This window comes from Prionailurus bengalensis, chromosome D3 (genome assembly GCF_016509475.1).
Source record: "Prionailurus bengalensis isolate Pbe53 chromosome D3, Fcat_Pben_1.1_paternal_pri, whole genome shotgun sequence".
Lineage (NCBI taxonomy): Eukaryota > Metazoa > Chordata > Mammalia > Carnivora > Felidae > Prionailurus > Prionailurus bengalensis.
Genome location: NC_057356.1, coordinates 83,700,211 through 83,772,299, shown reverse-complemented (window position 1 = coordinate 83,772,299; position 72,089 = coordinate 83,700,211). Strand labels below are relative to the sequence as shown.

General features: G+C 38.0%; 1 pseudogene; it reads right to left on the bottom strand.

Annotated features, from left to right (window-relative positions):
• Positions 1–25,292: 25,292 nt before the first annotated feature.
• LOC122470025 lies at positions 25,293–43,351 on the bottom strand (annotated as a pseudogene).
• Between the last annotated feature and the right edge of the window lie 28,738 nt (positions 43,352–72,089).

Below are 72,089 nucleotides of genomic sequence, written 5' to 3'. Positions count from 1 at the left end.
TATATATATATATATATATATATATATATATATGCACACACACACATATATACATATACATACATACATACATATACATATACATACATATACATATATATAAATACATACAGAGAGAGTGCTACACAGTGTCCAAAATGTGTTAGTTGTCTCCAGCCTATAAATGATTTTTTTTTTTTTTGTGACCCCAGGTGGTGATTTCCTTGAAAGACAATAGGCAGTCTGTTTAAGGGAAACAGTTTATGTGAAGAATGTCATGAATCTCATTCTTACATTATTAGCTTTCATTGTTCAGTTACCTTACCACAGATTTCTCTCTCTACCATCATGCTCAAAAATGGCTAGGAAGATTGAGTCATTTAGCAAGAAGTTTCAAAAGGATTGGAGTAAAACTATATGCTCTATCTACCATAATTCAAAGAGCATGAACAATCAATATGATTAAACATCATATTTAAAAAAAACTGCACAATTTGCTTGCTTACTAAATATATTGCTTCCATTTAAACCTATTGAGTTAGGGAATTATATTTATTCTTGAAAAATTCTAATGTAACTAATAGATTTTAATTTCTGATGCCAAAATTCTTCTATGTATAATTAACACATTCTTAAAAGAAGAATCAAAAAATCATTGCAGTAAAGGTAAACAGTGAGATCAACAAATCAACATTATATAATAGCATATAATGCTATATAATAGCATTATAATAGCTATATCATAGCATTATATGTATAGCATTCATAGTAAATTTCATCAGGTTAACGCTCACAATTATCACCTGCACACTTAATTGATAACTATAAATGTTATGAATATTTCGTGGACTAATAAAATACAAGTGAACTTGGTGACATGGTATCTTCTGGGAAATAATATTTTCTATGAAATAATTAGAAGCACCTATTTTTAACATGCTTTTTGTAGAAGACCTTTTATTTTTCTTTTTAAAATCTATTTAGGGTAAAAATATGCCTAGTTACTGATCAAAAACTGTATCAATGTTTTACTAAGACCATGTATCATAGAAGTTACATGTGAAAAATCATCACATTTTTGTTGGTTTCTGTGACAGGTTTACACGGTACAATAATAGAATAGATGCTTACAAATGGGGAAGTAATACTTCCTAAATTTGTCCTTCAAGTATCCCTCACTACCTTCTTTACTTTCAGATTTTACTGATTGTTTCCATCTTTTTACAAAATCTATTAAATGTAGATTATTCTTTTAAAAGCGACCTTTGTAATAAAATTCTTATAATGAGAGATATATTTCTTATTGCAATTAGTGTGATTTATTCATTACAATTCACATATTATATATTCAAAATGTAGTTTATAAAGTTACTAATGTAGTTTTAGATTATTAAGTATTGAATATCACTAAGGCCATAAAAATAAGCTTATGAAGGGATAGAGTATGTTTTATCTCCTTTTTTATAAGTTCAGATAGGGAGAATCCTTGATCTACTGTTAAATAGGTGTTACAAATTAAGTAACCACTGAAAAGGAAAAGAAAATTGCAATTCAAAATTAGATATATGATTTACCTAATAATAAATATAAAAGTGCCATTTAAGAGACTCATCATTATTTAATTTATCTCCAAAGAACTCTGTAAATGGTTATTAATGTCTTTGGTAATAGGTGAACCAATGTAATATACTGCAGGTTTTTTACTGTAAATCTCCCTAGACATTAACTGATAATATTGTTCTTGCATTTCTTCCCATTCTTTAAAAATAGCCTGTAATATGAATAGTCTGCATACTGCAATCAGTATCTTTAAATGACTTAGGTTTTCACGTCTGTATAAAATCAAAGAAAGTAGCACCAAGATCGTCTGGACCAAGAAACAACTTTCAAATACTATCTAGTATTTTTGTTAATGTCTATCTTCATGTAACTTGCAACTAAGACCTTTATAATCCTATGTTCTGATTATCTAATTTTTCCTAACAAATTACCTCAACATTTAGTGTCTTAAACAAACCCCACATTTTATTGTGTCTCTCGATTTTTGTTTTCGTTTTATTTTGTTGGATCAGAAATTTGGGCGGTTCTCATGTGGCCATTCTTTTGCTCCACATGGCATTGACTCAGCTCACTTACTGGGATTTAGTTGGCTGATGGACTGGCAGGCATGGAGGGTCCAGGCTGGCTCTGCTCATGTCTTAGATGCCTAGGCAGGGCTGGCAAGGAGGCTGAACTCACTGGGACTATTGATTGGAGTGACTACACGTGGCCTCCCCATCATGGCGGTCTCAGGGTACCTGGACTTCTTGGCAGCTTTTGAACTTTGAGCTAGTCTTCCAAGAGACAATAACCAAAAGCTACCAGATACTTAAGGCCTAGTGCAGGAAATTGACAATGTCACATCTACAGTATTTTATTTGTAAATCAACAAGAGAAGCAGCCATCATGGAGAGAAAAATGAAACTTTGTAGAAGTCGCAAAAATATTGTGGCCATTTTTAATATACTAGTATCTGCCCACTGGTTATAAGTTATTAGTTACTTATATGTCTCTCACATGCAAAATAAACTCAGTTGCCTCCAAGTTCTCCAGAAGCTTCATTCCATTCCATCATTGGTTCAAAGATCAGGATCCCAGCATCCAAATCGGTTCTAGATGCAGATGAGCCTCTTCAGGTTCAGTAAAATATTCTTGCATTTAATCTATTACAGTAGTTTTCGAAAACTGTATTTTAATTTAGAAACTTTTAACTTGTTATATTTGGATTATGTATATCCTGTATACTTTCTTCTAAGTCACAAATAAAATACAACTCAGCAGAAATTCTTGAATGTTATCTATAACATATATGAGTCTGTACTAAATCATTTCTGTGCATTCTGGGGTTCGGTTCCTTGAATACAATTTCTCTTGCACTGAGACCAGCAGACTACAGAGACATGTTATGTACCGCCTAGGCCCCCACACATCCAGGTCATAGTGATACAGTTGACTTAAAAACTTTGTGAGGTTTCTGTGAACTGAAATATCGTTTAATTCATTAGACAAAGTCACACATATCTCACTCTAGACTCTTTTATACTTTGTGCTGATAGTTTACTATGCAAACAACACATTTAGATACTTAGAAGCCTTTTTGTCTATTCAAAATAGGTTTAATAAACATGCCCTTAAGATTCTTAGAAACCTAACCATGGCTGCCCTTCAATCTTTTTGAAATCCCAATAAAGGTTCTTCAAGCCTCAGTGTTGAGATTAACTTTCAGCCCCTGTTTTGTTGGAAGTGCTATGGATTTAACCTTTGCCTCAAAACCATTTTCTACCTGAGGGACTTTTTAAGGAAGAGATTGGGCATGAAAAATAGTTTTCATTTGTTCCCATTAATCCCTGGCTCTTTAAATGTCTTCTAAATTTTGCTCAAAACTGATTATTTACCTTTTTTGGTACCTCTTTTTCCAAGCATACCTGTCATATATGCCTAAAAGAACTATTTAGTAATTTCCACATGACCATTTTCTTAGCCAAATCCAATAGGTCATAAGGTATATTTTCTATTCCAAGTATTACTACTAATGACCATGTTACCAAACTTCCTGGCCATTTATTTAGGCTCCAGTAACAACTTCCTTACTGTCTTTTCAATTCTCACTGAGAATATCCTGAGGTCATAGAGCCCTTCTAGCCTATGCTTACCCTGTACTCCCAAAGCCAATGCCTTGCACATTCGTTTTAGTTAAAACAGCATCAAGCTTCTAGGTCAAATATGTTGTATTGATTATCTACTGACGAGTTATAAATTATTCCAAAAGATGCAGACTTAAAAAAAAAATTCTAGTTTCATTATATCTGAAATATCTGTTGGTTAAATATTCCAATTGAGTAAGTTTTTAGCTCTAGAGACATTGACTGAAGTCAAATTTTGGTATTAATCCAGCAGATGGGGTAGTTTGGAAGCCCCCAGAGTGCTTTGCTCCCATATCTTGTACCTTTGCTGGGGGTCCTGGACACTCAGATACCTTCAATCAGTGAAGCCTTTCTGGTAACACATATGAATTTTGGATTAGTACACGATCATAAAACTAACACATTATATTTTAATCACCTGTTGTTTTTATTCCTCTTAGAATGTAATGTTTGTGAAATTGGGTCTTTATTTAGTTAAATAGCATGTCCCCAGAGACTGGTGGAGTGTTAGATACAAGTAATTATGTGCTGAATGAGTGAATATGTGAATGAATGACTCTGACTTGACTTGAAATGAATTCTAATAATTATTTTCCCATAACTGGTTACAATGTTTATATCATTCATTTCTTTCTTCTTCTTTTTTTTTTTTAATGACATAACTGGATTTTGGAAGAAATTTCCAAATTTTAAAGATTCAAAGATGAGAAATGCAATTTTTTTTTCTAAGAATAAATATAACAGAAGAGTTTGCGAGAAGCACTGTTTGTTTGTATAGGGGAGGCAAACATCTTATATTTTCGTCTGGGGCTCTTTAACAAAAATAAAGATTAAAAAGAGAAAAATAGCTTATTAATGAACATCACATGAGTAAGACCTAAAAATAAGAGTAACTCAACATGATGGCTAAGCACTCTGGTTTATATAGCATCTTCAAGAAAGAACAATACATTTGTGGAAGAATAACAGGACAGAGATAGCATTTGTAGGCTTTCTTGGGTGGCGGATGGTAGGAAGGTAAACATATGGGAGGAAACTAATGGAGTAAGTTTTGCTTTTTGCTTGTTGCAAATGAGCTGATAAGAGTCTGTCTCTAGAAAAAGGAGAACTTACATCCTGTCTTTAGGCAGAAAGGGGAGAAGGTCCAGAGAGCTTTCCCTATATTTGTTGCTTTTTAATTACCATTAGCTGAAAATAATTTTGATGCCAAAGTAGCATATTTGGGGGTGGAGTATTTTCTTATTCTTCATTTGTTTGTTTGTTTTAGTCTTAAATAACTCTTCTGCAAGCACGGTCTTTTGGAAACAGGTCCTTTTCAAAGAAACAAATGAATATTTGCTTTGTTCTAGAATTTCTTCATAAGGAGGAGCTCAGGTTCATTAAATCTGGAAAGAAGCTGGAGTTCTTGCTCTGAAATTTTGCTTTCTAAGTAAGCCCTGGTACTCTTACTTAGATCGTATGTTATCCATTTGTATGACTTTCAGCAGAAACCAATAGAGACTATGGAAGGGCACGCTGAATAAAAATAGAAAACAAAATACTGGTACTACACAACTGTTTGAACTCAAGGGTACATAAACTACAAGCAGTGGCAGGTTTATGCCACTAAGTGGGCGTAATATGCATCTTGTGGTTAGAATGTCTGCATTTGTATATGGCTAGAAGCACAGTTATGCAAATAATTCAAGTCTCAGTTCTTTCCTTGGTAACACATGGCTTGAATTGGAATATGCATTAAAGTTCTCCCCCAGTCATAGACCCTTCTCTCTTACAAGAAGCACAGAAGGAAGTCTAACACTGAACGGGAGTGCAGTTGGATTGAAAAAACAAATGATAATTAGCATCACTGATACCATGACAGTTACGTATTTTGGAGTTAAAAGGCTACTATGATCTAATAACACAGAGGGCAAAATTAAGCGCTGGTTGACAAGGAGTTAGGTATGCAAATTTGGGGTGCTGCCACCAGCTGAACAGATGTTTGAAAACTTAGCCGAGTGTGTTTGTTCATTCTAAATATGTTTACATAATGTATTGTAAGCTATTTTCTCAAGCCCATTTGCATGGAAATGTATGTGTGGCCCTGATTCTGCCATCTTTAATCATGTAAAACTGCCGCTGGCTTCGGGTGGATTTATGCACGAGTCAGTCGTGGCGGAATCCGGCCCGTGGAGAGGGTCGCGCAAAGAGTGGAGCAAACGTGCCCATTACGCCTGCGTGTTCTGTGACACAGCAGCGCCTGGAGGCAAAGCCTGGCAGGGCCTTCACAGGTCTGGACGGGAGATTTAGAGAAAGTGCTCTGAGTTACTCAGAGAAATTTAATCATTAAGTAATGCACACTCGAGCTGTTTCAGGTAATTAATACCATGCTTTTTTTTTTTTTTTCTAAATCTATTTCTCAGGCTAAATTTCTTCCTCAGTGTCCTTTTCCTACTCACCCCCACACACGTAACCCCCGCACGTCTTGATTAATGACTTGACTAGTGGAAAAAATACACTGATGTAGAGGAGGTCTGAATACTTAGATGATTATCTTCTTCGTACCATACACAGAGCACTAGCAGCAAAATCATTAAGGCATTGTTTTCATAAATTTCTCCTCCAATTTCAACTGTTAGTCTGGTAGGTTAAAACTTTTTGTATCTGCGCATTCATTTATTTAAAGGCTGGATAATTTATACTCCTCAGTAATGATTTCTAGCAATTGTAGATCTTTAAAAATGTTTCTGAATTAAAAAAAAATTGACAAGTTCATTTACTCAATTAAAAAAAAAAATATTTAGTACTTCCTGTGGCTAGATATTTGTTTCCAGCCTTCAGGAACCCACTGAAGGAATGAATGAACTAGAGGCAGAAAAAAAAAAAAAAAAAAAAGGTCTGCCTTCAGGAAGACCACAATCCTTTTAAGAAGAGTACAAAGACATTAAGCAAATTAAAATCAGGAAATTATGATGATAAATTTTATCAAAGAAGAGTACAGATAAAATTGAAAAGAATCACTGGAAAGACTTACTTTGGATTGGGGCATCGATGTAATCTTTTTTTTTTTTTTTAAAGTTCATTTATTTATCTTGAGAGAGCGAGCGAGCTTGGAAGGGGCAGAGAGAGAGAGAGAGAGAGAGAGAGAGACAGACTCCCAAGCAGGCTCTACACTGGCAGCACAGAGCTCAAACTCAACAATTTGTGAGACCCTGACCTGAGCCAAAATCCAGTCGGTGGTCAACCTACTCAGCCACCCAGGTGCCCCTGTAATCATCTTTGAGTTGGAGAACTTTAAGCTAACACCTGAATGATAAGTTTAGATTTCATCTTATGGAGAGTAGATCCAAATTTCCAGGCAAATAGAACAACATATGCGAAAGTTCTTAGGTGAGAAACTGCTTGTAGTGTTCGAGAAACTAAGGAAGCAAATGTGAATTCTAAGTTCACAGGAACAGCCAGAACAGTTAACAATGGATTAATAAGCATAAGTCTGATAATACGTGTCATCATGATCCTGTTCCAGAGTCTAAATTTTACCTGAAGGCAATGGAAACTCACTAAGAAGCTGTTAAATAGAAATCTGCCACAATTATGTATTCATCTTCAACAAATATACGTGGCTGATGTGTTGAAAATCAATCTGTGTTTATAGGAGTGAAAGGTTGGTAGATATTGCTATAGTGATGATTACTTAAGCCAGTGTGATAGAAATAGCCATGAAATGCAGTAAATTGATTTCAGAAAAATATCGAAGTGAACATGAGCAGAGTACAGTGATGTAACAGATAGATAGCATAAAAAATTCAGAACAGTTTACACCATCAGCCGTATATTGGTTTAAGCAACTTGGAAAATAAAGAGAGGCCTCGTTTCGTGAGAAGACGCAAACAGAAATGAAGAAATCAAACGTAACCATGGTTTGAAAAGTCTGTGCTGACATGTTGAAGCGAAAATATTAAAGAGAAAGTGGAAGTGTAGGTCCGGAGCATAGAAAGCCTCTCTAGTTAGAGAAGTGAGATTTAGAAAATCATTGGCACGTAGAGAGTGATTGAAAAGTCACCGGGAGCGAAAGAAGAGAGAAGAGTAATGGGCTGTGTTAGGTCGAATATTTGTTTCGCCTTCAAATTCATGTTGAAGATTTAACCCTCAATGGGATGGTCTTTGGAGATGGGGCTTTGGGAGGTAATTAGGTTTAGATGAGGTCATGAGGGTGGGAACCTCATGAAGGGATTGATGCCCTTATTAGAAGAGAGAGAGCTAGGCCAGTGTAAATCCCATTAGTCGTATCTTGCGTAATAGGCACCTACCTTTTATTATCAGACTATCCTGTTACATTTGCCTTTCACTTCAGTTATCACATTACTCTTTCCTATGGTGAAGTTTATTCTTTTCTAAAATATCAAACCTCAGGGGTTTTCTTCATTCTCTCTGACAATTATTTTGTCCTCATGAAGCTTTGGGTAGGTATGTGTGACACCGGCCATCCTCCGAAGTTGCCCTTTTCTGTAAGCATTTTATGTTGATGTACTTTTTTTTTTAAGTCATCGTTTTCTCTATTGTACTTCAGTTTTCCCTCCCCTGTGTTTGTATCCTCCTTCGCTTCATCTGAAACCTGCAGTCTCAGAAGGTAAATCTTATAACATGCCCATTTTTTAAAAATTCTTATAACATGCCCATTGGTACATCCTTTTAGTAACAATCCACACAAGGGCACTTAATAAGCAACTTTTGGTTAAGACTTACGCTGTGGAACAGCGATACAGAGAAAAAGGCATTTAAATAAAGGAAGATAAAAGTAGGAAAAAGTGAGTAATAAAAAAAAAAAGGCTTGTATATAATTAGGCAAGAACGTGGAGTGTTTATATGTCTTATCTAGAATTTAAAACTTTGCATTATAGGACCTGTATCTTTTTTTAAGATATAAAGAAAACAGTGAGGCTTAATGAAAAGAAATGGATTATTTAGAATAGTAGACACCCAGGGCTGGAAGAATGTGTACCTCACTCACCATTATCCTTAGGAAATAACATACCAATGCAAAAAAGGCAACAATATTTTTAGATAGATTTTTAATTATTTTTATGTATCCACATTAACAGAGAATTCGTAGATTTATTTAGATGCCAATTCTTCTCACAACTGCTGCCAACCATATTTTTTACAATGGCTCCTTTGAATGCTTTAGAAAGAAATACTCTTAGAGGATCTTTATTTAGAAGTATACATTTGCCATGATAATGAAGTTTCCTTATATATCTAGTTAAATGTAGAAGTATTAAGTTTTATCAAGATGCCTTTCTTGTATTATTTGAAATAACCATACAATTTTTCTCTTTGCCCAGATATTATGTACTTATATTCTACCTTAAACCCTGAAAATATAAAACAACAAATAAAGTCTTTGTTTCTATTAAAAAAAAAAAAAAACTAGAAGAAGAAGAAGAAACACAACAGACCAAAACCAAAAAAGCAAAACGAAACCCAAAAAACAAACAAAACACACATGCTAGATCAGAATACAATCAAATCATACACACTGACCTAGTCATTCCAGGACCTTCACCCACATCTCAATCAGAACTCTATTTCCTAATGTTCTCTTAAATTTTGTTTCATCTATAGTTATTTTATATTTTTCTCAAGACCATTGTGTGTGCATGTGTGTGTGCACATATGTATACACACTACCATACTGCATCCTGTCCCATGCTTATTTCTTTCAAAAACCGCTGTCTTCCTTTGTAATGTTTATGGAGAAAAACTATTACCAATTACTCTGAAATCTGGGGTATGAGTGGGAGGCAGGCACACTGATTGAACTTTTGGATCACATACTCATTCCAAATTAATCAGACTTTTTTGAAGACAATTAAGCATTTAAGTGTTACTAATCTCTAACAAAATGTGTGGATGTATATTTGATTAACTTAAATAGAGTTGATTTGGGACCTTAATTACATCCGCATAATCTCTTCCACTCTGCCATATTCTAAGGGCTAGAAGCAAGTTACAGGTTTTGCCCACTCTTAAATGAAGGATGATACAAGGTGTGAACCTCAGGAACAGGGACCATGGGCCATCTGAGAATCCTGGCTCTCACGGTGGCTCTTAAGAACACAGAGTAATCAGTGGAATTTCTACCTGAGGCAGCTATCATTCCCCACTTAGCCCCGAGCTTGGTCAGCACAGGACTTCTCCCAGGTTGGGGCAGGCCACCAAAAGTGAGTAACTTTGCCATCAGATGGCAGTTACTTGATTTGGAACAGAGCCTAGGAAACCCCTTGTCCATAGGCATTGGCAGTAAGAGAAGCAGCATCAGTTTAGGGAGGTGGGAAGGGAAAAGCCAGTATCTCCGTGCACCTGAGGGCATAGACTTGGTTGGGGAAGCAATAGTCCAGTAGACTGGACAGAAATTTAACAGGAAGAGCCGGGAGAGGAGTCAGCCAGAAGAGACTGCGTGATAAGCTCACTGCATACACTTGCTGACTGCAAGCTGCATGCACATGTGGAGAAGACATGGACCCACCATGTGTACATGTCCCGGGTTGATTGTGAGAACGTGCACACATGCAAGGGAAAGTGAGAAGAGTCAACAGAAGGTAAAACTGGACAGATCTGAAAGCCACCTGGTCTTCGAATATGCTCCCCCAACCCCGGTTGCATCAGTGGTAGGGAGGAGGGATGGAAGAATTACTGGCTTAGATGTTTGAACCCAGACTGATGACAGTCTAAGCAGACACAGGGGAGACTCCAGGAAGAGATGACTAAACTAATAGCAAGAGTTTTCAAAACCTGATGAGTGAGATAAGCGGTTACACACTGAGGAGAGACACGTTTCACTGGTCTACTCTAGGCAAGTTACTAAATAAACAAGCAGCCAGCCTATCAAATAGACAGCAATGGCAACAACAATTTAGAAGAGAAAAGGACTACAAAATTGTGTTCATGTAGTATTGAAAATGCCCAGTTTTCTACCAAAAATTACAAAGTGAATTCTTGAAGACATTTTTTAAAATTATAAAATATGCTGTGGAGTTAAAATTTGTGATAATTTTTCAAGAGATTTGTCGAGTGGGAATATGGCAGAAGTAAGGAGAGAGTAACTGAACCCCTTCACCAGGGATTTTTCTATTAAGAATCATATAAAGTTGGGAGCCTGGGTGGCTCAGTAGGTTAAGTGTCCGACTTCGGCTCAAGTCATGATCTAACAGTTTGAGGGTTCAAGTCCTGCATCGGGCTCTGTGCTGACAGTTCAGAACCTGGAGCCTGCTTTGGATTCTGTGTCTCCTTCTCTCTCTGCCCCTCCCTCACTTGTGCTCTGTCTCTCTCACAAAACTAAACATTCAAAAAAAATGAAGAGAAAGAATCATTTAAATTAAAAATGATAAAGCACAGGATATTCAATTTTCCACCAAAAGCATAAAGGTGAAAAAACTCTTGTAGTAAAATAATGTAAAGAATTAGCTTATATAAATCAATAATTGAAATAAGAATTGATTAAATTACAATATTCCAATATAAATTATTTCATATTCATTGCTTAAAAACAAAAATTATGATTATATGAGACAAAAATTATAAATACAAGGATGGGGTGTCATAATACATCTCTTGACATACAAACCTGTGTATGTATGTACATATATACATACATACATACATGCATGCATATATATATATATATATATATATATATATATATATACCAAGTCAGTGCTAAAATAGCATGCTTAGTATTGATTAGCATATTTAGCATGATTAGCATATATGACTAAGATCCTTAAATAAAACATGGTGGTATATGAGATTAACAAAGGCAAACTCCTACTGTTGACTGTTGACTCCCAGATTATCACCATAGAAAACATTGATGGAGTAGAGTCTGTTAGATTTAGTAAAATATGGGGGGAAAAAAAAAACAATTTGACCTGGTATCAGTAGTGTCTGGAAATGGGAAAATTATTGAAAGGTTATTCATTATAGAATTTTAGGACCTGTGTTAGGTTATTTTAAAGCAGGTCTTGGGAGCCAAGAAGCTAACTCAGATTAGACAGTATTTATAACATATCATCTTTGGATTGAGACCAGTCTTTAAGTCTTAAAGTGCAAGGTGTGAATCAGACTTCTAAGCAAAGCATTTCTTGGAGCAAGAAGGCTCTGTTTTTATCACTAAATTTTATGCAGTTTGACATAAGGACATGAAAGTATGGATGGTACCAATTTTGTGTAATAAAGGAGGGCTGATCTCATTGCTAACTATAAAGAAGCTAGTAGGTATTATTAAATGTTTTATCCAACCAACAGAAATTACATATTCCATTGAAACTTTTATTGAAAACTAAAAAATATTCTTCTTAATATTGTTCAAAAGGAAAATGCATGCGATTTTTTTTAACTCTAAGCATATTATTGGACTACAATGCAAGGTTAAGTAAAAAAATAAACATGGATTTGCAAAACACTGAAAACTAACACAAGCAAATCACTCTGCTGATGAATAAATATAAAGAGCCCCCATAAGTAATAACTCTTTGATTAAAAGGCAATTAATACTAATTTAAAGAAAGGAAAAATAATAAATATACTGCAAGATACTGTGAGCTCTGAGTTCACAAAAACATGCATGTACTTAAATCAACATTTTAGAAAACAAATTCAGAATAGTTCCTTCTTCTATGTGCTTCTAAGAAGGAGTGGGAAGATTAATATGAGGGCTTTGGATTAAAATTATTTAATAATAAAGATATAAAGTAAGTGGGGGGGCCTGGGTGGCTCAGTCGGTTGAGTGTCCAACACGGTTCGTGAGTTCAGGCCCCTCATCGGGCTCTGTGCTGACAGCTCAGAGCCTGGAGTCTGCTTTGGATTCTCTGTCTCCCACTCTCTCTGCCCCTTCCCCACATGCATTCTGTCTCTCTCTCCCTCTCAAAAATAAAGAAAACTAATAAAAAATGAAAAATATATATATAAAGTAACTTCAGAAGCATTTTAAGTTACACATTACCTATCATCTATTTATCCGTCACTGTGTGTATATTTCCCCAATATTAGTATTTCTAGCCAACTCAGAATTTACGCTGTCATAATGGAAGTGTGTTCAAAACAATGAAAGGATCTGTGCTGTCTCTTTAGTATTCTGGAACCAATTCTAGTGTGTGTGTGTGTGGGGGGGTGGGGTATGGTGGGTGGGTGGGTGTGGTGATAACCCCAGGCATCCAACAAGCAAGTCTCTGGACACTGGCTGGATGTCCTACAATTTAACTCAAATCTGCCACTATCTACCAGAGCATCAGATTCCGTAGGTTAAAAGGTCAGTCCCTCACGTCTGCTCCCTTCTCCCACTTCAGAAGCCAGCCTCAAGCTCAGGTTGTTAACCTGCCCTTCTGACCCACTGGCTCTAAGTTAGAGGTTCTCATGAACCCCTCATTGGGGTTTGATTAATTTGCTACAGCAGCTCACAGAATTTAGAGAAACATTTTCTTACTAGATTACCAGTTTATTGCAAAGGGTATAACGCAGGAACAGCAAGAAGGCAGAGATGCACAGGGCAGTGTAGGGGGAAAGGCTATGGAGCACCCATATTCTGTCTCCTAAATCTCCACGTGTTCACCATCTCAGGAACTTCCCGAACCTGGTCCTTTTGGGTTTTCATGGAGATTTGATTATAAAGGCAGGATCAAGGAAATCACTAGCCTTTGGCAACTGATTCAAGCTCCAGTCCTGCTCTCCTACCCTGGGGTCTGGAGGGTAAGACTGAAAGTTCCAGTCCTTTCTCAGCTGCCATCCTAAATTGGAGTCAATAAATCATTTCGTTAACATAACAGAAGACACCTTTATGGTTCCCCTCAGGAAATTAAAAAGGTTTTAGGAAGTCTGCCAGGCACAGTGGACAAAGACCAAATATATTTTATATATTTAGACCAAATATATAACATAAAATATATATTATACATATAATATAAAATATAATTATATATATAATTTATTTCTAATTATAAATCACAATATCACACTATCCAATTACGCTCACAGGATAAGAAATAGTTTTTTTAGTAATCCTTTTAAAATAAGGGTATATTGTTAAATCATAATATGAACACATCTCTGAAATGTTTTTTTTTTTTTAATGTTTATTTATTTTGAGAGAGAGAGAGGGAGTGTGTGAGCAGGGGAGGGGCAGAGAGAAGGTGAGAGGGAGCAGCAAAGCCCCCTCACACCCCCCATACAAGGCTCATCTCACAACAGTGAGATCATGACCTGAGCCAAAATCAAGAGTGGGACGCTTAACTGACTGAGCCACCCAGGCACCCCTGAAATGTTTAAGGACTCTGAAAGGAGAATGATATTTAATTTTTTAATTCAAACAATTAAACAATTGTTTCTAATAATAGCATTATATTATATTGCTTTTGAAGTAAACAGCAAATACAGTATTAAATTATTTTATGAGACTATAATCCTATTCCCAAATAGATATGTTAAGAAGCTGAGGACAAGTAAATTATCCTAGTTAAGAAGAAAAATGCTTTCCTCACTGAGTTGTACAGACAAAATATTAATGCTTTCAGCATGGGATTAGTTAAGTGGTAGTAACTGAGAATACCTATACTATTAATTTAGAAATAGAATGTAAATATATTATTTTGCATATTGAACTCTCGAATTAACACAAGCAGGTACCATGTATATCTGCTATAGGGCCCCTTTATGTCCACTTCAGACTACATTAGATTAGATTAAAATGGGTACCATCTAACAATTTTCCCCCCGTTTCTTCCCCAAAATCAAATGGAACTGAGCACTGGTAGGCAGGTAGTTGAGGGGGTGAAAATTACGAGAGAATAAAAAGTCAAAAGATAATGTTGATTCAAATAGACTCAATGCAATTTATTCCTGTTCTTTTTGAGTGAAGAGTTTATAGAAATGACTTGAATTAGTCTGTTACCCTTGGCAGCTGCTAAACTCCCCGTTGCTCAAATAAGGGATATTCATGTTAATTTCAATTTCCCTCAGTGATTTCATGGAGCAACTACATTCTCCTTTGGCTGTCAATAATTTTTGAAAAATCATAAATGCTATAGAAGAATGGGTACCATTTTGACACTTTTAGGATTTAATTTAACAAGGAACACAGAAAAGCATAAAAATGGAAAAGAACAAAGATGTGTTGAATTTTAGGGAGGGGGGTGGAACAGGATATAAAGGGAAAAAAGGTAAAAGATTACCATGTAAAGCGAGATTAAACAAGAAGAATGCACAGGATTCTTTCACACTTTTTATCTGTAATACAATGCAATAAAATTTACATTTTCAAGATGAAACCTGCTTCTTCAAATGGTCAAAATATGAATTCTGGTATCCTATTTTTTACACATTGCTTTTTACTCAGGTCCCACTTTTCATTTTTAAAACGTGGCCTTTTTAAACAATACAATGAATTGCCATGCTTTGTGAATTCATAAGTGTATTCTCACCCAAGGTGGAGCTGTTGGAGTAGATCAACTCTGGATAATCCCAACAAAATATTTGGCATACTAGCCCAAAGTGCAGGTTGGAAAATTTTGCTCTGGGCCCTTTCACAATTCATCTTTGGTAGCTACTCTCTGGGCTTTACACAACAAATTTATAACAACATAGGAGCATCGTTACTTTTCTTTCCAAGGCAGTGGAGTTAAGGGGTATGCCATAAACTATAGGTTCTCTGGTTTTGAATGTTGTTAACTTAAAAAAAAATTTTTTTTTCAACGTTTATTTATTTTTGAGAGACAGAGCATGAGAAGGGAAAAGGCAGAGAGAGAGGAAGACACAGAAATCGAAGTAGACTCCAGGCTCTGAGTCATCAGCACAGAACCCACTGCGGGACTCCAACCCACAAACCGTGAGATCATGATCCGAGCCAAAGTCAGACGCTTAACCGACTGAGCCACCCAGGCACCCTGGATTTTATTAACTTTAAATGGGAACCTTGTTATACATAAGGTTTTCAACTTTTTATTGTGATAATCAAAGATACCAAACATTTACCAACTTCATTTTTTAAAGGTCATGTATTTTTGAAAATTCAAAATTTTAAGTGAAAGGAATAAAATGGAAATTATGATTTTTAAAGTTAATTCATTTTTGAATGCACACTAAACTTTAGGAAAGATAAACTTACAAACTTAAAACTGAGGATAGTTCTTTAAATTGAATGTCACTTGACCTTGTACTAGAGTTAGAATTGCCTGATAAAATATGGACCTCCAGTTAAATTTGGATTTGTGTTGAACATTTGGGACATACCAAAAAAAAAAAAGTTGTTTATCTGAAATTGAAAATTATCTGGTCATCCTCCTCTACTTTTTACCGAATCTGACAAACTCTAACTGGAGTATAATTTAATCAGGTATTTACCAAACTTAATTTGCAGTTAAGCATTTGAAAATGATCATGATAGAACACAAAGCAGACCTGGGCATACCAGCAGTCAACAAACTTGCGAAATGATTGACACTTTTTCTAAAATGGTACCCTGTTTTTCCAAACTTCTCTCTTTATATATGTTTTAAAGTTTCTTTTCATATAACTAGAGAAATAATGTTTTCTAAGACAATAAGCTGAGGGATGATTAAAAATAAGAATTTACTAATATGACCCGATACAAAGCAATTATATAAATCTATTTTCAAATTTATCTTAAGAATAAATATAGACAATTATAAAAGGAATTTTGAAAACTAATGATAAAGAGTGATTTGCTATGCCAGAACTAAGATACCCCAGCACTGATTTATAGAATGGCATAATAAATCCAGAATTAGACTCATGGATTCAGTGTAACGTAATGGAAAGCTGGAACTTTAAATAAATTGAGAAATTCTGAATTAATTAATGGTTTACAGTCAATTTAATATCTATTTTTAAACAATAATAATCACCCACAAGTTAAAATGTCATCTCTTTATAAAAATAATAAATTCTATGAAACAAATACTTAAGCCTTCAAACAGTAAGAGAATGTGTCAAATATAGAATTTTAAATCAGCTGATATATGACAGATTAATACACCTTTTAAAGTTAGCTAACAAATTGTTAATACTTTTGTAATTTTTGTATGACATAAAAATGATATATACAGATTAAAAAAATTAAGTGGAAATTTATTTCTCTTTCATATGAAAGAAGTATAAAATTAGGCTATCTAGGACTAATAGGGCAGCTTTCTAATGGTATGGGACTAAGGCTGTTTCCCTATAGATATATTGCTGTTCTGCCATGCTCTATGTGTGGCTTTTACCTCCAAAACCACCACATAAGCACCAGCCTTCATATTCCAGTATGGTCTTTATCGTATTGAGGTATGTTCAATATGTTCAATGTGTTCAATGTGTTCAGTGTTCAATATGTTCCCTCTAAACCTACTATGTTGAGGATTTTTATCATGAATGGGTGTTATACTTGGTCAAATGCTTTTTCTGCATCTGCTAAAATGATCATATGGTTTTTATCCTTTCTCTTTGTTGATGTGATATATCATACTGATTGATTTGCAAATATTGAAACAATCTTGCATCCTGACAATGAATTTTTTTGATATATTGTTGGTTTCAGTTTGCTAATATTTTGTTGAGAATCTTTGCATTTATATTCATCGGACATATTGACCTACAGTTCTCTTTTTTTTTTTTTTTTTTTTTTTTTTTGTAGTGTCCTTATCTAGTTTAGGTATCAGAGTGATGCTGGCCTCATAGAATGAATTTGGAAGCTTTTTTTTCTCTTCTAGTTTTTGGAATAGTTTGAGAATAATAGGTACTAAGTCTTCTTTAAATGTTTGGTGGGGGCGCCTGGGTGGCTCAGTCAGTTAAGTGGCCGACTTCGGCTCAGGTCATGATCTCACGGTCCGTGAGTTCGAGCCCTGCATCAGGCTCTGTGCTGACAGCTCGGAGCCTGGAGCCTGTTTCAGATTCTGTGTCTCCCTCTCTCTGACCCTCCCCTGTTCATGCTCTGTTTCTCCCTGTCTCAAAAATAAATAAAACATTAAAAAAATTTTTAAATGTTTGGTGGAATTCAACTATGAAGGCACCTGGTCCTGGATTTTGTTGGTTGAGAGTTTTTTGTTTACCAGTTTCACCTCATTAGTGGTAATTGGTCTGTTCAAATTTTCTATTTCTTGCTGATTCAGTTTTGGGGGGTTATGTGTTTCTAGACATTTATCCATCTCTTCTAGGTTGTCCAATTTGTTGGAATACGTATTTTTTATAATCTGTTAAAATTCTTCGTATTTTTTGTGGTGTCTGTTGTTATTTCTCCTCTTTCCGTTCTGATTTTTATTTGAGTTCCTTTTCCTTCTTTCTCCTCTCCCTCCTCCCTCTCCTCCTCTTCCTCCTCTTCTTTTTCTTCTCCCTCTTCTCCCTCTTGTTGTTGTTGGTCTTCCTCTTCCTCTTCCTTCTTCTTTCCTTCCTTCTTCCTTCTCCTCCTCCTTCTTCTCCTGGTTAAAAGTTTACCAGTTTTATTGATCTTTTCAAATAACCAGACCCTGGTTTCATTGCTCTGCTGTATTGTGTTGTTTTTGTTCTAGTTTCCATTTTATTTATTTCTGTTCTAATCTGTATTATTTCCTTCCTTCTACTTCTTTTGGATTTTGTTTGTTCTTACTTTTCTATCTCCTTTAGACATGAGGTTAGGTGGTTTATTTGAGATTTTTCTTGCAACCTGAAGTATGCCTGTATTCCTATAAACTTCCCTCTTATAACAGCTTTTGCTGTGTCTCAAAGGTTTTGGACCATTGCATTTTCATTTTCATTCATGTCTATGTTTTTTTCCTTTTTCTTTTTTGCTTTCTTGTTTGAACTATTCACTGTTCTGTTTAGTAGCATGTTATTTAGCCTTCATATATTTATGTTTTTGCCAGATTTTTTTCTTGTGGTTGTTTTCTAGTTTCATAATGTTGTGGTCATATAAGATGGATGGTATGACTTCAGCCTTTTTGAATTTGTTGAGATTTATTTTGTGACCTTAAATGTGATCTATTCTGGAGAATGTTCCATGTGCACTTGAAAAGAATGTGTATTCTGCAATTTTAAGATGGAATGTTCTGAGTGTATCTGTTAGATCCATCTGATCCAATGTGTTATTCAAAGCCACTGTTTCCTTGTTTATTTTATATTTGGATGATCTATCCTTTGATGTAAGTGAGGTGTTAAAGTCCCCTACTATTATTATATTACTATGGATTACTCCCTTTTTACTTGTTATTTGCTGTTTTATATATTTGGGTACTCCTGTATTAGATGCATAAATATCTATAATTTTTATATCTTCTTGTTGGATTGTTCCCTTTATGATAATATAGTATCCTTATCTGTCTCTTATGAAAGTCTTTGTTTTAAATTCTATTTTATCTCATACAAGTATTGCTACCCTGGCTTTCTTTTCACTTTCATTTGCCTGAAAAATGCTTTCCTATCCTTTCCCTTTCAACCTGCATGGGTCTTTAGATCTGAAATGAGTCTCTTGTAGGGTTTCACTTTCATATCCATTTTTTCACCTTATCTTTTTTGATGGGAGTATTTAGTCCATTTACATTCAAATTAATTATTGATAGATATGCACTTATTTCCATTTTGTTACTGATTTTGTGGTTGTTTTCTAGTTTTTCTCCATTCCTTTTTTTCTTGCTCTCTTCTCTCATAGTTTGCTGGCTTTCTTTATTAATATGCTCTCTCTCTCTCTCTCTCTCTCTCTCTCTCTCTCTCTCTCTCTTTGCATGTCTAGTACTTGTTTTTGATTTGCAGTTACCATTAAGTTTGTATGTAATATGCTCTGCAAATATAAGTCTATTTAAGTTGATGGTCACTTAAGTTTAAACTCATTCTTTACTCTCCTCCCACTCTTGTTGAGGTATATAGGGTGTTGTACTTTACATCTTTTTATTTTGTGAATCCTCCCACTGATTATTATTGATATACCTAGTTTTACTGCCTCTGTGATTCTTTCTTTTCTTATTCCTATGTATGGTCTTTCCTTTCAACTCAGAGAGTCCCCTTTAACATTTATTGTAGGGCTGGTTTAGTGATCATGAATTCCTTTAAATTTTGTTTGTGTGGGAAACTCTATCTCTCCTTCTATTCTTAATGATTGCCTTGCTGAATAGAGTATTTAGAACTGTGGGGTTTTTCTTTCAGTGCTTTGAATATATCATGCCATTTCCTTCTGGGGAATGCCTGCAAAATTTTCTGCTAAAAAATTAGTTGATAGACTTATGAGGTTTCCTTTGTATGTAACCATTTTATTTTCTCTTGCTGCTTTTAAAATTCTCTCTTTATCACTAATTTTTGCCATTTTAATTACTGTGTGTTTTGGTGTGGACCTCTGTGGATTGATTTTGCTGGGGGCTTTCTGGGCCTCCTGGATCTGAATTTTTCTTTCCTTCCTTACGTTTGGGAAGTTTTCAACTATTATTTCTTCAGATACATTTTATGCCCCCCCTTTCTCTCTTATTTTCCTCTGAGATCCCTGGAATGTGAATATTATTGTGCTTGATGGTGCCACTGAGTTCCCTAAGTCTATTTTTATTTTTTATTATAATTTTTTTCCTCCCTCCTGTTCAGTTTGATTTCATTCTCTTACTCTGCTCTCTGCTTCCTCTAGTCAATGTATTTTAATTTTAAGGGTCTCACTGAGGTCTCCACTCTTTTCTCAAGTCCATTGAGTATCTTTATGACCATTACTCTAAATGCTCTATCAGTCATATTACTTGTCTCCATTTTCTTTAGGTCTGTTGTGGTGATTTTGCCTTGGTCTTTCATTTGGGGTATATTCCTCTGTTTCCTCATTTTTTCTAAATCTCTGTGTCTGTTTCTGTGTTAGGAAAATCAGCTATGATTCTTGCTCTTAAAAGTAGTGGCCTTATGAAGAAGAGGTCCTGTAGTGGCCTACAGTGTAGTGTTCCCTACTCACAAGTACCTGGTGCTTCAGAGGTATCTCCGGTGTGTGTTGCTTGTGCCCTACTCTTGTGGCTGAGCTGCTTTTTCCTTCAGTCCAGTTGTCTATGATGGTTCGCTGTGCCTGTTGTGGGCAGGGTTTGGTCCCTATGGCCACCTTGGGCTTGCGTTGAGTCAGACCAGGAATTTGCCAGAGATGCAGTTGCAGCAAATTGCTGGGTGCCTTCTCCATGTTGTCCCCTGAGAAGCTTTTGTTGCCGGGTGGAGCCTGTAGTCAGACCAGAGGTCTGCCTCCAGCCCCTCCCGGGCCATGGTTACACTGGTGTGTGTGGTAATCTTACCCTCTCCCTGGGGCAGGAGGCAGTTTGGAGTAGTGCTGGTCCCTGTAAGGGCTGCTTGCACCCTGACAGGCTTTTGACACCACTTTGGATGGGTTCTGGCCCAGGACATATGGAAGGAGGCAGGTCCGCCAGAGAATGAAAGGGTAAGAAGACCCAGTGTTAGCAAGGTTTGCACAGGTGTGTTGTAGGAGGGCACCTGGAACCAAGGCCTGGCTGGAAGGGGTGTGTTGTCAGACCACGGGGACAGGTTGCACTGTTAGCAAGTTATGTAGGGAATGGTAGCACTGTGCTGGTTCCCACAGGTGGCTCCGTGTCTAGGCTGGGGGGCGGGGAAGGGAAATGGCACCAGCCAGCTCCTTTGTTCCTGGAGAAGTCTCCCATCAGTTCTTGCTCCTCTAGCACAAGCTCGGATATTAGTAAGCAACTCATCGTCCCTTATACCCCTGGTGGTTTTCAAACTACTGCTCTTATGCTGTATCTCTAAGGGACTATTCATTTTACTATCTCTTCCAGGGTGGAGAATCAATTTCCTATTGTCCTCCCAGCTCTCCCAGAGCCAAGCCCACTGATTTTTAAAATTCCAAGTTTACTTAAGCTATGCTGATTGTAAGAACTAGTGAAACTATCCCCCTCTGATTTTCTGTGGATTCCTAGTGCCTAACGTGCTTGGCGTGACATCTGGTCCTTTCCTTTTCCATGCTCAGGTGTCTCTCCCTTCTGTAGACAGTCCCACAGGTCCATTTGTCTCCTGACCATATCTCTGCCCTTCCTACCCTCTTGGATGTGGCCTCCTCCCTACATTTAACTGCAGAGAGTCTTTTCTTCCAGTCTTTGGATTGTTTTCTGGGTCATTTACTCTGATGTGGGTGTTATCTATTGGGATCAGTGAGACAAGGTGAGCTTAGGGTCTTCCTCCTCTGCCATCATCCCTGAAAATCAATATATATAGATTTTTTTGAAAGTAACTAATAAAACTAGGAAAAAGGCAAAGGACATGAAAAGCCAAGAAGCAAAAAAAAAATAATTTTTAAAGGTACAATATGATCAACCTCTTTAATAGTAACGTGAATGCAAAAAAAAAATGCCTTTTGTTTCACTAAAATATGAGGAAAGTTATCAAATATTGAAAGAGCCCATGGAGCGCCTGGTGGCTCAGTTGGTTAAGCGTCCGACTTCAGCTCAGGTCATGATCTCGCTGTTTGTGGGTTCAAGCCCTGTGTCCGGCTCTGTGCTGACAGCGCAGAGCCGGACCGTGCTTCAGATTCTCTGTCTCCCTCTCTCTCTCTCTGCCCCTCCTCTGCTCACATTCTCTCTCTCTCTCCCACTAAAATGAATAAACATTAAATTTTTTTTTTAAAAAAAGAGCCCAAAGGCTGGGGGGTACATTCTATTAATGTGTGGACTAGATAATGTATACAACCTATTTCAAAGAAGTATCTGGAAATAAAAAAAAAAAATTAGATCTATGCCATTCAATTCATAAACACCTTATCTTGAAATACATACTAATAATAATGAAACAGTGCACTAACATACATGAAAATAATCATTGCAGAGTTTTTATATTCAATATTGAATCGAGGTTTTATTAACCTTACTAAATAATTTGTGATATCTTTTTATAATGGTATTGCATATAGACTGTATAAAAATGAAACAACTAGGGAAGCCTGGGTGGCTCAGACAGTTAGCATCCAACTTTGGCTCAGGTTATGATCTCACAGTTCATGAGTTCAAGCCCCGTGTCAGGCTCTGTGCTGACAGATCAGAGCCTAAAGCCTGCTTTGGATTCTGAGTCTCCCTCTCTTTCTGCCTCTCCCCTCCTTGTGATGTGTGTCTCTCTCTCTCAAAAATAAAGCTGTTGTGTTTTGTTTTGTTTTGTTTTAATGAAAGAACTAAATGTATTGACATAAAAAGCAACTAGTATTCTGTCATGAGAGTAGGTACCATATGGTATTTTTGACATAATCCAATTTACTAAAAGAATAACAAAGTATAATCAGACAGATAGACAGAATGTGAGGAATATACCAAAATTGGGTTGTTCTGTTAGGTTGGTACAGACCTAGCAAACAATTCAAAGGAGGCATATAGAATGATTTTGTAAGTAGAGTAGTGCCTTTTCCCAATTCTTTTCAAGTTCCTTAAAATGGTGGGCTCAAAGTTTGGTGATAAATATCTTTGAGAAGAGAAGAGGAAAGAAACTTACATCTTTATAGTTTTTAATAATTTCAGGCTGATAGTGGAGTCGATTTAAGCCTTTAATTATCTCTCCACCCATGGCCTTCTTAAAGGCCATATTTTAATTATGTTGTTCAAATGCCAAGTAATGCATTTGGCTGGAATTTTCTTTTGCCTTAGCACGATATTTTTGGGTCTGTGTTCATCATCTATTATTCATTTATTGTTTGGTGGGGGGGGGCGGTTATCTGTACCTTGATTTCCCTTTGGTCCTTCCCCCTCCACTACCGTGAAGGATAGACAAAAATCATGTTCTGATGAAAAAGTCATTGGTTTTGTTTCTTACAATGAGCTGTCCACTAGAGTGCCCTCTCTACTCTTTTTGGTTAACCAGAGATCTGCAGTCTCAAGGGATGCTTTCCTGATTTCAGCAGTCATTCAGAATAGGCATTAATCTTCAGCATTATAGCCTTTTATTATTTTCCTAAAATGCGTGAAGCCTGTTAGTCTTCATTCTTTTTTCTTTGTCTCCCTTCTGAGCAAGTTATTTTGTGAACGTTGACAGATTCTGAAGTTTAGAGATAGACAAAAGACCCACAATAGTCAACATAATACTGAGAGAGAATGAAGGTGGAAGACTGATGTAATACAACTTGAAAACTTACTAAGAAGCTATTGTAAACAAGTCAGTGTGGCATTGGTAAAAGAACAGACAAGTAGGTCAGTGGAACAGAATAGATAGGCCAGAACTGGATCCACACAAATATAGTCAACTGATCCTTGACAGAGGAGCAGAGGCAACACAGTGGGGCAAAGTGGTCTCTTCAACAAATGGTGCTGGCACAACTGGACATCCACAACTAAGAAATGAATCCAGACACAGATCTTAAATGTATTACAAAAATAAAATCAATATGGATCACAGACCTAGATGTGAAATGTAAAAGTATAAAATCCTACGAAGACAGCATGGGAGAAACCTGGCTGACCTTGAGGATGATGATGACCTTAGATACAACGCCAAAGGCATGGTCCATGATAAAAATAGATGAGCTAGACTTCATTAAAATTGAAAACTTCTGGTTCCACAAGAGGCAATATCAAGAGAATCAGAAGACAAATCACAGAGGAGGGGGGCTTATTTGCAAAAGATACATACTATAAAAGACAGCTATCCAAAATAAAAAGAACACAAAAACCCCAATTAAAAAAATGGGCCAAAAACCTTAAGAGACACCTCACCAGAGATGATATACAGATGGCAAATAAAGATGAGGAGATGCCCCATATCATATGACATCAGGGAAATGCAAATTAAAACAGCAATGAGATACTACTGCTCATCTATTAGGATGGGCCAGATCCCAAACACTGACCACACTGAATGGTGGCGAGGATGCCGAGCGGTAGGAACTTCCAGACATTTCTGGTGGGAATGCAAAATGTCACAGCCATTTCGGGAAGACCATTTGTCATTTTCTTACAAATCTACACATATTCTTACCTTATAATTCTATGGTTGTGCTCCTTAGGATTTATCCAAGGAATTGACAATTTACGTTTACACAAAAACCTTCACATGGATGGTTCTAGCAACACTATTTAAATGCCAAAACTTGGGAGCAATCAAGATGGCCTTCAGTAGGTTAACGGATAAATAAACTGTGGTCCATCCAGACAGTGGACTATTGTGCAGTGGATTTCTAGGGCACCGAAGCCACTCTATCTGATACTACAATGATAGACACAGATACATCTGTCCATCCAAACCTATAGATTTTACACCAAGAATGAACCTGAATGTAAATTTTGGACCTTGGGTGTTAGTGATGTGTCTGTGTTGAATCACAAAGTGTAACAGAAGTACCACTCTGGTGTGGGATGTTGATAGTGAGAGAGGCTGTGGCTCTGTGAGGGCAGAGAGTATATGTGGAATCTCTGTACCTTCCCTTCAGAGGACCTAAAATTGCTCAAAAAGTGTCTTTAAAAAATATATTAGCTCTGGGTAAATTTAAAAAAAAAACAGACATCTAGAAACATGTAAAATAGGAGTTTGTGTTAAATTTTAATTATTGTGGCCAAGAAAGTTAGAAAAAAAAAAAACCCTGGATATTTAGGTAAAGTTCAGGAGAAAGAATACATATAATGTTAAATACTCTCCTAGGAAGAAGAAATACAAAACACCAAGGCCCTAAGGTAGTGACTTTCAACTAGAAGCTACTCTGACCCCCTTGGGCTGTTCGGCAGTGTCTGGATGTAAGTTTGGGTTGCGCAACTGGGGGCAGGGCTTTCTTCTGGTATCTAGCGAATAGAGGCCAGTGGTATACAGAACAGTCCCTTATAACAAAGAATTTTCCAGCCAAAATATCCGGTCAGTAGTGGTGACGTTTGAGAAATCCTGCTTTCGGATGACAGTGCGCCTGTCCTTTTGCAACATAGCAAGGAGACTGGTGGGGCTAGATCAGAGTGAGAGGTGGAAGGCCCGGCTGCAGAATATGGGAAGTTACATTGGAGGGGAGAGAAAGCACATCCTCTCTGAGAGCAGGGCAAACCTGAAGGGTTTATCGCACAGCAGTGCCGTAAGCCTACGTGTGGTTGAACAGGATCCACGATGCTGGAGAAGGGTACTGTGCTATGATAGGCAACTAGGGGGGAGCCAGGCAGCCTATGTGAGAAGCTATTTCCAGTAAGCAATAGTGTCGTCATGGGCCACGTCATAGTAATGGGGAAGGTGAGAGGTGGCCAAAACCTGAATACATTTGAAAGATAGAAAGAAATTCTCACCATATTAAATCTGGGGAGAGACACAGAGACAGAAAGGGAAAGAGAGTGAGTTTGAGATAAGGAGAAAAAGAACAGCAACAGGAAAAGTACACCTGCCATTGACCAAGACAGAAAAGGCTCTGGTCAGAGGTCTTGACCGTCAGAAGCTCAGTTCTCTGTATTAGTTTTGAAATCAATTCTATTTTTATGTCAGTATATCTGAATTCCTATGATGGTGCCTGTGTTTCACAAGCTTGAAAACATCTAAGAAAGAAATTTGGGGGTTGAGATGGAGTTTAGGTGTCTAATTTGGATGTTATAAATGCAACAGTTGAAGAAATTGGAGATATGTGAATAGAGGAGCTAGAAACCATAGAAGAGAACAGGCAGCAGCTTCCTGATTTTGATGACCTACTACATGGAAGAAATACTAAAATTATTCAGGAGCGTTCCGTAAGACACGTAAGCACAATGGGAAGAACTTAATAAAATGGTGGATTTTAACTCAAAATAGTGAAGAAAAAGAAAAAAAGACAAGTACCTTAAAAGCCAAGGAATTACCAGTTAGTGAGCTTTTTGTGTGCTATTAGTTTGTGGTAAACGTGGATGATTGTCTCTCAGAAATATTCTTGGATTGGAAGAGAGAGGAGATCCTTAACATCCTATTCAGCCTGAGTATGAAGTAGAAAATTCTTTTTACTGACATTCACTACTATGTTGCCAAGTTTTACTATTAATATGGTCTACTAATATACCACACTCAGTTCCTTGGCTTTCAGGGAATGTGAAAAATATGCCAAAATATATTAAACAATATTTATCTACAGTGGAATTTACTATATGTTAGTATGAGTCCTAGTTTTATGAAGTGACTCTGGTTCAATAAACAATATTAAACTATCTTTTCTTGATTCTTAGTGAATTAACATGGACCATTTTTTTCCCTGGAAATCTGCACAAAAGAATGATTAATTTTCACCCCAATATAACTACTTTTGCAGCTCTTTTCCCAGGTGCTGTTGTTAAAGAAGGTGATGCCTTCTAGACTCAGAACTGTCTGAAGAAATCTATTTCGTTAGTTTTCTCTAGTCAGCACTATTTAACATTTTTGGTGAAAGATAAATATTATCTGGAGGGCATTGTACACTTTGTTCTCCATTTTAAAATGTGCAAATATGAGAAGCGAGTGTCTATTTTTTGCAATTATTAACTTTTTCTTGAATAAGAAAGATGATTACAGCTAAATTTCATAACACTTGTCACTTAGGAATTTAAGAATGCCTGAAGCAATCTGAAACTACTTCAGCTGCTTTGGGCTATTTTAGAAAATAATTTGATACATTTTTTTGAGCATTCCAGAGGGGTATGACCCTTTCCCTTAATGGCTGTAGCTTGAATTCTTACATAAGTACTTTGGTATGGAGGTTGGTATGAAATATGGAATGATATGTGAATAAATGAATAATTAATAATCATCAATGATAAGAGTTTGTGGTATAGCAGATTGAGATTCAAAAGCTATCGCTTCCATTATTTTGAGAATGTTTATCATGATATTACTTCCTGAGAATCTTGGTTTGCACTGAATTTTTCTTCTTTAAAATCAGGACTATAGTTGGCTGATAAGGGAAGACTTCAGGCATTTTTATCAGCTACACTCTGGCAGGACAGACTGCTGTGACAGGTAAAAAAAAAAAAAAAAGATACCCCCCTAAGTGTTGATTCTCCTTGCACAATTGGTTCATCATTTTGACAGACAAATCAACCCAAAAGGCAAGGAAACTATTTTTGGATGGTGCTTTTTTTTTTTTTTTTTTTTTTTTTTTTTTACAGCACGTATCATCATTGTTGTCAAAACTGGTTGGAAACGCAGACACAAGCCTATTGTATACTTCTGTTTTATTTGGCAGAGTCAGAATAGTTGCTATTATATGGTAGGATATACACCTAGCTTATCCCGTTAACACATTTCTCACAACACACTGGAAGCATTCGCATGAATAATAATTCTACAGTTGGGAGTTCAAATTCTAAATTGTCTTCAAATATAGAATTTTAAACAAAAACAGGAAAGAATTGGGTTATCCAACTTATCTACTAAGCACAGAAACTTGCAGTAGACTTGAACAGATAAATCACCTCTCTGTGCCTATTTTCTCATATTCAACAAGGGATGGTAAGAATATACTCCTTATGCTAGTGATGGGAAAGGAACGTACGAGTACCTTATGCGAAAGTACTGACAAACTGGCCATGTCTGTGTGGATATAAGGTTATTTGCCATTATCAACATATCACGCTATGTAACATCTCTCCCTTCATTAAGCCTAAACACCATCCTTCTAAGGGTAAAAGAGTCTTTCTCATTGGGTCAATCATTGAGCCCACCTTTATTGTGCATAATAGAGTTAATAAGGGGATACAGAAGAATAGAGAAACCCAAGAGAATATGGTATTATCCTAAGAGCTAGTTTCTGTTAAAGAAAGGAGAGTAAATGAGAGAACTACTTTAGTAAAATGGAGGGAGAAGTGGTGTGTGTGTGTGTGTGTGTGTGTGTGTGTGTGTGTGAGAGAGAGAGAGAGAGAGAGAGAGAGAGAGAGAGAGATTGGTAGCTTTGTGTGCATCAAGAGTTAAATATTGAAAGCAAGTGTCACCAGTACGTGTGAGGAAGGAATTGCCTGCAAACACCAGGGCCAGGTCTAAGGGCCTATAAGGTCTAAGGCCTATGAGTTGTGCAAGTATAAGGTTGAATGCTGTCCTTAAGTAAAATTTCAAGCCTTTGTTCATCGTGGATGTTTTGCATTAACTTTGACTTTTCAATGGTGCATTGAAAGGACCAATTGGTGTTTGTCATTGGGAATTTTTAATTTTTTTTTCAACGTTTTATTTATTTTTGGGACAGAGAGAGACAGAGCATGAACGGGGGAGGGGCAGAGAGAAAGGGAGACACAGAATCGGAAACAGGCTCCAGGCTCTGAGCCATCAGCCCAGAGCCCGACGCGGGGCTCGAACTCCCGGACCGCGAGATTGTGACCTCGCTGAAGTCAGACACTTAACCGACTGTGCCACCCAGGAGCCCCTGTCATTGGGAATTTTTAATGCCTGCTTAAATTTTGCACCTATGGTCTTGCCTCACTTGCCTCACGCTATTCTCTGTCTTGACATGGCAACAGAATGGAGGAAGGACTTTTAGAAGTTTTTTTTTTTCGTTTTTAATACATACAAGGAATTAAATCTCTGCTTCCCATTTTCTCGTAGACTTAGATAAAATTTTGTTTCAAATAATTTTGGGAAGTCTGGCCACCATTTCCTTGAATGTGCCTTCATTTAAAGGTAAAGTCATAAGCCAGTTTGTTTTCTCTTATTGCTGTTTTGTGTTTATTTGTTTGTAAGAAGTTACATAAGCTATACTAAAAACTCTAACTCAGAAATCAGAGGAAAACCAAATGCGGTACTTACATTTAAGTTATGTAACATGTTTTGGTAACTAAAAGCTAATTGTGCCTTTTAAGAAGAAGAAAGAAAGAAAAGAAAAAGGGGGGAAAAGAAAAGAAGGAATAAAGAAAAGAAAAGAAAAGAAAACAAAGAGAAAGAAAGCAAGCAAGAAAGAAAAAGAAAAAGAAAGAAAGAAAGAAAGAAAGAAAGAAAGAAAGAAAGAAAAGAGAAAAAGAAGGAATGAATTTTGGTAGACAAAGAACATTAGATTGTGTGATACAAAACAATATAAACATTCACAAGTGAAAATAAGAAAATCATCATTATTCAGGCACTTACATTAATGAGAAACCCAACTGGAGCAAGACATACACAAAAAAGGAGGCTGTGAGAAAATATATATGAAAGAGAAGTTATTAAGATATTTCATATTTTGGGGCGCCTGGGTGGCGCAGTCGGTTAAGCGTCCGACTTCAGCCAGGTCACGATCTCGTGGTCCGGGAGTTCAAGCCCCACGTCAGGCTCTGGGCTGATGGCTCAGAGCCTGGAGCCTGTTTCCGATTCTGTGTCTCCCTCTCTCTCTGCCCCTCCCCCGTTCATGCTCTGTCTCTCTCTGTCCCAAAAATAAATAAACGTTGAAAGATATTTCATATTTTCATGAACAACTAAAAACTCTAAATGGCGATCTGGAATGAAAATGGTGACGTTTGAAAAATAATTCACAATATGTTCAGGAGTATCTCTGTTACCTTGCTTTTTCCAACACACGTTCACAATTTGACAAAGTCTCAGGGAGAAAATGGAGGAGGTCCCCATGATGGAGTTCCTGGTGGAGGGATGGTGGAATAGAAACTATCATGCATCTTCTCTCCTCTTTAGTCAGAGCTACATATCATTGATTTCATGTCTCAACTTGGGGCTGGCCATCCATGCAGGATTTCATTTTTTTTTAAGAATCTCTCCTAAATCTTTATAAAAGCTATTTCTTTGAAAACTTTTAGAGTTAGTCCACAAAATTTCATTTTAAAATTCAAATCATGCTGTTTCTAAATTTCTTTTGAAATATCAGTAGTTTGAAATAGACTTCACACACAATTTTTTTTTATTTTTTGTTTAATTAAGCTGTGTGTCCAAAAATAAGACTAGTTTAGGAGTGATGTAATTGCACAGGGAAAGGTAATATTCCATCGCTCTCATTCTATAAGTTGCACAGAATGTTGAGATACTGAATTTATATTTGGTTAAACAGTGTTGCTAGCATTACTTTTTCTAAGTTCTGAAGCTAGACTCTTAAGAGTATAAAGTCCCAAAGATAAATATTAAAGTTCAAACAAAAAGAAATTGCCCAAAGAAGCTATCTTTGATCAAACATGGTTTATTCTTGTTTGAAAGACTAAAAGAATAACTAAAGAATACAGCAACAGACTCAATGGAAAGAATTTCACAAAAGATTTTATTTGCAGTGGACTTGAAGAACAAAGTATGGAGGTGTGAGTTTAAGACATTCTTTTGCAGATATCCCATCCTTCATTTTGTAATATGAACAAGAGAGATTCTATAAGCCTCTGACTCACCCCGGGGCTCTTATAAGTTCATTTTGATCATACCATGACTCCAAGTGTCCCTGCTCCTATCTTGGCATTACTGATAAAAGTAACACACTACCAGTCATCCTGTAATTAAAAGAAGAGTTTGAAAACACTCTTTGGTAGATTTTGTGAGTTCCTAAAAGAATGTTCCAGTATATTTCTTGAGTTTCTAAAGGGAAAATGGGGAGAGGAGGAAGACAGTGGATAAGAAGATGGGGAGAAGAAGAAACTGTAGTGGAGAAAGATTGAGGGGGGAAAAAGAGTAAAACAGAAAAAGAACAAGGGATGGAGAAGGAGACAACTGAAAAGTAAAAATTAGTTTCTTTAGCCATCTTGGATGTTTCATATGTCACTCTAAGTCACTTTTGCCTTAGCAGAAAAGTCACTAAATTGTCAAAAAAGAGGGAGGAAAGAGAGAAACAGAGGAAGGAAGGAAGAGAGGAAGGAAGGAAGGGAGGGAGGAGGGGAGGCAGGGAGGAAGGGGGGAGGGAAGAAGGGAGAAAGGAAGGAGAGATGGAGGAAGGAAATTCTTTTCTAGATGCCAATCAATATTAGATTTAAAATTTCAAAAGTAGTTGGCTCACCTTGCCCTAAATTGAAAGCTTTTGTGTTCCAATTCATTCTATAAGAAAGGAAAATGAAAATGGGTAGTAGGATTCAAGCAATCCTGGATCCATGCTCCACCTCATTACTGATGGGGAAAGTTCAAGGTTGAAATGGAGCAACTAATAGATTCCCTCCACTTTCTAATCAAGTCTTATGTATCTGTGTGTGTGTGTGTGTGTGTGTGTGTGTGTGTGTGTGTGTGTGTGTGATGTTTGAAAACAGTGTAAGGGATAGCCAGAAGCTGATACTTTCCAAGTTTTTTACATTACTTTTTTAACTTTAAAAAGAAGAGTATTATCCCCATTTTATAGGCAGAGAAATTCAGCTTTAAAAGAAATAACTTGTGCATGGTCATAGAGCTATAAACTGTTAAACCAGGCTTTAAACCTAAACCTTTCTAACTTCATTTTGCATCGTTCGGCTACTGCACAGTTATATTTTCATTCCTATATCCAACAGCCTTTTCCACTTAATTAGCTGACATTATATTCTGCAACAGGTGAATTGGTGGATCATTTCCTCTTTGAAATCCTTGTTTCCCAAGATTGGCTTAACATCATTCTCTCTTATGAGCCTTTTTTAAAATTCCTTTCTACCACTTGGTTGTCTATCCCAACCCCATGGCCTTTGTTGCTGTAGTTGGGGTTGTTGTTGTTGTTTTATATTTGTGTGGTGTGCGTGTGTGTGTTTTACTCCAACCTAGGATTCTCTTGTAAGCTATTTCTTTTCTCTTTCTACATATACTATTACTTGGTTAGAGATGTATTCCATCCTATAGTGCATATAGAAGTGCAATTACTACCTCTATGCAGAGACTGTTGATTCTCTAACTACAGTCCACCTCCCTGTCCTTCATTCTGTATATCCACCGACAGTCTAAAGTTCTCGAATTTGCTTTCCCAGGCGTTTGAAATGCAACACTCAGCTGAGTTATTCTTCACTCCAAAACTGTTGTTGTAGTTATATCCCCGATAGGAGTGATGACAAACAGCCCACAACCAAATGTGGGAAGTGAGAGTTACCGCTTCTGACTCATTCATCCTACCAATCCTTGGTGATGTTATTATTCCTTTGTAGCCTTAAAATAAGTGCTCTTTTGAAAGACATGGGTAACCTCTCCTAATTCCTGTGAGGACCAAAGGACATATTTCTCAAAGGTAGTATGTGACTTATATCATCAAAGCCAAACGAAGGCTACTTTTCTTTTTCTTTATAGGGTTTTGTAAACAAAAACAAAGGACAGATTATGACTTAAATGAAGGATCTTTACAACAGCAGAAAGATCGGGAACTCAAGAGACCAGCAGTTGCACCCCTGGTTTCCTCAGGCTGCCATTTGTTGCTTGGATACATACACATCTTTGTTTCTGACTGTGCTCTCTATGTGGGTCTCCTGTCTAACAGCCAGCGTGTGACCAAGGAAGGGAAATGTGGTGCCAGCATTCCAGTGGTGGGGTGATATATAGAACATAGTGATTTTGACTTTCTTAACTCTAATTAATTTCTTAATTTTTTTTAATGTTTTTATTTATCTTTGAGACAGAGAGAGAGCATGAGCAGGGGAGGGGCAGAGAGAGAGGGGGAGACACAGAATCTTAAGCAGACTCCAGGCGCCGAGATGTCAGTGCAGAGCCCGATGTGGGGCTCTAACTCACAAACCGTGAGATCATGACCTGAGACGAAGTCGGACGCTCAACCGATTGAGCCACCCAGGTGCCCCTAATTAATTTCTTTTTTAAGGACAGTTGTACATTCACAGAGCCGGAAAATTGCTATTCAAAATGTCCCTAAGGCAATGATTCTGAAAATGTAAAGAAAGTTTCATACATTCACCCTATACCTCCTACCCCCTGAGCACCCCCCCCACACACACACACACACAATTGCTAGGAAACAAAGAGTGAATAAGATAATCAACAATAGACCTGACTTCAGGTAGTAGAAATTATCTGGGATTGCACACTGTTTTCAGTATTGGCTGTTGTATCCAGAAGGTGTGGGAACTAGCTGGAAGCCATATTAACAAGGAATAAATTGTTCGTTGGTAGGGTGGAAATGCAGATTATTTTTATGACCTATTCCAAAACAAATTCTAGTCTGAGAGTCAGCTCTGTTCCCTAGTCATACAGGCTCACTCCGCAAGACAGAGCAGAAGGCAACGTGCTAGACTATCATATGTCTTACTTCTGCAACAAATAGGTATTAAGAGCATGAAGTAGGCCTCGGGAGGTGTCCTGATGCTGCTGACAAGAACGACTTTGTTCTGGGAACACACACGTGTCCTTTTGTTGTTAGGACGAGGTTCTGTTAGGATTTGGCCTTCTGGGAAGAAGCGGCTCATAGAGCCTGCCCACCAATTCATCAGACGTTCGTCAACATCACCTACGAATAGAGTTGAGATTCTAGCTGTGGTTCCCAGCCCCGATGGCTGGCTGCACCACCGGACAGAATTAATGGAATGTTTGTCATTATCCTTCCTTGCACCATATGTGCCTTAATGACAGGGATGGTGTTTAATTAATCTTGGTGTTTCTAGAATCCATTCACAATGTCGGAAACATATTTGGCATTCAGTGTATGTTGCTAATCCAAATGACATTAATTAAGCTGCTATGAACTTATCTTCAAGCAAAATTCTGGCTTTTGTTTTAGTTATAAATCAGTGGTTATCATGCAATTAAGTAAGTGTCTTTAAAAATTAAAGGGGTTAATCCCAGCTGAAATACTTAAATATTGAGGAACGTTAAATAGTGTATTACTTTGCTGGGGCTGCCAAGACAAAATATCACAGACTGGTTGGTTTAAACAACAGAAATTTATTTTCTCATGCTTTTGGAAGCTGGAAATCCATATCAATGTGTCGGCGGGTTGTTTGCCCAGGACCACTGTCTTTGGTTTATTGATGGCCACCTTGCTGTGTGTTCACATGATCTTTCCTCTGTTGCAAACTTCCCTGGTATCTCTCCTTTTCCTATAATGACACCGGTCCTATGGTTGAGGGCTCTACCTCATTTAACATTAATTCCCCCTTTAAAGACCCTGTCTCCAAACACGGTGGCTTTGAGGGTTAGGATTTCAGCTTATGGACTTGGGAAAAGCACAGTTTTGTCCATTACACACAGAATAGCATATCTCTCTTCGTTTGTTTCAGGTATATTTTTTATTATGTTATTCCTGTTCAGATCATGCAAACATATTTAAGTCACAAGGAATATGTGGTGTCCAACAATGAATGTGATTTCCCGATGTCTGTATTCAGTAGAGGAGCTAGAAGTGAAAGGGTGTGACATTTTAAATCCAAGGTGTACTTTTGTTAAAGATGTTTTATATCACTATTCATAACATACTGTCTTGCCAAAAAAAGTAAATAGCTTTATTTGCCCTGAGTTCCACATATAAAAAAGGGTTGCTTACGTATCTTCAAATGTGACTCATGCTATTATTTTGTGATGTCAATGATACGTGACATGGTAAATTGCATAACACTCAAAGCAAGTTTATCTTGACATTTATGAGTAATGACATTTACAGAGAATAAAAAAATGAAATGGTTTATTGTTTTGTTTTCTCAGATTTCAGAAACATTATTAGAGGCTTCTAAATCAATATAAAACCGGGAAACACAGACATTTAGATGTTGAAAAGGCTAAGTGGATTTAGTATGCTTAAACTACCAAAACATTTATTGCACCCCAGATTGTATCCAGACAAGAAACTGTGTCTTTTAAAAAAACACACAAGCAATAAATGTAAAAATGGAAGACCCCATAAAAGCTTTAATTTGTGAGAATTTTCAACATATGTTCAGTAGCAGTGTCTGATTTAGATGTCATCCATACACAGTCATAGCTAGTCATTGGCTTGTCAAATTTCATATTAATCTCTTAATCCATAAGAAGAATGATTTTTTTAAAAACTAAATAAAAGTGTGCATGGGTGAGCCAATCAGTAAAAGAGAGAACTGAGTTTCTCGGTAGCTACATAGTTCTCTAGAAGTGAATTAGATCACTTTGGAAATAATTAACTGTTATGCAGAATGTATCAGATCAATAGAGCCTCAAATCTATTATAAATAGGTGAAACATACATCTATAAAAAATAAAATCTTGAATCAATGTAGCAGTTAGTAGGCATACCCTATAGAATCATTTCCACAAAAGTAAAGTAGATGTTTTTTGATACAGTGCTGGCAAATATTGCATACATTATTTTCTATCTGCAACAACCTTTTAATGTCGAATGTAATACCCTTATATTAATGATAAGACCTCAGGGTAAATATGATTCTTAAATATCAGCTGCATAGCATATGCAAAGGTGAATTGAGATCCAAACATATCAGACTGAAAAGGCAGTGCACTTTGTATTACTTTTAATATTTTTGTGATTTATGCTGAACAGATAGATTCAGCAAGAATGTGGCATGGCACTTGGCATCCCATTGGGAAGCACCAGCTTCCTAACCAACAACCCAATGCCTGTCCCCAGTTCCAGTAGAAACCACACTCCCCAGGAGTGTGTGCAAAACACAAATAACAAAGAAATAAATGTGTTTATCTTTCCTTGGCTAAATAATTTAGTCAAAGTGCTAAATTCTGCTCTCAGTTTAGCATCTGTTAAGAATAATTGAAGAGTTTATAGTCAGTGCTACTTCCATTCCTATGGTTTTTCTTCTTAAATGCATGTATCTCTTCCTTGCTCTCCTACTCCACTTGTCACTAAAAAATATATTTACCAGTATTGTTTTTTAGAAAAACCAACTTAACCTTGGCTTCTTCTTTCAAGTTCAAAGAACACAATCTTCCTAAAGATTTAAATCTGAGCCTTTAGATCAAAGACATTATGCTTTTACTGGCTGGAGATTATTATGAACACAGTCATTAAGTTATTAGTCTTCATAGGTAAAATTAGAGAACTATCTACTTTAGAAAAATGATTCATAACTATCCTCTTTTATTTCATATTTCACAATAAGATGAAGTTGATTTCTGCCACTGTTGAATGGTAAATGTATAATAACCTTCTTGAGAAATTGGGATCCTATTTAACAAGTGGTCCAGATTTCACATGTTTTGGATTTAAGAAACGTGCTCAGACTGGCTTTTGTGCTGTGTCATTCTCTAAGACATTTTAACTCTCATTTAACTTAAATTACAATCTAAACAGGCAAGAAAAAATTGCATTTTATTTTTTGTTAGGAGAATTCAGTGGAATGATACGGAAGTTTTTAACGACATGAACATGGCTTATGACTTTGGAGAAGGTAGAATTACTAGGCAAGTGTTGCATAAAAGCAGAACACAATGCAGCCTTTGAGGGGACTGACTCTTGTGAACCCAACCTGAATGGTTCTATGTTCCCAAATTGCTGATTTGGAAACATAAGGGGTTTAGATCACACACAAAAAATGGCATTTTGAAACAAATTTGCCTTTATACTCTCTGGTCATAGCCTTGGGATATGAATCATTTTCCAAGCAACATTCCAAAATAAGGGAAGCGTTCATCACAAGTTGGAAAACAAAATCTACAATGAGGAGAATGATAGGAAGATGTGATGAAAACATCATTCCATTGCTCGCAGCGTGTTTTACGGTTACTCTGTTCTATCAGTATAAGAGATAAACCTATACATTGGAAAAAAATGCCCCCCCAAGTGTTAATTAACTCTGTCCTACTTTAAGGAGAGTGATGTAGCAAAATGATGACTGAGCAATAACACAGCAAAGGCAAAAAGAATCAAACCCCCAAGTGGAGTAGTGTGGGTGGGGGTGGGAGAGTTTCCTCATGCATTCTCTAAGCTGTGCTTTTCTCACCTTTTGGATATAGTCTCTACTCTTTTTCCATCCTTATTAGTTTTCCTGGCTGTTCTCCTCTAGGTCAGGACCAAACATCTGATATCAAACATGGTTTCGGAAAACAAGGCTCCATGAAAACACAACGAAGTGGAATACTGGAAATCACACGGAGAATAAAATGAGAAACTAGAAAAATGTTTGGTAAGTTATCCGATTTACCTGTGGACTGGTTAATAGATTAATTGAGAATATATGGGTCTTGTTTCTAACTCTTTTCCCAACTAACTACAGGGATAACTCCTTAACCTCCATCTACCTCAATTTTTCCATCTGTGAATAGAGAGAGTGAAACTTATGGTCCCTGAGTTTCTATCTAGGGAAATATTTTATAAAGTTTTCACATAACTCTGTGAATTGTCATAAAGTGTGATCTGTATTGTGGAAAACTACAATTCAAACAAAAACAGTAAATGATGTCTAGAATGATAAACTATGAGATAAACAGAAATTTCTCTCTTTATGTAAATGCTGCTAAGAGGAAAACAAAGGTGCAATCTAAATTATACTCTCAGGACAGTACATTTTAATGAGAGATTATTTGAGACCCTACAGAGGCCCGGGAGATGGGCCAGGACGAAACAAGAGATAAGAAGGAATCATCCTAGCAAAAGTGATCTTGATACCATATATTTCTCTAAATCAAATATTTGGCTCAAAAATCATACAGAATGGTGGATGGATTGGGATAATAATCTCATAAATAATTGTATCATAGGACTAGATATATAAAAATGAATACATTTTCTCAAAGTGAAGACAGAGTTTTATTTTTCACACGCGTTAGCTACACCTTGATTTCGCGACTGTGACAAATATTTAGGGCACGTCTAGTCTGGACGTATTTCGAACATTATATATATCATAAAAATGTTCTATTTTGAAAGACCGGTACATTTATACAGATGTCAACACCAACTACATGTTCATTAGTTGTTGCCCATGAAACACCATTCAAATACTTCAAGAAAATAGGTGTGAAAAACACTTGATATAGGAAAATAAACTTGAATGTAATAAAAATACAGAAGGTGTTTCATCATGAGCTCAGTTAGGTGGATCTGAAAATTCTCAAGGCAAGAATCATTGTCACACACCATCCATCCCCTTCGCTTAGCCCCTCATTGCCAAAATGTGCTTCTTCCTTTCTCTATCCAATCTCTGCACCGAAGTAGGGAGCAGAAAGCATCACTGTCCTTAGGATGCCTTTGTATATGTGGACTCCCAGCAGCTTTCATTAAATTACCCTTCAAGAGAGGCTTGATCTTACCCTAGGGAATGCTTGGGCCCCTTTTGCTACTAAGATTCTTTTTTTTTTTTTTTTTTGGCTTTTATTTTTATTTATTTATTTTTAATATAATGTATTGTCAAATTAGCTTAGATAAAACACCCAGTGCTCATCCCAACAAGTGACCTCTTCAATGCCCATCACCCACTTTCTCCTCTCCCCCACCCCATCCACCCCTAGTTTGTTCACTGTATTTACGAGTTTCTTGTGGTTGTTTCTAACTATTTTCCCCCGTACCCTTCCCCCATGGACTTCTGTTAAATTTCTCAAGATCCATATATGAGTGAAAACATACGATATCTGTCCTTCACTGCCTGATTTATTTAACATGATACCTCCCGGTTCCATCCATGTTGCTGCAAAATGGCATGATTTCATTCTTTCTCATTGCCAAGTAGTACTCCATTGTATATATAAACCACATCTTCTTTATCCCTTCATCAGTTGATGGACATTTAGGCTCTTTCCATAATTTGGCTATTGTTGAAAGCGCTGCTATAAATGCTGGGGTACATGTGCATTCTTCTCAAAGCTAGTACAAATAGTCCTAAATTTTGTGGGGAATCACAAAAGACCCTGAATAGCCAAAATAATATTGAAGAAGAAAACCAAAGTGGGAGGCATCACAATCCCAGACTTTAGCCTCTACCGCAAAGCTGTAATCATCAAGACAGTATGGTATTGGCACAAAAACAGACACATAGACCAATGGACTAGAATAGAGAATCCAGAATTGGACCCACACATGTATGGCCAACTAATCTTTGACAAAGCGGGAGGGAGTATCCAATGGAAATAAAGACAGTCTCTTTAGCAAATGGTGCTGGGAGAACTGGACAGCAACATGCAGAAGAATGAAACTAGACCACGTTCTTACAGCATACACAAAAATAAACTCAAAATGGTTGAAAGACCTAAATGTGAGACAGAAAACCATCAAAACCCTAGAGGACAAAGCTACTAAGATTCTTTAATTCTGACTATGCCTTAGTGTTATTTTGGGGTCACCCCAATTTGGGCAAAAAACAGTCAGATAAATCATGATCTCTTGGGTACCATGCGATATCTGAGAAATCTGTGAAACATGCTACGCATTTTTTAATGTTAGATTTAATTTTTCTTTTCTCCACCACCATTATATTCCTGCATCTCCTCATTGTCTTTTTCTTCTTACGGTTACATATACCACATATTCTCATTTACCTCTAACATAGTAATATATGCAAACATGCCATAACTTTTTATTGCATTTCTCATGTGTATAAACTTTCCCAATCTACTTGTAAGCTCTGAAGCCTAACCTGTGTGTTCATCCTCATAAGCCTATAGTGAAACACCCCTGTACGATTCACTGAAACAGTAATAGCCAAGATTTATTGAGTCTCACCCTGTGTGAGGGTGTGTGCTAAGTGATACTATCTCCACTTATGAGGTAGAGGAAAGCTTTGTGGAGCTAAGTGGCTGATAAAGACAAAGCAAAGATTAGAACACCACCTGTTATGGGGCGCCTGGGTGGCTCAGTCGGTTAGGCATTCGACTTTGACTCAGGTCATGATCTTGTGGTCTGTGGGTTCAAGTTTCACGTCGGGCTCTGTGCTAACAGCTCAGAGCCTGGAGCCTGCTACGGATTCTGTGTCTCCTTCTCTCTCTGCCCCTCCCCTGCTCATGCTCTGTGTCTCTCAATAATAAATACTAAAAAAAAAAAAAAAAAAAAAAAAAAAAAGAACACCACCTGTTAGACTGTAGGCCGGGACTTTCCATTGTTTTGCAGGTATAAATCTATCACTTTATATCATTCTGCGTATGTTTATATCAACTGAGAGGACCAGAAATACAGACCCCACACTTAACTTTGTAGTGTTTTGTCTTGCTTTCCTCAACCACTGTGAATGTGTGCTTCGGGATTTATGGTTTGTTCAATGTGCTGTGAATGTGAATTTGATCAAAAAGCATACAACCTAACCTGTTAGCTATGTGCGTGGTTATCACCAGGGCACTGAGTATGTGAGTACTCTGTTTGCCTGCCCTATCTAAGCCTTGGTCAAACTGTGACCAAGACTTGGCTCCATTCAGGCACAGAAGCTCCTTACTTGTCTTATCAGACCCTTCCATTGCCACCTTGTGCTGGGAAATGATCGATTGGAAGAAGACCATCACTCCCAGGGGCTCCCAGGCAGTATTTCCAACCACCCATTCTGAACTATCGCCTCACTCACAAAGGCATCTGGGATCTTTCATGCCACCTATGAACCACAGTCCTCAAATAAATACATAAATAAAATGCTAGGCTATAATAAATTAAACTAAACTAATATAGCCTGCCTTTGTCAGGCACCTTTGGTTTGGTAAACTGTCTGGGAGTGTCGACCCAACCCTGATGTACCCACCTTGAGCGAATGGCTCAGGTTCTGCCACAGGAAGCCCAGGAATCTGAGGGGTGATGATCGTCAGGAGCCTTCAAACACACCAGTTATGTTAACCCACTCTGATGAGGGCCCCAGCTTCCCCCAGTTATCTTCTGAATGGTTTTGTCATAGCAATGTTTGATTTTCTTATTTTGCTTTGAAAAACACACCTTTATTAAAACAATTTGTGTAGCAAAATATTACAGGAGGGTCACCCCTAAAGCGACCTTGGTTAGCGACCGCGACCTCCTATTGGTTAGATGTAGTAGATTCTCTCCTTTGTGTTCCTCCCACAGGACCTGTCCCTCCCTGCATGTATACCCATTGTGTGATTTACCAAAACATACTGAGATCTTATCTGACCTGAATTTCTTTCCTTTGGAAAGGGCTTTGTGAGAGCAAGGACTAAATTCATTCATCCTTGCATTATTAACACCAAGCCCAGTGCCTGTCACATGGTGGGTACCCTAAAAAGCTTGAATGAACTATACTTGAATTTAGAAGGAATCACTGTGTCTTGGTGGTTCAGAGACTCCTCTCAGTTTTAAATGTTTGCTGTGAATTTTAAACTATATTTCAGAAATCTGTGACAACTCTGCTCTTCAGTGTTAAAAATTCTACTGTAAATCTCCCAAGTTCTACAACAAACAACTGTTCAAAAGGGCAGATCTTTAACCCTAGTGAATGAGCTGTCCCTTAAGCTTTGCTTACAAAGCTGCCTAACTTTGGGGCACCCGGGTGGCTCCATTGGTTAAGTGTCCAACTCTTGATTTGGACTCAGGTCATGATCTCAGGTTTGTGAAATCCAGCCCTGCATCAGGCTCCATGCTGACAGTTCAGAGTGTAGTTTAGATTCTCTCTCTCCCTCTCTCTCTCTCTGCCCTTCCCCTGTTCTTGCTCCATCTCTCTCTCTCTCTCTCTCTCTCTCTCTCTCTCTCTCTCTCTGTCAAAACAAAACACAACAACACACACACACACACACACACACACACACACACACACACCTGCCTACCTTTGGCACATTCCCTGTGTTTCCATTCTGAAACAGTATGTTCAGTAAGTTCCTTTTACTGACTCCCAGCAGTTAACAGTTATACCGCATAGTTTTATTTTTCCTTCTGTCTTTGGTCCAGCTTGTAGACATCAGGACAGTACATGCTGAAATTGACTGTCAGTGATATGTCAGGGATAGCTTCATTCCAAGAAATAGGAACAAATATACTAGTCTCTACCTTCTGAAATTGTATTTTTCTCACTTTTTTTTTAAGTTTATGTATTTATTTTGAGAGAGAGAGAGAGCTCTGAAGGGGCAGAAAGAGAGGGGGAGAGAGAGAGAAAGAGAGAGAGAGAGAGAGAGAGAGAGAGAGAGAGAGAGAGCGCACCCCAAGCAGGCTCTGCACCATCAGCATAGAGCCCAATGAGGGGCTGGAACTTGCCAACCATGAGATCCTGACCTGAGCTGAAATCAAGAGTTGATCCCTTAACCAACTGGCCAACCCAGGTGATCCCTCACCTGCTTTTTAATGTAATTGCCAATTTCTTTCATTCTGTAGAAAAATATGAGCAACTATAGTGAGTTTGTTTTCTATTAGACATTGCTTACTTCATATGAGAAGGGGGGATTTTCAGTTACAATATTGCCATATATTTAAAGAAGGTATTTGGATAAAATGACATTGGAAAAAAAAATGCCTCCCTTATAAAGAGTTTGACCATCTATTGACAATGTGACCTGAGACTGAGAAGAAAATTAAAAAAAAAAAATTAAGGGGAGAAATAAAAGTTACCTCTTTGAAAAAAATTATTTTTTTTGAGAGAGAGAAAGAGTGATACAGAGTATGAGCAGGGAGAGAGAGAGTGGGAGACACAGAATCTGAAGCAGGCTCTAGGCTCTGAGCTGTTAGCACAGAGCCTGATGCAACGTTCAAACTCATGAACCACGAGATCATGACCTGAGCCTAATTTGGATGCTTAACTGACTGAGCCACCCACATGCCCCAAGAATGTCACCATGTCTAAATAACAAATAATCCTTGGCACCTAGAACTAACTTGGTGCTTCCATATTCTGGGAGAACTTTATCTCAACTTTCATGTAAACTCTTTCATGCTAACACGTTGAATTTCTCCACCCCTTCCTTCAGAGCCCAATCCAACAGCCACCACTGTCGCTTGTAATAGTTTTCTTTGAGAATTTTCTGGAAGCATAATGCTTCCTTTGGTTACAGTTTCAGCTGCACTCCTTTCAACTAAAACTATCAAACAGGAGAAGAAATTTTCTAAACACCTGTCCTGCCATGACTCTGGCCACTGCAGTTCATACTCTGCTCTGAAGCTGCTACCACCGCAAGGGGACCCATGATCCAACCTATCCGGTGGGTGGCTCAGTCGTTTAAGTATCCAACTTTGGCTCAGGTCATGATCTCAAGGTTCGTGAGTTCGAGCCCCACAGAACAGAGTCCTGCTCTCTTCGAGCCCCACTGTCTGCACAGAGCCCTCTTCGAATCCTCTGTCCTCCTCTCTGCCTCTCCCCAGCTCGCACTCTCTCTCTCAAACATTTAAAAATAAATAAATATTAAAAAAATTTTAAAGGTGTTATGATATGAAGTAACTTATAAAATTTAAATGGGATGGAATGCAAAAAGATATCTTCAAATGACGTATCAGATAAAGGGTTATTAGTATCCAAAATCTATGAAGAACTTATCAAACTCAACACCCAAAAAACAAATAACTCAGTGAAGGATTGGGCAGGAGACATGAATAGATACTTTTCCAAAGAAGACATCTAGATGGCAAACAGAAACATGAAAAGATGCTCAACATCACTCATCAGGGAAATACAAATCAAAACCACCATGAGATACCACCTCACGCCAGTCAGAATGGCTAAAATTAATAAGTCAGGCAACCACAGATGTTGGTGAGGATGTGGAGAAAGAAGAACCTTTTTGCCCTGCTGGTGGGAATGCAAACTGGTGCAGCCACTCTGGAAAACAGTATGGAGGTTTCCCAAAAAATTATGACCTAGCCATTGCACTCCTAGGCATTTATCCAGGGGATACAGGGGTGCTGTTTCAAAGGGGCACATGCACCCCAATGTTTATAGAAGCACTGTCAACAATAGTCAAAGTATGGAAAGAGCCAAAATGTCCATCGACTGATGAATGGATAAAGAGGTGGTACATACATACATACATACATACATACACACACAATGGAATATTACTCAGCAGTCAAAAAAGAATGAAATCTTGCCATTTGCAACAACATGGATGGAACTAGAGTATATTTTGCCAAGTGAAATAAGTTACTGAGAAAAAGACAAATACCATATGATTTCACTCATGTGTGGAATTTAAGAAACAAAACAGATGCACATAAGGGAAGGGAAGAAAAAAAATAATATAAATGGAGGCAAACTATAAAAGACTCTTAAAAACAGAGAACAAACCAGGGGTTTCTGGAGAGGTATTGGGTAGGGGGAAGGGCTAAAGGGGTGAGGGGCATTAAGGAGGAAACTTGTTGGGATGAGCCCTGGGTGTTATATGTTAGTGATGAATCATTAAACTTTATATCTGAACTTATTATTACACTATATGTTAACTAACTTGGATTTAAGTTTTTAAAATAAATAAGTAAATGAAAAGGTAAATGGAATTATCTGATGTTGATTGTAAAACATGTAAATTATAAAATCCAATTTCCTTTCTATTTTACTGGTATTTCAAAGATATAAAATATATATTAATGAGTTATGAGGAGTGATTATGAATCTGCTCCTATAATTAAATAAGCTCCTCCTACCTTTTTTTTCTGACTACAAAAGACATATAAATCCACATGGCTATTTATTGCACCCAGAAAAATTGACACACACATATACACAGGTACAATCTTTATATAGTTTATTTAAAATGTTTTATGTTGTACTTGTTTTCTTTCCAGAATCATAACAATGATAAAATTATTACTTTTTTTTTATAATCTGTAAGAATTTTGAAAGAGTTTAGTCCTTCAGTCTTAAAGACTTTTGTTCATTCTTTCTGCATCCTACTAAAAGAAGTGCAATACTATATTTAAATAAGAATCCTGAGACCTCAAATAAAATAGTATAATTTCAATTTCAGCTGGATTTTGGTGAAGTTCATAATATTGACTACTTGTTAATTTAATCGGTGTATATTATTAGTGTACTGTACTATATGTGATCTAAGCAGTCCTCAGGTACTGGTGTTTACATTGAGAAATAAATTTACTGTAGAGGAGAATCTAGCAAGGAATGTGAGTCATCAGAGAGAAGTGAGAGGGAGGAGTCAAGTGAAAAAAAATGTGTACATTTAAAAAATGGAGAGATTCTACCTCCATCCAATTCGGCTAAGAGAGTAAATGATACAAAGACAGAAAATTTCCCATTTGGATATGGTGGAGTTGTGGGGGAGGCCAATAGTGGGAGAAGGCAAACCTGATTGGACCCTATTCAGGAGAAAAATGGGGTATGATGTGCACCAAGAATAAAAGCAACACCATCAGGACATACTTACATAGAGCAGAGCACTGGGACAATATATGAAGGGAGATATCTGGTCAGAGGAGGGTTTTTATATAATATTGAGATATAGTATCTTTATATGCTGATGTGAATGTTCTAACAAATGATAAAGGAAAAATGGTGGCTCATTTCTGGAGTAAGTTTTTCATCTAGATAATAATTGAAATCCATCGCCAAAGTGCTGTACTTGGCCTTATATATTCAGGACAGTTATTCCACTTTAACAAGAGGAAAGACAAAGTATATGGGTCTCAGGCAGAGTGGGAGATTTAATGAACCATTAAGATGAACCATTGGCAGGATGAGCCATTCCCTTTGGTTGCTTCTCTTTCCCTAGTGAAATAAATCAAGGACATCGTCTGTGAATATAAAAGGAAGAGCCTGTGATGGAGAGTGTTTTGACTAGAGAAAATTAGTAGGCTTGATCACCCATGCTGAGAAATTCTGGTGATAAATTCATAGTGAGATAAGGTAGAATGGTTAGCATTTCACTTTGAACTGCTCAAATACAGACATTGAGTAAGTGGAGGTAACTTTCAAGGTAAATGTAACAGAGAGAGAGAGAGAGGAACAAGGGAGTTGAAGAGGTGTGCAAAGGAATGATTAATTTCAGAAGCTTTGGAATCCTAGCTGGAAAGGGAGGAAGGTGGAAAGACAGTAGAAAGGAGATGGGCAATGAGTAATTGATAGGCCCAATGGACTGGAGGTCTCTGCTGGGGCAAAGAATGTTTAGAACTTTACTATTCGAGGGGTGCCTGGATGGTTCAGTTAAATGTCTGACTTTGGCTCAGGTCATGATCTCACAGTCGTTGGGTTTGAGCCCTGCATCGGGTTCTGAGATATTAACTAGAGACTGCTCCAGATTCTTTGTCTCCCTCTCTTTGTCCTTCCCCTGCTTGTGAGTTCTTTCTCAAAAAAAATATAAACATTAAAAAATAACTTTACTATTTGAATTAATTTTAGCACTGTTTAAATTTTCTGTTGACTTTTTAGGTACGACTATTTGCATTAACTTTTTAATTAATTTTAATTGTGTAGTGATTGTTCTTGGGGTATATTATGCCTTCTTAACTTACCACAGTCCACTTAAAGTTTCTAATATTTTATATAAAGTAGAAGAAACTCAAAACAGAATAAATACCTTCCACCCTATGTGTGCACATACGTAACATAATGTGCGTATATACAAAACATCTATAACTATTAAGACATAGCTATAGTATTTTCTTTAAACAATAATATATCATTTAAATAAATTAAGAGTTATCATAAATATTTACCAAAATATTAAAAAAAATGTTTTCCCCCGTGTTTGCCATTTCTGATGCTCTTTATTCCTTGCTACAAATCTGAGTTGCACATGCTGTCAGTCTGCACAGACTCAATAAATTCTTTTATTGTTTCTTGAAGAATAGGTCTTTTGGTGAGAAAGTCTCTCAATTTTTATCTTAAAATTGCATTTTGCCTTACTTTTGAAAAATATTTCTTTCTGATAATGTTTGTTTTCTTTTCAGAACTTGACAGATATTGTTCCACTGTCTTCTGGTCTTCTTTCTTTGTCTCTTTTTTTAAGTTTATTTATTTATTTTGAGAGAGAGAGAGAGAGAGAGAGAGAGAGAGAGAGAGAGAGAGCGCAACCACACTCACAAGTGAGGGAGGAGCAGAGAAAGAGGGAGAGAGAATCTCAAGCAGGATCTGCACTGTCAGTGCAGAGCCTGATGTGGGGCTCGAACTCACAACCCTTGAGATCATGACCTGAGCCAACATCAAGAGTCGGTCGCTTAACCGACAGCCACCCAGGTGTCCCTGGTCTTCTTTATTTCTGATGAGAAATCAGGTGGTTTACAACATGATTTTACTGTATGTGATCAATCATTTTATCTCATGCTTATTTTAATATTTTCCTTTTATTTTTGGTTTTTAGTAATTTCATGATTTGATGTCTAAGAGTAGCATTCTTTCTATATATCTTTCTTGAACTTTTGTTAGGTAGTTTAGGTAGTTTTGTTAGTTTTTTTTAGGTAGGTCACAAAAAAATTGGGGAATATTTTTAAAGGCTTCTGATTTTTTTTAATGTTTATTTATTTTGAGACAGAGAGAGAGAGAGAGGGAAAGAGGGAGGGAGGGAGGGAGGGAGGGAGGGAGGGAGAGAGAGAGAGAGAGAGAGAGAGAGAGAGAGAGAATCCTAAGCAGGTTCCATGCAGTCAGCATGGAGGCCAATGTGGGGCTCGATTTCACGAACCATGGGATCATGACCTGAGGTGAGATCAAGAGTCAGACACTCAACTGACTGAGCCATCCAGGTACCCCAAATTTGGGAACTTTTTAGTCATTGATTTTTCAAAAACATTTTGGCCCCTTATCTCTTTTCTGGACCTCTTTTGGTTGTGTCCCAATGTTCTCTGAGGCTTTTCTCATTTTTCTTTTTAATCTTCTATTTTTCTTCCTTTTCTGAAAATCCCATGATGGCCAATGGTCCATATCCAAGTTCACTAAGCCTACCTTTTGCCATTATTTGTCTGATCTTAAGTCCTTTCAATGAATTTTACAGTTTAGATATTGTAAATATCAGTTTTAGAATGTTAATTTCTTCTTTTTTTTCCCCTATTGCTCTGTTGAAATTCCCTATCCCCAACCATATTTTTTGTTTACCTGTGTATTGAAAGAGTAAATATCTCTAAGATTCTGTCTGCTAATTCCAACATTTGAATCATCCTGGGATTGACTTCTACTGAAAATCATCTATCTCACTTTCAGAATTTATAGCATGTGAGAAATGCTAGAAATACACAACTACTATTCTAAAAGTCCTTCTGGAAAGCAGTGTCCTAGGAAATTTACTGATAAAGATTCTGTTTTACGCTAGTATTGAAGAGTTGATGAGTTGAAGGGGTTTGGATCAACAGAGAAGAGTAGGATTCTTAAAGATATGGGAGTGAGGAAATTAATTCTGATGGTATGGAGAGAAATTTGAATCATCAAGTCTGTTACCGTCTCCTTTTTTTTTAATTAATTAATTTTGTTAAGTAAACTCTACACCCACTCAGTGTGGGGCTTGAACTCAAGACCTTGAGATCAAGAGTCATATGTTCCACTGACTGAGCCTGCGAGGTGCTCCTATAGTTTTATTTTCTTGACTGTGTTTTTGTCCAGTATTTGTAATTTAGAAAATTTACTGTTATAATTCCCAGTGACTAATGGACTTCATGACATGGAAATTGTGATCACATGGACTGACTAAATAGCTAAAGTATTTGAATTCTTAAGCAACAAAGACCTTACTTACATTGATGTAATTGCCCTTAGTAGGAAAGAATGGAGTACTTTGTAGGATACACATTGTTTTCAAATAAACCCAAAGTAATTTTCTTTGAGAAAGTTATTTACTGATATATATATATATATATATATATATATATATATATATTAATGGCTTCAAAAGTACAGTTCAGAACATATTTTTTTGAGAAACACTAAATGACATTTTTTTTAATTTTTTAAATAGATAAATGTCAAGTTATTGGTTAAGCTAATTTGGCTGTTGTCATTTTTCTTGGGAACTTTGAAATGTTGTGTTTAAAATACAGAGAGAAAAATTTATTTATTTTTTCTTTTAAGCTCAGGTACAATAAATAAACAAATTCATACATACAAACATACATACAAGCATACATAGAGTGCACATTTGATTTCTATTCATGAATAGCACTTTATTATAATTCAAATACTAAACATATTGGATAACATATATAGTCATAATTTTACAATATAGAAGTTAATATGAAGTAGACTTTATGCTTGAGTTCATATAAAACAAAGTTTGATGAATATACATCAAACTTTATACAATATACAAATGTGTGTATAGTTGTCAATTTTTAACAGGTCGTATACTGATTCATGTAATATATGAAAAAAAGAAAAAAAAAACAGAAGTTTTTGTTATCAATGTATGTAAAAGTAAGACAAGCCCCTTACATTTGTGAGTAGAAAATGTGGGGGCGCCTGGGTGGTTCAGTCAGTTAAGCATCTGACTATGGCTTAGGTCATGATCTTAAGGTTTTTGATTCAAACGCTGTGTCAGGCTCTGTGCTGACAGCTCAGAGCCTGGAGCCTGCTTCAGATTCTGTGTCTCCCTCTCTCTCTACTCCTCCCCAGTTCACACTCTGTTTCTCTCTGTCAAAAATAAAATAAACAATTATTTTTTTTTTACAAGAGTAGAAAATGTGAATGAAATTTTAGGCCATTATTGCTCAAAAAAAAATAAAATGAAAATCATGTTAACTTCTACCAATGTGTTTAACATATATATTTTTCTGATTAATATATATTTCTGATATATTTTCTGATCAGAATATATATATATGTACATATATATATATATATATTCTAATTAGTATGCATACCTGAATATAATATTATGAATATATATATTTTTATGACTAAATACTATGGCTTTAATTATAACCCAATGAGTTTTTCCATTTCTGAAAAATGTTGACCCTATATTTCTCAATACTTCCCTTGTAAATTAAACTATAAAAAAGAGGCAAAATTAAACACCCCAAGATTTTGGTTTTTATTTATAGAATATACTCTGAGTCACTTTGTTAAAATGATTGGACGATATAGTTGCTATAAGAGTGGGTAAACTCAATTGTTCACATTTGAAATGAAACAAAAGGAGTAGCAGTATTACATGGTTTAATTCCCATTAGAGCCAGGAGAGATACTGAAAATATTGACAGTTGTTTTGGCAATGGCAATGGCACTGACCAATGAGAGTCAATTCACCATCCCATCAACATGGACACCAGAACCCTTTAGAGGCGACACTGGCCGGCAACAGGTGGCCAGGATATCATAGCAGATCAGCTGGAATTTTATTCTAAACGTACGTAAGATCTAGATCCTCTTGAGAAAAGAAGCGCAAAAAGATCAGGGAGCATACCCAAGAAAGTGATCCACTTTGAGTATTTTTTTAAGTGAGAGATAGAAGGAAAAATCTAATAGGAATATTCATGCTTCATACTTGATATTACAAGGATAAGGTTTTGCTTATTGGCATCTGTCGGTCCATTTACTTTGAATGTATAAACATATATATGTATAAATATGATTACACGTGTAATTTTATGTCAACTCCCTAAATCCTCTCTATCTAAGCATATAATCTGAAGGCATGCTGGCCCAAAGCAAACAAGAGCTGTCTGCAAACATTGAGGGCATCTCTATTAGTATTTGCTTACTGAATATTATTAACCTAGTGCGCTAGGTACAGTTACTTGTGTGAACATAAAGCAATGAAAACACATGAGATGACACTAAATGTTATACAGGGGATTATGAAGATAGGATGTGGTGGTAGCAGGTGGTTGAAGGCTACATGACTTCAAGTGGTCACAAAAGATCTCAGATAGGATGTCATGCTCAGATCTTACCAAAATTAACTTAAGAGGGTTTCTCACCGCTAGTTGCTGAGGTTACAAAAACTATCACCTGAGACATCGCCCAAATTATCTTTCTTGAGTTCTGACACCTTCTATTTGTGAGTTATCGTGAGTTCTGGCATTCGTTTAATTGCTTCTACTTTCTTCACCTCCTCACCCCTACCACCAAGCCCAAGCTGGACCTTCTTCTATGATAACATGTTGGTTGTCCTTGCTTTCTGATTCTGGGCACCGCTGCCTTGCTCATTTGCTTCCAGTTGGTTTTGCACCTTCTTTGTTACCAGTCCAGCCTTTGTGCACAGCTCAAGATTTGTGATCAGAATCTCTTGCCTTATCTCTCCTATATCTCAAAGCACATATCTATGAAAAGGTAGGCATGGGTTTGCCTTTCATTCTGGGAGTTCTTTGCAGAACCTAAATATTGTCCCATTCTTACATGAGTCACACAATCAACTTCCTTCTGAGTGAAGTGAAGTATTTACAAGCACTGTTTCTGACATACTGTTCTAGTGTATGTCTTCTTATAAAACTGATGATTTGGGCTTTGATTGAGAACGTGCATTTTGCAGTCCCCTTTTAAAGTGGCTACCTTCCTGGAAAAGTTCTACTCATTTATCAAAACTACTCAAATATAACTTCCAATCTCATGCTGCCACTTACTTCTTTTGTAATAATGAGGGGCTTCTTATTTTGTATTGGCGCTTTGTAGCTAGGACTGTCCGACTTCAGTCATTTCATTGCCCTAACTGTTCACACGTCTGTCTCTTCCACTCTTCTGTGCCGCCCTAGACGGAAGGTGACACTGACTGCTTATCCTTGCATACCCCTGCCTGCTGCTGTATGAAGTAGGAAAATCAAGGCCATTATTCCTCTTCTGAAGGCTCACTTGAAAGTACATTCTAAGAAGGGGTTATTTATATATTTGTGAAGACGCTTTTAGCAATAAATGGAAACTCAAATACTAAATCACCCCAATGTGTATAATTGAAATTTCATGACTATCTCTTTTTCATTGGTATGAAAATTCACAAAGATATTTTTGGGTGTTCAAAGAGTAAGCTGTACAACATTGGAAAAGCTGTACAACATAGCTAAAACAAAACAAAACACTTGGTAAAGAACCTCAAAGAATATAGAATAATTTGTCTTCTGGTTGTCAGTGTAGTTTTTTAGCATGTAACAGACTAGTCTTAATTATAATAACACAAGAAAAATAAGCCTGCGGTAGAATAATCTTATAATACGGTGTAGCCACCGAGGCTCATTTATTATTTGACCCCCGAGATTGTTATTATTTTCTCAGGGGGACTTAAAATTAATTACTCCAAGTTCAAATTTAAGGAATACAAAATAAAAGAAAAGCATGCCCAATTACCATTAATTTAATAGGTATTAATTACATAGGTTATGTTTAATTGGTAGTGCTTTTAAACTTTATCATAGGAAAGATATTTAATGCCATGCAAGCTTTTTTAGCAATCAAGTATTTTCTGAATGTTCTTGGTAACAAAAGGTAGAGAAGTAGTAAGTTTAACTTTTAATTTTACTATCATACCTGAGGTTTATTAATGGTCTATCAAGACGGTTATGATGCACACTTACTATTTGATGTTAAAACGTGCATTAGCAGAAATAGAGTAGATTGAAAAAAATTATTTTTGATAGACAATAGTATTTAGCCTTATGAAAAATGTGTAGTTCATTAATAAGTAACTAGTATATATTTGCTTTATTTTAAGCAGTTGATGTACTGCTATTTCTTCCTTCTGGTAATAAAATTCACCGTGTTAGCAATCAAGGTCATTATTAAAATCACAGCAATGTTATGTAATGAACTGCATTAGTGTGTAGTAGATTTTATATATTTATATATCTATATAATTACTTTAAAAACATTTACAACTTACAGTCTGTCTATAGTACTGAATGACTTCAGTGTTTAAAAAGTGTTACCGATTCCTTGTGTGCTTAACTCAACCAGGAAATAACTTCAGCGTTAATGAGAGAGGAATTTACTGAAATTATCTGCAAAAACATGACTGAATGACATGGAGTCAGTATAGGTGATCCATTAAAAGTCTGAGGCTTCTAATAGTTTGAAGCATAAGGATAATTAATTGTTAGAAAATCTTGTTAAGGTAACAGAATTTTTCTTCCGAACCGCAAAACCATATCCCATAAAATGTATCTTCACTGATAAGGCACATTTAGAATAATTCTCTTTTTCATGTTATAAACAAAGTTATAAATGGTACAATACAGGAATTAAACTTTGGAGCCACGAGAAGACAGGAAGGAAGCTTAAATGCATAGCATGAAGTGAAAGAAACCAGTCTGAAAATGCAACATACTGTATGATTCCAACTGTACCTACATTCTGATGAAGTTTTGGAGTGATGGTGGAGGGTTCAGAGCTGATGGCCAAGAATGAATTCTTGAAGATGTCTTTGGTGCAAATAAGTGATTTTATTTAAGCACGGGGACAGGACCTGTGGGCAGAAAGAGCTACACTGGGGTCATGGTGACAGGTAACTGATTATATACCCTCAGGTTGGGACGGGGTTGGGGATAGAGTAAGTCTCCAAGGAATTTTGGAAGCAAGGTTTCTAGGACCTTGAGGGACTAGGTTAGGAAAACGCCATTTATTACCATTTAGTAAAACCTCAGTCATGAGACCCTTAGGGTGTATATCAGGGGGCTATAAGCTTGGAGTACGATTGCCAGCACATATCTTGGGGCAGCTGAGATAAAGGAAGTAGACTTACAGGATCTTTGAGGGATCAGGATAATATTAAGCTAAGATTCTCTTTTGCCCCTAGCAAAATGTCATCATTGAGGCAGCTGAGCTTTTAGAGTGGGGTCACTCTGCCTGTTTCAAGGACTTGCCAATGGGCTGTAGGCAGTAGGGGGATTTAATTTTCATTTGCTTTAGTTTCCCACATCACCGTGGCAAGCACTTAAAACCCTTTCCTTTATTCTTGGGTAGCCAGGAGTATCCAAGGAATATCACACATATTCCACCTGGGGGGTGGTGTGTGTGCTAGTCTGTACATTGCCCTCCGCTTGCCCCACACTCCCTCATCAATTCTAGAAAAGACAAAATGATAGAGACAGAAAAAGATCAGTGATTGGCAGGTGTTAAGGGTGAATAGATGAACTCTAGAGGATTTTTAGGGCAGTGAAACTACTCTGTATGATATTATCATACATGTCTTTATACCTTTGTCCACACCCACAGAATATGCAACACTGAATGAACCCCAATGTAAACTATGGACTTCAGATGATAATGATGTCAATGTACATTCAATTTGTGGCAAACATACCACTCTTGTGGAAGCTGTTGATGTTGGAGGAGGCTGCGGGTGTATGGGGCAAGCAGTAGATGGAAGTTCTCAGTGCTTTCTACTCAATTTCACTGCGAACATAAAACTTCTCTAAAGTGGGATAGAGGGCATGGAAGAAATTCCAGAATAGCAGAGTAAGGAGCTTCATTGTCCTTATTCAGTTCTACCTCAGTGCTCTATTTGGGGCAGGAAGCCAAGAAGATCGGATTACATTCCTCTCCCAGCATTCAGCATGAGACTACATTTACCTTGCGAGGGGAGGCTGCCCACTTTCCTCATTCACCCAGCCCTCTTTGGCAGACTTAATGTCAATCAAGTGTGATTGAAGATTGTGTTTCCATTTTTGCACCAACACTGCCAGATAGACCTTGAAACATTTACTAGAGATAAAGAAGGGTATTTCATAATTATAAATATGTCAATCGTCAAGACACTACAATTATAAACAAACATGAACCTAGAAACGGAGTCCCAAAATGCAGGAAGCAGAAACTGACAGAACTGAAGAAAGAAATATATAATTCAACAGCTATCACTGGTGACATCATACGACCACTTCCTACGATGAATAAGACACTGAGGCAGAAGATTAAAAAGGTAAAAGAAAGTCTTAACACTATAAACCAATAAGGTGTAAGACACCTATGGAATTCACCACACTCAAAGCAGCAAAACTCTTTTCTTCACAATTGCCCATTGAACATTCTGTAACATAGACAAATGCTAGAACTTAAAAGTAGCATAAATAAATTTAAAAGGATTGAATTTTGCAAAATATGTCCTCTGAGAAGAATGGAAATACATGAGAAACTACTAACAAAATGATATTTAGCAACTTCACATGTAGGCGGAAATTAAGTGCACATCTAAATAACTAAGGGACCAAAGAAGAAATCACAAGGAAAATAAGAAAATATTTTGAAGCAAATGGAAAGGAAAATGCAACATACTAAAACATATGGCATAGAGAGAATTCCTTTCCTCGAAAGGAATTTATGGCTCATAAACATTATATTAAAAAAAGGAGAAAGGTCTCAAATCAATAACTAACCTTCTAATTTAAAAAAAATAGAAAAAGAAGAACAAACTAAACTCAAAAGAGACAGAAGGAAGAAAACAATAAGGATTCAAGGAGAAATAAGGGAAATAAAGCAAGAAAAGCAATAGAAATAAATAAAAAGTCAAATCTTTGTAAAAATCAACAAATAGGCCATCCTGAGATCGTGCAAGAAAACAAAGGAGGACACTCAAATTCCTAAAATCAGGAATAAAAGAGGTGACATCACAATGGAACTTACAAAATTACAGAAGGTAATAGTATGATAGTAATAATATAAGGTAATAGTATGGACAACTTCATGCCAGCAAAGCAAAACCAAATCAGAACAGAAAATCACATAAAAAAACAACAGATACATAAACATTTGAGTAGGGCATGCAGGTTCTGTTTTCTGTTGCCTATTTCTAATAACTACTTAGGGAAATTACATGTAAAAATATAATATTTGGTCCTTGATAAATTCCACCTCTGAATGTCTACGACTATACCGCCACTCTGCTCCCTCTGTAGACTTAATTATTGCCTAACTCACATCGACTAGTTATTGCTAGATGAACTTGCCATAAGTGAATATACGATTGTCATTGAAACCAGGGTCTTTTTGAGGGTGTAGAAGTTGTTGCTATCAAAAGTATGTGAATACAGCACTTAACAATTACCATTCCAAGCACACCTACCAGCGATAAGTTTCAAGGCAACTTAATCGTGTAATATTTAAAGCAAGTCCATGCGCCATGTTGAATAAAAAAGAATTAGGGGCACCTGGGTGGCTCATTTGGTTAAGCGTCTGACTTCGGCTCATGTCATGATCTCGCGGTCTGTGAGTTCGAGCCCCACATCGGGCTCTGTGCTGACATGTCGGAGTCTGGAGCCTGCTTCGGATTCTGTGTCTCCCTCTCTCTCTGCCCCTTCCCTACTTGAGCGCGCTCTCTCTCTCTGTCTCTCTCTCTCTCTCTCCTTCCAGAACAAATAAACATTAAACAAAAATTAAAAACTTATACAAAAGAATTATATTAATCTTGTATAAAGCTCGAGAAATGTATATACAGTGCAGCATTTCACGTCCTGTACTTGGAACAGAGTTATGGATTCAGAAGCTATCAATCTCAACAGCATACAAATAGACACAGACCTTTATGTTGCAAAATTGGTGAAAGTACCAAAATATTTCTTAGCTTTAACTTCAAACAAAACTACCTTCTATCTGCTAAATGCCAGGAATCTTTGAAATTCCGAAAAAAGTCAGAAGTCCTTTCAAGCCTGCATAAAAAAATATTATCTTTAAGAGATCATTTTTCACAGTCTTGAATCCCCCAATGAGATGCTATTTTCTTCAGATAAAAGCGTGTTTTTTTTCTCATGTGTCCTTGACCTTAAAATTAGCTTCCTTCTTGAAATTTCCTTTAACTAATTGTACTAACAAGGCACAATGAGAACAGACGTGGACCATATGTGGTCTCATATGTGGCTTGTATTTCGTGTGAGACGGATGTAAGATAAATAGAGCATATCTTTTTTCTTCTCGTATATGACCCATGCATTTTCATCCTAGAAAGCCTGAAATGTGCTCTAATACCTGGTTGTATCTTTCCAAACACACTTCTGAACGAAGCTGGAGCCGCAAATCTTTAAAAACAAACAAATGGAGAAAAACAGACAGAAATGTTCCTTAAAAATGGCATGGTATTACCTATTTTTACTTTGAAATTCCTTGAAATTTGCAAGCAAGTTTTATCAGCCCCTCATTTTCATGTTAGGTGGGATATCCATTGTGAAGGGGTTTGTGAAAGAATGTGACATTATTGCTGTTTATAAAAGGATAGACATCTCTTTGCTCTTTGATATTGTAGTCATCTTGTGATAGCAATTTTTTTAAAGTTTTTATTTATTTTTGAGACAGAGAGAGACAGAGCATGAGCAGGGGAGGGGCAGAGAGGGAGGGAGACACAGAATCCAAAGCATTCTCCAGACTCTGAGCTGTCAACACAGAGCCTGATGCAGGGCTCGAACTCACAGACTGAGATCATGACCTGAGCTGAAGTCGGACACTTAACCGACTGAACCACCCAGGTGCCCCTTGTGATAACCATTTTTATTTGGGGGCTATATATAGCATAAGTTTAAATCATCGAAATAAATCTTTACTAAGTATCTATTTATGGAATGAATACATTGAAATATTTAATATTTAAATATTTAATTGAAATATTTAAATATTTCAAAGATGAGCAGGCCGTACTTACTACTTTTGGTTGAAGAACCCACATGAATGACATGAGTGAAGAAAGATTCGATATCACTTCATGTTAGTATCTCATCCATTTATTATGTATTTACCTGATGCTAGGGACAGTTTTTAGGCATTGGGTGTCTAAAGCCAACCACAGCAAATTACATTTTAATTAAGAAAACAAACAATAAGTAAATCTTTATACACATAGATACAGATATAAACATAAGTTTAGGGATAGACCTAAAACCATGGAAACACATAGAGATAGATGCAAAATAGAGACATGATTATAGGTAATGGTCATTATAGTAAGAAGTCAGTCTGGGAGACTGGAGACATATGGAAGCTAATTCTATGATGCTTGATAATCTTCCTTCTCACAGAAATGTTTTCTTCTTTCTGAGGTTAAGTGTTGCCAAGTTGAATTACGAAAGAGAATTTCTAAAAATCTTAACATTTCAAAAATAACTGAATCTTTCATATATACATTTGTCCTTTTTTTCAGACTGTGCAAAGATGATATATCCCTGCTTTCTGAAAGTGGGTGTGTCGCTGCCTTTCAGTTAGTCTTTATTAAAGATTATATTCATTTATGTCCTGTTCCTCTGCCTGCTTCCAAGCCATAGGGATTTTTTGACATTTACGCTTCATACATTTAAGGTCTTACCTTATATCTAGATTAGCACTGGCCATGTTTTATACGCAATAAATACCTGATGAATTTAACCAAAGTGATTTTAATTAATTCCAAAAGCCTCATTACTTGAAATGTTAGGAAAAACAATTATAGTAAACTTAGAAAATGTACATATATAATTTGGTTTTTATTAGTTATGTAAAATAATACTTTATTGAATTATTAAGGGGGGGGTGTAAATTTAGAAGTAATTTTAAGCAGCAGCAACTTCTGATTAGTCCCCAAATTTATTTCTGAAAACATGGTAACAGATTAGGCTATGCCTTTTCCATCCTATAAAATAAGTGGAGAAGCTTGTCCTTTGACTGCTTGTTTATTAATTTGGGACACAAAGCTCAGTCTGTAGAGCACTGGATTCTTAGTCTTTAAGATGTGCTGGCACTACTTTGGTTAATCAGAGAAGTCAACAATGTGAAGAACCAAAGAAAACTAGCGACCATAATGTCATTGAAGGTGAAAACAATGGGATCTTATGTAGTTACTGTGTTTACTATTCTGCACTTGATCTTAGCCAAAAGGTGGAGAAGCGATGTGTGTTTACCATTCTGGATTTAAAAGATAGTTTACGGTTCTTTGGAATAACATCCATCCATATCATCTTTCCTGGCAGTGGAGAGGCGGAATGTCCAAAAATTAAAAACCCAATTGTTACTGGAAATCAACAGGCATGGATAGCATCCATCAAAAGGAGAGACTCAGGCTAAACCCAGAGTTGGCAGAAATAAATATCTGCACAGATTGTTAATGTTTGTTTCATAATGTTTGTTATGAAATATGTTAGCAATATCCTATATTTTGCTTAATATTTATTGTTTACATTTTTGAGAACAACAAATAGAAATAGAAATGTTAACGAAAAATTTGAATTTGAAATATTTTTTGGAAGATAAGTTGTGTATAAAGCGTGTATTGGCTGAAAAAAGAAAGACAGAACGTGTCGTTAAATAGATACCGGTATTTTAGGAAATCATGGAAAGACATAGGAAGTGCCTCTACTTTTTCTTTTCAAAAATAGAGCTTGCTTTTACTAGACTCAAATTTATATTTCAGTGTTGCTTTTATTTGGAAAACTATGACAATAATATTGATTTGACATCTTGCTCAAGAAGTTCAACTCTATCCCCCAAGTGGAGGCAATGTTAAAGCAAAGTGATCCCATAGTAATTTAACACTGGGGAATTTGGGAAGGGAAGGGAAGAAAAGGACTGGAAATTGAAAGACAAAGAGTACAGAGGGCTGAACGTACCAGTTGGTCACGTTCATTTGTAATCTCATGATAGATTTTGCGTCGGAAACTGAAAATCCTAATGAGGCAAAAAGCAAGCAAAATAACTAAAGCGAAAGCCACACACATCTCTCCTTTGACTAACGGAAATGCATCTTTCCTTTAGAAAGTTTATAAATCGCCACTAAGATATAAAGGCAAAATTGATACGAAGGGATGCTTAAGTGACAAGTGTGACTTAATCATCATTTGCGCACGAGTAAGCGGCTCATGTATCATTTGTAGTTTTAAGACTGTCTTACACACGAACACTTCAGTGACAGAACTGTATGAACGGTTCAAGAGCAACGTGATGTTCACGGTGTGAACGGTTCAAGAGCAACGTGATGTGTGGCGTCAGGAGGACTTAATATCTGTACTGAACCACGTAGTGCACTATTTAAATTGTTGCCCTAGTAGTACTGATCGGGAACATGAAACAGAAGACAGATCTCCAGTGAGGAAAAAAACAAATCTGTAATACTGAAACCAGGATGTTAAGGGAAAGTTGTACTTCTTTCTTTAAAGAGAAATTAAATCATTTATCTAGGATGATCTCTGCCTACGACAGATCGCCTCACCTCAGGGAAATAATCCAATGTCAGCAAATAACACTAAATCATAGTCATTGTCATCTGTATACTGAATATTTCACAGGACTTATTTAAGATAATTGGATATACAGCGGCATTGTTTTCCAATTAGTATCTGGAACTGCATGTGATAGGTGCAAGATAAATAATACTTCTCAAATAGCTTAGAAATGAAAAGTTGAAAAGTTATGCAAACTAGCTGGCTTGCCTGACATGTAATAGATGCTTACTGAATGTTGGTGTCTTCATGTTAAATGCTAAATGTAGCAAGAATCTCAAACTTCATAATGTCTCCTTCAGTCTTCTGCCCTATGCTCTATTTGCATAGTCCAAAACACTGAGCTGCTTGCATCTGATCACTTGGGTATTTATTCAATTAAAATTATGGAACATTTATGTGTCTGAGACCATGCAAGGCTCAGAATATAAAATGAACTACCCTCATTGTCTTTAAGTTCTCATGATCTTTTTCTCTCTTTTTAAATTTTTTTTTTATTTTTTATTGTTTATTTTTAAAATGTTTATTCTGAGAGAGAGAGAGAGAGAGAGAGAGAGAGAGAGAGAGAGAACGCTCGCACGCACGTCCATGAGCTGGGGAGGGGCAAAGAGAAAGGGAGACACAGAAATCGAAGCAGGGTCCAGGCTCTGAGCTGTCAGCACAGAGCTTGACAGGGGGCTCGAACTCACAAACTGAGAGATCATGACCTGATCTGAAGTCGGACACTTTACCAACTGAGCCTCCCAGGTGCCCCTAAGCTCTCATGGTCTTGATGAGGGACCACAAGGCAAGCTGAGGACAAACCACAAGCTAGCACCCACCCCACCTCCCCCTAAGTGGGGTATGTGTGATATTCCTCAGGCACTCCTGGCTGCCCAAGAACAAAGGAAAGGAAAGGAAACAAATGGTTAACTGATAGAGATCACAGCCATACAGGACAGGAGTCTCCATCAGTTTACAAAGGTCTTAGTCAATTACAAGAAAAAGGCAATCTGATCAATAGCCTAATCTCCAGAAATCTATAGACTCATTTTCCTGGAGCCCCTAATATCACCCTCCCCCCTCCATAATGATGTGGGGAACCGAGGCAAGAAGGAAATGGCAGGTAAAATTAAAATTCCTTATCACCTGCAGCCCATTGACAAACACTGGAGGCAAGTATAAAGTATTAGCATTTCTCCAGGAACCCCCTACCATTAGTGCCTTACTAGAGGAAGAAACCTTAGCTTGACAATAGCAAGGCCTCAGGTATCTTAGGAGTCCTCGTTAGCACATCAAAGTCCTTCTGGAGGCCTCCCTTGTGCCTTCACCTCCCCAACTCCACAGTATATAACCAGACACTCTTCACAACCCCAGTGCAGCTCTTTCTGCCCAAGGGTCCTGTCCCTCTGCTTTAATAAAATCACTTTTTGTGCCAAAGATGTCCTCAAAAATTCTTTCTTGGCTGTCAGCTCCAAACCTTCCACCACTCCAAAACTCTATCGATCAGATAAAAATCTGAGGGGAATTATGATTTCCAGTTATCATTATTTGTACATGTATTATTTATTGCATTTATTGTTACTAATTTATTATTTAAAGAAGAAACTGAGGGAATATGTTGAAATGAGGAAAGCAGGAGTTGAATAGGTGGATTGAGGAGAGGTATGGACTTCGTAAGCTATGAGAGGGCACTAATCATTAAGAAGAATTATACCTAACAATGTAGAGCCAATTAGAATGAATAAACAATATTTTCTTCAATGTAGTCATTTGCATTTATAAGCTTACTGGGTCAGATTGGTATGAAATCTATTAGCTTATATGTGATTGGTAACTATGGGAATTATATTGTTATGCCCAGAATTCATGATCCCCACAGACCACTAGGGAGCCGAGTCCGATGCAAAAGCAAAGAGCCTTTATTCGAGCTAGCTCGAGCTCAGTCCCCTACCTGCACCCGACGCAGCGGTGAGATACCAGGGAAAAAGAGCGAAGTTGCAAAAGGACAAAGGTTTTATTGGGGCCTGGGGGCAGTTGGTGAGGTAATGGCTATGGCCTCAGCCGATTGGCTGGGGAAGGGTCCTGGGGAAGGGTCCGAGTCCTGTTAGGCAGGTGAGGGAGGGTTTACTCAAGGGGAGGAGGTGTGGTCAAGGTGAAAGACACAGAACAAGATGGAGTCGGCTGGCATAGGCCCGCCCTTTCATTCCCCCCTTGTCATGTAGCTTAGGGACCCATGTAGCTTAGGGACCGGCTGCATTTATGGTGACAAGGGGAACAGAGTCTGGAGGCTTACGCAAAGTTCTGGGAACCAAGTATCCCTGGGGTGGCTCTGGGACGTCTGATTAAGTATTGTCCCTGAGCTGGTGTCTATGATCTGTCAGGTGATGTTTTGGGGGGCGTGGGGACTCCCGGCAGCATGAGCAATGACAAGCAGAGTTAACAGAGTTACCAATATTAGGTAGGTCGAATGCACTGTAGCTTGAGCTTGAGCGGGTTGTGTTGGTCCCGACTGATGGCCCATCGCGTGACGAAGTCCTTCCGGATCGAGGAGGGGTCCGCTGGCTGGGCGTGGGTGTGATGGACCCAGGTCGCGATGCCGTCTACCTTGAGAGCGGTGGGGGTTGTCAACACCACAATGTAGGGTCCCTTCCAGCGCGTCTCGAGAGTCTCTCGGTGGTGCCTCTTGACATAGACCCAGTCTTCCGGCCTGTACTGATGAGGTGTCGGGACCGGGCCAGCCTTGTAGATGGCACAGAGGCATGGCCAAATGTCCTCGTGCGCCCTCTGGAGCCCGCTCAAGGAAAGAAAAAGTTCTTGATCTTTAAACTCAGCAATAAGTTCAGCTCGAAGGCTGGGAATAACAGGGGGTGGCCTGCCAAACATGATCTCGTAGGGAGTAAAACCCAGAGTGTAAGGAGTGTTTCTAACCCGGTAAAGGCCGTACGGTAGGAGAGTCACCCAGTCCCCGCCAGTCTCCATGGTTAATTTGGTAAGGGTCTCTTTTAGGGTTCTATTCATTCTTTCTACCTGTCCTGAGCTCTGGGGCCTATAAGCACAATGTAATTTCCAGTTTGCCCCCACCGCCTTGGCTACTGCCTGTGTTACCTGCGAGATAAAAGCTGGTCCATTGTCTGATCCTCCCAGGGCAGGAAAACCATACCTGGGTAAGATGTCTTCTAGTAGCTTCTTAGCCACCGTCTGAGCCGTTTTATGCTTGGTTGGGTATGCCTCCACCCAGCCAGAGAAGGTGTCTGTAAATACCAGGTCCTCGTGTAGTGCCTCGTCGAAGATGGTGGGTGAATTTTTGAATCCCTGAGGTAGCCGTGTCCAGGTGAGTTGCCCACTGTAGCCCTCCTCCGGATCATGCCACTCAAAGGCGAACAAGGGTTGGCTCTGGGGTGCCAACGGCAGACTGAAGAAGGCGTCCTTTAAATCTAGTACAGTATACCAGACCCTGGAGGGCGCCAAGGAGCTCAAGAGAGTATATGGGTTGGGAACAGTTGGGTGTATGTCCACGACCCTCTTATTTACTTCCCGGAAGTCTTGTACTGGTTGGTAGTCATTTGTATGAGGCTTTTGACCGGCAGTAGGGGGGTGTTCCAGGCAGACTGGCAAGGAACTAGTACCCCTAGGCTTTGTAGTCTCCGGATGTGTGGCTGGATCCCCTTCCGGGCCTCCTGAGACATGGGGTATTGTTTGATCCTTACCGGACTCTCTCCTGGCTTGAGCTTTACCAGGACTGGGGTCCTATGAGCGGCTAATCCCATCCCCCCTGTCTCTGCCCAAACCGAGGGGAATTCTTGTAGCCATCTGTCTATATTATCCTCTCTCGGGAGCGCCTCCTGGTGGAGGAGGTATTCATCCTCCAGTTTCATGGTCAGGACCTGGATGGGGTGGCCCTTGCCATCGGTGACCTGAGGCCCCCCTTGTCTGAGAGTTATCTGAGCTCCAATCTTGGTCAGTAAGTCCCGTCCTAACAGCGGGTAGGGGCATTCTGGTATTACCATAAAGGAGTGGGATACCCGGCCCGTTCCCAAATCTACTGTTCTTCGGGTAGTCCATGAATACTGGCTCATACCAGTTGCCCCTTGTACCCAGGACTTCTTGTTGGCTAGTTTTCCTTGTGGGGTGTGGAGGACCGAATGTTGTGCTCCGGTGTCGACAAGAAGTCAATAGGGGTCCCCTCCACTTTAAGAGTTACCCTGGGTTTGGGGAGAGGGTCCGAACCCCGACTCCCCTAATCACTTAGTTCATCTAGCTCTAGGACTTTTACTCGATCAGTCTTGTTTCCCTTCCCGCCGGCCCTTTTCGGACAATCTCGGGCCCAATGCCCTATCTCCTTGCAGTATACGCACTGATCCGTCTGCAGCCTCTGCTTCCCCCCCTTGGTGGTGCTTTTACCTTTTCTTGTGTCGTCTGCCAGCTGCCGGAGACGGCGGTCTCGTTCCTCGGGGAAGTCAGCAGTGGTAGCTAGCAGTATTCTGGCCAGGTCTCGAGTCTGCTTACTGCTGGCAGCCGCCATGGCGCGAGCCTGCTTGTCCTCAGGAGGCTCCTGGTTATTATATACCTTTTCGGCTACCACCAGTAAGTCCTGCAGACTTTTTTCTCCTAGTCTATCTATTTTCTGTAATTTTCTCCTAATGTCTATGGCCAATTGGTTTACAAAGGCCATGATAACAGCTGCCTTGCTTTCCAGAGCCTCTGGATCCATGGGGGTATAGGTACGGAATGCCTCCATGATCCTTTCTAAAAAGGCAGCCGGAGATTCATCTTTTCCCTGTTGTACATTTCCTACCTTGGCCAAATTGGTTGGCTTTCTAGCAGCCATTCGGAGACCCCCCATTAGAGTCTGGCAGTAGACCCGGAGCCTCTCCTTACCTTCTGCCGTGTTGAAATCCCACTGGGGCCGAGTTAAGGGGAAGGAGGCATCTATCTGAGCCTGGTTGGTGGTGGGATTCCCATCTGCGCCCGGAACTAGTTTTCGGGCCCCATTGAGGATTCTTTCTCTTCCTTCAGTCGTGAACAGGACCTGCAAAAGCTGCTGGCAATCATCCCACGTGGGCTGATGGGTAAAAAGAACAGAGTCTAATAAATCAATAAACCCTGCCGGTTTCTCGGAAAACTTTGGATTCTGAGCTTTCCAATTGTAGAGGTCACTAGTGGCGAAAGGCCAATAGTGATGGGGCTGATTCCCCTCCGCGTCTGGGGGTCCGATGGCTCGCAGGGGCAGAATAGTGGAGTCGGCGGCGGAGGCGGATTGCTCCCTCTGAGCCCTTTGTCTGGTAAAGGGCGGGCTTCCCCCTGGAGCGTTTCCGCCTCCTGCTCTCGGAACAGCGTCTGCCTCCCCCGGAGGGGGAGGATGGTGTTCTTCCGGCATCCTAGAGGGGTTATACGGGGGAGGAAAAATTAATTCTTCTTCAGTACCCCCCTGTAAGACAGGGTAGCGGGGTGCTGAAGGCTGGATAAGACTTTTCTTCTTCTTTGTCCCCTGCAAAGCAAGAATGGGCTTTGGTTCCGGAGGGAGCGGGGCTAGGAAGGGCTTAAGCCAAGAGGGTGGGTAGAGGCGTAGTCTGAGTCTGTCCCATAACGTCCGTCCAGTAAGTCCACAGAGCAAAACAGAGAAACTCAAAAACAGACAAACAGAGGGCCCCTAGAAAGTCTTCCAACTCCATCGAAGCAAAACTGAAAGCTAGCTTTTGAGGGGATTCCACGTCCCTCCAAAACCGATGAGGGGATTCCACGTCCCTTCAAAGACGACGGCTTCACGCCGACCAGCGGGAGCGACCCGCCTCGTCTCAGACCTTTGAGGGGATTCCACGTCCCTCCGAAACAGATGAGGGGATTCCACGTCCCTCCAGAAGGGAGAATCGGAACGTCTTCCGAAACTCCCGGCCCGTGGTCCTCCAGTGCGTCCACTTAGACCGCGTCGGGCACTACCAGAATTCCAGAAATGAGCTCACACAGAAAAGACAGAACAAACAGACACTAACCGTGGCCAGTCAGGCTCTCCGGGTTGGGGGTCCCTTGGGGGTCTTGGGGATCCCAGACGAGCCCCCAAATGTTATGGCCAGAATTCGTGATCCCCAAAGACCACTAGGGAGCCGAGTCCGATGCAAAAGCAAAGAGCCTTTATTCGAGCTAGCTCGAGCTCAGTCCCCTACCTGCACCCGATGCAGCGGTGAGATACCAGGGAAAAAGAGCGAAGTTTCAAAAGGACAAAGGTTTTATTGGGGCCTGGGGGCAGTTGGTGAGGTAATGGCTATGGCCTCAGCCGATTGGCTGGGGAAGGGTCCTGGGGAAGGGTCCGACTCCTGTTAGGCAGGTGAGGGAGGGTTTACTCAAGGGGAGGAGGTGTGGTCAAGGTGAAGGACACAGAACAAGATGGAGTCGGTTGGCATAGGCCCGCCCTTTCAATATCAGAATAGCAGTGAAGTATGTTGGATTTCAAGTGATTTTCACCAGGCAGGATTAGCCAGCATAGGGCCAAATTATAATTTCCATTAGGGCAAAAACCACACAAACAACCAAAACACTTTTAGCATTATGTTGTGACAAGGAATACCAAGTACCTTCAAATGAACGCTCTCTTCCAAATCGGGCACCCACGCCTTGTTGGTCTGATATGTGCTTCCTTTAATTTCAGCCCCCCATCTTCGAGCTTCATTTATTTTGCCTTGTCTCGGGGCTCTAAGAAACACATTACCAAATTTTCCACATTTTCCATTGTTTAGTTTGAATATCTGTTCTAACATTCTCTGCCATCTTGGAGAAGTTCAAGTTACTTCTCCATATTCCAGTTTTTGGTAGTGTTTTGGTTGGAAATTTTCAGAAGTTTGAGAATGCAAGTTTCCCACATCAATTCCATTTTTTACCAGAAGGTTTGCAGCCCGAATAGCAAACAGGGTGCATCTGAATTGCAAACAGCAGTAACTTTTGATCCACACTCAAAAGTGATTTAGGGGTATGTGCCACTTGTACTCACAAAGATTGGAGCTCATAACAAAAGCCTGTGAGTGTTACCACTCAGCAGAGATATTTAGGATTTTAGAGCAGAGTATGTCCAGGCACAGTGGTGTGGCCCAAGCCATTTGAGAGATAATTATTGCTATCGATCATTAATTGAAACTACTCTTAGGACTGAAAGACATAATCTTGAAACCTGAGGAATGCATAGAGTCTTGGGTAGTGCTAGAGAAACAGTCGAATAAGAAAGGTGGCTCCCCAAAGAGCTCCAGAATGAAATGGAATTGGTTTATACAGGAATGTGCTACAGGAGGAAGGCAATGAGGTACTCATTGTATACCTGAGCAGGCTGCCTACTTTGGGACCACCTAAGGAGCTGACTGGTCCTATTGCCACAGTGGATTGTATTTCTCAGTTTTTCAGTTGAGAGATTTTTTTCAGGAATTTATTTCACAGCAAAAATGGCGGTATCCTTAAGGTAGAATTAAAAAAAATACTTAAAAATATATATTTATACCTCACAGACTTACTATTCTAATATATTGTTCTTTATTGAACTTTGGAAATATCCTTTCTTGAAAGACATCTTCTCCTTTATCGTCTTTTATCATCTGTGTATTAACCCTCAATTCTGTCCTTCACTGTGGCTCACTGTTACATTTCTTTTTACTTATTAACAATAATGGGATGCCAGGGGGAGAAAGACGTTCAATGTCTCCCAGTGGAGCTTATAATACCATCTACAGCAATTGATAGTCACTTGAAAAACATTTTGTTACCCTCATGCACTCATATGAGCCCTCATTGTACTCCCATCCTTTTCCCGGGTCACTGCTCTCCACCCTCCAAAGTAGCCAGTCTATAAATTGTTCAGTATGAAATGTAGGGATTACAGGGCGCCTGGGTGGCTCAGTCGGTTCGACTTTTGCTCAGGTCATGATCGCACGGTCTGTGAGTTCAAGTCCTACCTGCATCAGGCTCTGTGCTGACAGCTCAGAGCCTGGAGTCTCCTTTGGATTCTGTGCCTCCTTCTCTCTCTGCTCCCACCCCACTCTCTGTCTCTTTGTCTCTATCTCTCTCACAAAAATAAATAAACATTAAAAAAAATTGAAATGTAGGGATTACAGGTAAACAAGGGATAAAACTATTAATTTAATTATTCATTGGACATTTCCTATTGGATGTTGGGAATACTGAGAGGTTAAAAAAAAGAAAACACATTGGCCATTAATATTGACAAGTGACTTACAAACATACTCTGAATTGTGGACCTTATGATCAGTTTCACCTGCTTCAGTAATCTTGCATTCTGTGACATGCAGAGGCTAATAAATGAGCAGTTTATTTTTCTCAAGCTGCCACATGCACACTGGCAAAGAGTATTTGCCAATATTCTTTCTTTTTTTTTTCAATTTTCTTTGCACACATAGTATCAAAGGAGATATCACCAAGAGCTTCACCAAGAGTTCATTTATTTCCCCCAAAGGAATAAGACAAAACAGAACTTTTCTTAACATTAATACAATTACAAATCTAACTGCTTTGATATAGTTGGGCAGGGCAACTGAATTGTAAGATCCTACCAGAACTGTAAGAAAATTAGTTTTATATGCTGATGACTGTCCACACATCCTGTGACATGGAACAGAAAGATCCATTTGGGAAAGAAAGAGATTCTTCAGTTATTAGACACACTCTTTTTTGGGCAGAGAACAGACTCCTTTTTGTTCCAGAAAAATTTAATAGGATAAATCAGTGGTTTTTTTTCTAATTTAACTTTTTTTTTAATTGATTGTTTTACCTGGAAGTGAAATCCATGTCTTTGGTATGATTCATCTGGGATAACACATCTCCAAATGTAGTCGATTTTGAAAGTCATCTATTTCTAAGACCTAGATCTCAGAGCATTAGCTACCAGAGAGGCATTTCCATCAGAGTCTCATATGGGTGCTGTTCAAGGCACCCGGGTAGCTGATCTCTATGTCTGGTTGTGTTTTTATGAGGTATGAAATTTTGCATCAAACATGCATCTTTAAAGCAGCCACACTTCGTCCATGCATTCACTGCTCTTTTATTGGAATGTGTATATTTCAGGGAAATTTAATCAATAACATGGAAATAGCATTTTAATGAATTGTCCAAAATACTATGTTTATATTACACAGAGTTTCTAGAATACAGTTAAAACTTCTTGTCAGTACCTACAAACAATTTAGGAATTTGCGTAAAATTGTATTTTTGTTTTCTTACACACGGTAATACAATAAAACCACATTAATGGGGAGTATATTACCTTATAACTCAAACTAATCTGAAGCTTACTCTCTGGACTTCTTCCCTAAAAAATAATTGGGGATCTAAACTCTGGGAATATTGAGTTAAAAAAAATTCTGGTACAGGGGCACCTGGGTGGCTCAGTTCGAGCCCCACGTCGGGCTCTGTGCTGACAGCTCGGAGCCTGGAGCCTGCTTTGGATTCTGTGTCTCCCTCTCTCTCTTCCCCTCCCCCACTCATGCTCTGTCTCTCTCTCTCTCTCTCTCTCTCTGTCAAAATAAATAAACATTAAAAAAATGTTTAAATCGGCCACTATTAAAAAAATTCTGGTACATCTTTTTATATTTACTCTTAATTTTTTAAAGAAGACATTATGGTTAAAGATCAGAAGCAGCAAATGATGTTCTTTTAATAAGAGCTTTACTGAGTTATATTCCAAACAGTGCATAATTCTCCTACTTGAAGTCTATGATTCAAAGTCTTTTTTTTTTTTTTGTAATTCACAAGGTTGTGCAACCATCCCCCAAATCAAAGTTCAGAACATTTCTGTTTGCCTGTGAAGAAACTCTTTACATTACAGTAGCCCCCATTTTATTTAGATTCCCAGATCCAGTCTTTGGCAACTAGTAATCTCTGTAGATCTGCTTATCCCGACCATTTTATGTAAATGGAGGGAATCCTCCCTCCTGCCCCTCTTTCTCTTCCTTTCTCTCTGCCCTTCCTCTGCTTCTGTTGTCTCTCTCTCAAAGAAACTTAAAAAAATAAAATAAATAATACAGTTTATTGCATGTCAATTATACCTTGGTTAAAAATAGAACAACAACAACAAAAAGCAGAGGAACATGGGACATTTCATTAATGTTCTCCTTGATTCTGAACTCCCTCTTTGGCTAGAGACAGGCTATGGAATTAACTAAGTACCTCGTTTTCTGGCCCCTAACAGAAGTGGAACTGTCCTCTAGTTTCATAATCTTGAAATAATCTTGTCTGCAGAGTGTGGTGCCGTCCTGTTCTCTTGATTTTGCATAGGCCAGGTGACACAGAGGAAGGTTAGTCAATGACAAGAAAGCTTGGGAAGGTCTCACCACTGCAAACCACGGAACACTGGTTGTCAAAACAGAGAAATCACAAAGGTGGAAATGAACCTTTGGCTTTTTCTCCTTCCAGCCCTATTCCTGCATACAAGAAAGCTACAACTTGGACAAACTCATTATTTTAACCAGTATCACAGAAGAACTTAGACTTGTTAACACCCCACACTTCTTGTCCTGGGGCACAGGTCCCTGTCCATATAGGTGAGGGTACTGAGAGAATCACTGCCATCAATTTTGTGCTATCATTGATGATGTCAACTGCCAGCCACCATGCCCTTCTATAAATAAGAGCTATGTTTTGTTTCCATCAATGAAAAGGAATTGATGGTGTTGAGTTACGTTGGGAAATAGAAGGGATTTGGAGTCAGAAAGTGCCCTGAAAAAAAGTGGTGAAGAAGAAATGAAGGAATAGTTGGAGTTATCAATACTGTGTCCAGAGGATAAATGAATGTTTCATCGAGGGGCCTGACCAAGACCGCTGAAGGACAGATGATCAAGTTGAAGCATCCCACATTCTGAAATCCTCTGAAAATTCTCTTTAATTTTCTGGGCCTTGACCTGATCCATCAGACTTTGGAAGTTATAGATGGCCCTGCCAAGTAGCAATCTATAGACTCTACATCCCTCGATGTTACTTGAAAAAAAACCACTGTCCCCTGAAGGACAAGCATTTGATGAAAAACTTTGACTGGTTTTATGAAGTGGAACACAGCTCTGAGAGACCCATACTTCCTTCTTCTTTAACTTGATGCTGATCCATGGGGAGGCATCTGAGTCCTGGGAAGGCTGTGTTTATGTGCCAGGGATCCTGCAGGATATGCAGGGGGCGTGTGCTCACCTTAAACGCCTCAAAAAGCATAGCAAAACTGTGGTTGTAACACAATTATTTGGCTTTCAATATAATTTCATATAAAAATAGTGTACTCAGAATGAATGTTCTAAAAGTATATATATTTTTCCATGTTTGGAAAATTGATCTAAAAAGGAAGAAATCTTTAATTAAATAACTATCAGCTCTGAGAAAATGTTTGTCACCTTCTCTTGTATTTATTACTGTTACCCTAATAATATGGAACAACAGAGATTTTAAAAGTATAATGGGGGAATTCTCACAAACTCGCTACTGACTTAAGCATTTCAATTGTATTTCCCACACACTCAAAGTGGAGTAATTGCTTGTTTCAATAACATGATTTAGTAATGTCTAATGATTTTGTTGTTATTTGTTGAATTGTTTCTGTAAAATCAAATACCAGTCAAATCTTCCTAGTTAGCTATAGGTTTAAATTTCTTGGAATCTTAAAGAATTAAAATTATATCATGCTTTCCTTCAAAGCCTTGGAAATTTAATTTGTAATCTGTAGACACATTTGTAGAATATGTGAATCAGTGTTATAAGTATATGTGCAAATAATATTACACATATGGTTATATAGTAAGATAAAATAAAAATTAGTCACATGACATTTCATTATCAGAGATAGATTTCATTTTATAAAATTTAACATTTATCTACTACAAATCAATAACTTCTACAGTAGACTTAGGTAAACTTTA